The 72,089-nt window shown below is 41.8% G+C and overlaps 1 protein-coding gene and 1 non-coding gene across 4 annotated transcripts; one reads left to right on the forward strand and one right to left on the reverse strand.

The window, feature by feature from the left end:
• Positions 1-24,220: 24,220 nt before the first annotated feature.
• On the forward strand, positions 24,221-51,592 carry Lbr (lamin B receptor). 3 transcript variants are annotated; one of them, XM_047521345.1, is made up of 16 exons: positions 24,274-24,360; positions 26,917-26,980; positions 27,424-27,569; positions 28,432-28,610; positions 30,206-30,445; positions 33,285-33,368; positions 33,611-33,803; positions 35,086-35,282; positions 37,116-37,170; positions 42,360-42,551; positions 43,269-43,372; positions 44,118-44,243; positions 47,106-47,274; positions 48,741-48,821; positions 48,920-49,042; positions 49,590-51,592. In XM_047521345.1, exons 4-16 carry the CDS (start codon positions 28,446-28,448, stop codon positions 49,748-49,750), a joined length of 1,890 nt encoding a protein of 629 aa, XP_047377301.1. In that variant the 5' UTR covers positions 24,274-24,360; positions 26,917-26,980; positions 27,424-27,569; positions 28,432-28,445; the 3' UTR covers positions 49,751-51,592. The 3 variants fall into 3 exon arrangements, with proteins under 3 accessions (XP_047377299.1, XP_047377300.1, XP_047377301.1); XM_047521344.1 differs by having other exon boundaries at positions 24,267-24,360; positions 26,917-27,569; XM_047521343.1 differs by lacking the exons at positions 26,917-26,980; positions 27,424-27,569 and having other exon boundaries at positions 24,221-24,360.
• Trnaa-agc (transfer RNA alanine (anticodon AGC)) lies at positions 39,766-39,838 on the reverse strand. The gene has a single exon. It is a non-coding gene; the product is annotated as a tRNA-Ala (tRNA).
• Positions 51,593-72,089: the final 20,497 nt, after the last annotated feature.

Here is a 72,089-nt window from a genome sequence, read left to right on the forward strand (position 1 = left end):
GTGAAAAGTTGGGATAAAATATACCACTCACACGAACTGTGAAAACAAGCAGGGGGTCCATCTTCATATCAAAGAAGACTTCAAAACAAAGTTAGTCAGCAGGGAGAAAGGACATTTCATACTGCTTAAGGAAATCACACATCAACAAGACATAGCAATTGTAAATGTACATGCCCCAAACAATGGCGCAACTATGTACATCAAACAAATCTTTCTCAATTTCCAGACTCAAAGAGACCACAACACAATCATACTAGGTGGTTTTAACACACCTCTCTCACCACTGGATAGCTCTTCCAAACAAAAATTAAACAAAAAAACTATAGAACTAAATAATAATCAATCAATGATTTCGACTTAACTGACATATATAGAGTATTTCATCCATCATCAAGCAAATACACTTTCTTCTCAGCAGCACAAGGATTCTTCTCTCAAATAGACCATATGTGATGCCATAAAGCAACTCTCAGCAAATACAAAAAAGTAGAAACACTACTCTGCATTCTATCAGATCATAATGGAATGAAACTAGAAATCAAGGATAACATAGAAAATAGAAGCTACTACAACACCTGAAGACTAAAGAGCATGCTATTGAACAATGAATGGAAAGCAGAAGAACTCAGGGTTGAAATAAAAACATATTTAGCAGTAAATGAGAACACTGATACAACATATCAAAATCTCTGGGACACCATGAAGGCAGTACTAAGAGAAAAGTTCATTGCACTGAGCTCATCCATTAAAAGAATTAAAAAATCAATAGATAAGTGATCTAAAATTCCATCTCAAAGCCCTAGAAAAGGAAGAACAAATCAACATTGAAAGTAGAAGACAGGAAATACTTGAAATCAGAAAAAAATAATTAAAATCAGAGCTGAAGTCAATGAAATTGAAACAAACAATTGAAAAAAATTGACAAAACAAAAGTTGGTTCTGTGAAAAGATAAATAAAATTAATAAATCCTTAGCTACACTAATGAAGAGAGAGAAAACTCAAATTACTAAAATTTACAATGAAAAAGATATATCATTTTGGACATTACTGAAATACAGAAGGCAATTAGAAAGTATTTTGAAAATTTATACTCAAATAAAATAGAAAATCTCAAAGACATAAACAAATTTCTAGAGACATACAATCTACCACACTGAAGCAGGAGGACATACACAACAGATCAATTTCAAGCAATGAAACAGAAGAAGCCATCAAAAGCGTACCAGTCAAGAAAAGCCCAGGACCAGATGAATTTTCAGCCGAGTTCAACAAGACCTTCAAAGAAGAGTTAACACCAATACTCTTTCAAGTTATTCCATGAAATAGAAAAGGAGGGAACTCTCTAAACTTATTCTCGGAGGCAAATATCACCTTGATAACAAAACCAGACAGAGACACATGAAGAAAAGAAAACTTCAGACCGATATCCCTGATGAACACAGAAGCAAAAATTCTCAATAAAATTCTGGTAAATCATGCACAAAAACATATTAAAAAGATAGTGTGCAATAATCAAGAGGGTTTCACCCCAGGGATGCATGATATTTGGAAATCAATAAATGTAATATATCACAAGAAAGTGACTTACAGACCAGATCATATGATTATCTCCATAGACACAGAGAAAGCATTTCATAAAATGCAGCACCCCTTCATGTTCAAAACACTAGAAAAACTAGAAACTAGAAAAACGAAGCTCTTGAGTTTGAAGCTGGCCTGGGCAATTTAATAAGACCCTATATCAAAATAAAATTGAAAAAGTCCTGGGGGGGCGGGTAACTGAGTGGTAGACTGCTTACCTGGCATGTGTGAAGCCCTGAGTTCCATCCCTAACACCAAAAAATAAAATAGAAATGGGGGTCTCCATAGTGTTCTCACTGGGAGAACAACTTCAGCCCAGGAGGGGACCAGAAAGGCTTTGCCTGCAGTGGGTGCTTATCTGGTATCTGTGGGCCAGACTAGGGCAGCTGCGAACTCTGACAGCCTGCACTGATCACACCCACTGGGCCAACAAGGAGGCCACGCCCTGCAAGATCACAGTGGAGAAAAGTGAGGAAGACTCCCAAGACCCTGGATGTCCCCCAACGCTGCAGCTACAGGGCTCCAAGCAGGTCTGTTTCCTGCGGGGCTTGTGGTGACGCTGAACTGAGGCAACCATGAAGATATCATGTCAACAGTGACATGCCCAGGTGCATTTCAACAGCCTCTGCCAGTCTCTCCAGTGACCCACAGATCATCCCTGGGAGGTGACTTGTCAAGGACAGAGGACACATGAGGTGACATTGAGGTGTACCTCCTGCCTTGAGATTCTTCCTCATCCTCCTGCCAATGGACTGCTTCCTCATATCAATTAGGAAAGTCTCCAAGAGGGTGCAACTGTTCTGTCACACTTGAACGTGAAACAAACACCAACAGATATTATTTCCCTAAATTAAATGGACTCTGACTCCAAGTCCGCACCTATCCTGCTGAGGAGGATCCCCTGTTCTTCATTTCTGGGGATCCCTCCACCTCGTGGGCTCATACAGGAATCCAAGGCTTTGAGGGGGACAGGGGCGCAGGGAGGAGGCCTGGGTGCTCCTACAGTGCTCATAGGCGCCCCACACAGTCCTTCTGGGTGGCCCTGAGCTGCACACAGGGATTTCCCTCACTGCTCTTGAGACTGGGGAGTTTCATGACTTTATCCAGGGCCCATGCTGTGTCCCCATGGGCAGTGTGGACACCCCAGCAGGAAGCAGGCCTTCACTACCAGAGAATCCCCAAACCCTAGGCCCTCTCTCCTTGTTGGGGCTCAGGTAATCTGAGTGGTTGCTTTGGGGGCCGCTGTGGGAGGTCATTCTTTCTTGCCTGGCACAAAGAATCAGTTCACAATCCTGTCCCCATCCTTCTTTCTCACTGAGAGCCCAGCTGAGGACAAAGGCCTGTCTGTCTCTCCAGGGTGGAGGAAGGGAACATTCCTCTTATTTCCTTTCTTGCATCCAGGCAGTTATTTCACAGTTGTATGGCACACTTGTAACCAAAGACGTCTCAAAGGAGGCACCAGGATTCAGGAAAAGACCATCAACATCATGCCCAAGCTTTGGTGGATCTATAACCCTGGCTGCACCTCCACAGGAGCCCTCTGCTGGGCCACCCTCCTTTTGCTCACCCAGAAAAAGATGAGGCTTTGTACATCCTTCCCCAGGCTTGGGCTGCCCAGGTATTGGGCATCATTGTTTCAGATCCCACTTTCTGCCCCATCCACTGGCCCCACTTACCTGCATCCCATTTCCTCTTCCATCTGAGCTGTCTTCTGTCTGCCCTCAGGAGTGTCACCACACACCCAGCTTGTCTCTGGGACAGCACGCCTGCTTCCCCTCCATAAGGACTTACAGGAGCAACACGGCTGGCTGGGAAAGGGCTGGTGCCTTCTCTCCTGGTTCATCACTGCCCAGGCCTCCCGCCAGCCTGTGTAGGCTGGGGCTCTCCTGGGGCCAGTGAGCCTCCTCTACAGGACTCTGTTAGCCAAAGCCCACTGCCTTCTGCCTTTGTGTCCAGTTCACACTCCACAGATGATTGATTCCTTCTTTGGGATGCAGAATGGAATTGCAGGCCAGGGCCTTTGGTTGAAAGATAACAAACCTCCCAGGTCCTGCCATGAAGAGAGAGAAAAAGAAAATCTTCAGAGTGTTCAGTGTGGACTCATTCTACCATGAATTCTTTATTTTTAAGTCTCTCTCAGCAGAGTAGAAATTCCAGTGCCTGAGATTTAGTATTTCTTTTCAATGAAATAGAAACAGACATCTCAATTGGGAGGAAATGTGAGATCCTGTACCTCCACCCCTCCCCAGCTCTTTCTCTACACGATATTAAGAACACAGTGAAGTCTTTCTTGCTGAGGCAAGTTATATCCTCAGTATCTTTCTCAACCAGTGCTACAGGCAGCTGGTGCTAATTGAAGGATTTTATTTGCAATTCCTGTCCAGCAAAGACCCCTCAATCCTGACTACCTTAATTTGGGCTGGTATCAGCTCCTGCTGGGATGTCAGCCATGCCAGTACCTGGTGCCCCTGTCACAGGCCTCACCTCTATGACGCTGCTTCTCTTGGAATTACTCAGTATGAAAAACTCCACAGCAGAGGGCAGCAGTTTTCTGTGAAGGGCTAGCCACAGTGCTTTCAGGTCCTAAGGGCAACTCTGTCATTGCAGTGTGAAAACGGCCATAGGCAGCCTGTACATGCCTATGTGGGACTGTGTTTCAATAAAACTTTATTCATAAAAACAGACACCAGGCCAGATTGGATCTGCAGTCTGCAGACTAAAGCAGCATGCCATGTGAGGTTTTCTCCTGTTCGGCCTCCTAGAGATCCTCTTACCTCCTATGTGCCCCTACAGCTCCCCATTGCCACATACCACGACAACTCCACATGCTCACAGTTCCCAATAAACATCAGTGCTCTCTCTGTGTCTTTGCTTAGGGTGTTTCCTCACTCTGGACGCCCAGCTCCCCCTTCTCCACCTGAAAATCTCCTATGTGTTCCTCCATAGCCAGACCTTCTCACCTCTTCCAGGCAGCCTTTGCCTTGTCTGACCTCTGAGCAACACAGGACCCTGTCGACTCTTCCCTCCCCTCCTTCCTCTTCTTTTGACTCTTTTTAGCCCATTTTCCTGTTTTTCTCTTGCCTTCCTAGCTGTACCTGTTCTGTCTCTTTCAACTATGCTGGCCAGCTGATGACACTACTGGCTGGCCCTCCCAACCCTTCCCCCTCTCTCACTCTAGGTGATCTGCACCCCCCAAGACCTCAATTCCAACTCGGATGCTGCCAGCTCCAGGGTCCATACTATCAGTGGGGCCTCTGTACAGAACATGGCTCCACCAGACACCCCTGGTCTACAGTTGCAGTGGCTGCTCAGACTCAGTGTGTCCCCTGCACCTGAGCTAGCCATCCAGCCATCCTCTTCCCACCAAGCCCATATCTCTTCCTGAATTCTCCCTCTGGAAGATGGCACCAAAGGTAGATGCATTTTTGGTGCCTCTTCCTAGTTCAAAACAACCCCCTCAGTCATGGCATCCCTACCAGTGTACCCCTCCCCCATCTGTCCTAGCTACTGCCCCCTGCTCACTAGGACAACTTCGCCTAGGTGAGCATGAGCCCTGCTGGCCACTCAGCATCTTCCCCGGAATGGAGCTGGGGTTTGTTCAGGTGATTGGGTCTTTATGACGAGGGAAGAGGCTATGGAAGGAGATTTTTCCACCATCACTGGAGCCTGGGGAAGCAGCAGAAATTGGTCTGAGAGGTGGGGAAGGAGAGGCGTGTGGACAGGATTAGAGGCCAGCGTAGCCCCTGATTCCAGCTCCCCCTGAGGCTGGGCTGTGAGGTGGCAGGCAGCGCAGAGTCCAGGAGGTGAGTGGTGTAGCCTCATGGTCAGGCTTTCCCCTCCCAGCCATCCTGGTCCTCCCTCCCTTACCACTGCCCTATGTCCTGTGCCCCTGAGCATCCATTCCTGCAAGGATCTGGTTCCTCCAAATTAGCTGGCACTCCAGCTTGGATCCCCTGCATCCCAGCAACAGTGCCACTTGGCTGTCCCTAAGAGCAGCTCCCTTCATTTGTCCACCCACTCCTGACAAGGGACCGAGGCAGAGGATCCAGAGACTGGACCATTCTTTATCTTGGTTTTCATGGAAGGAAGCCATACTGCTTCTCCAGCAATCGGGTTGGAAGTTGGGACAAAGACTTGTGTCTCTGACTTTGGGACAATGACATTTACCCTGTGGCTTCTTCTTGCTTGGTCTGGGAGCCCAGCAGGCCTGAGACACTGCAACCTGGACCGGCTAGGGCCAGCAGGGAGTGAGAATTGATGCAAAGCCTCAGTAGAGGGGCAGGGATACTTGCCAGAAATCTCTGACAGGCCATCTGCTCCCAGACAGCACAGCACACAACCTCACAAGGCGGCCTGGGCTACCAAGACTCAACAGGGCTCCACAAAGGGAGTTTATTCTTTAGGGGATCATTTTACCAATCTTTGGTCCATTTGCGTTTAAGGTGTTTGAAGTTGAGCAGAAGAGCTCACGATCTTCCTCTGTGTGTCCTTGCAGCCCCTCTGGGCCTTGGCCAACCATTCCACTACCCACTGCCTGTCCTCCAAACCCCAGCAAGCATCATCACCTCTGAAATGAGGAGGAACCAACAATGTAGGTCCTCCAAGATCTTCAAAAGCAACCCTATTTCTCCTGGTGAGCTCTGGGCGGGGGCAGCAAGGCTCCCTGTGCTCTCTCACACCATCCATGCAAGAACAGCTGGATGCAGCGACAAGCAGCTGAAGGAAGGGTGAGACTTCTGGGCAAGGCAGGGCATAAGTGCATATCTGCCAGTGGCACAGGAAAGCCCCCTGCTCTGGTGGGGGAGACCCACACTTTCTTTCCCCTTCTAGCCAGTAGACAGGGACTGGCAATGTGGATCTGGAAGGTTCTTTTTCTTCTCTTTCTTCTTCTTGGTTCTGGGGATGGAACCCAGGACCTTGCACATGCTAAACATGCTCTACCACTGAGCTACACCCTCATCCCCAGGTTTTGCTTCTTGAACTAAAACCATGGGTGGACCCTTGTTGGAACAGAGATAGGTGTGGGGGAGGTGTGGAATGTGCATTTCTATTGGGAGGAGGAGCTGCCACTGACTGGCAGGTTTATCCAGCAACTCTCTATCCAGAGGAGGTGACCTCTGAAGGTCCTGAAGGAGGGGGTAATGTCACATTGGGGTTTGAGGAGCTGGCTGTGAAGGACTGGAGTCAAGGGCTGGTGGAGGGTTGACTGGTGGCAGCTGGCAGGCTGCTGTGACTGTGCTTGTCACTTTAAAGGTAATCAAGTTTCCTCAAGCATAGCAAGAAAGAGTAGTTGGGACAGGCTGGGTGTCTTAGCAGCATCTCAACTTTGACCAATTTCCATTATAACCAATTCTGTATCATGATGAAAGTGCTCTGTAGCTTAAAAAAACAAACAAAACCCCAGACCTCAGCCAACTCTATTGTTGAAATTCTGACTATGCTTTCAAACCAGGGCAACAGAAGTTCTCTGCTCTGAGTGGACAGACAGGACATGTCCCCTCCTCCGCTGCAAGGCAGGCTGGCCCAGGAGCCCCCGCATCTCAGACAAGGGGCCGGGCGGGACCTGGAGGCCGACGGGGTGGACATGCGCAGTCTTCCTCTGCGATCTTTCCATACCAGGAGCATAGAAAGGGAAAGCGCGTGCTACCTGCCTCCATCTCACATGTCATCCATTCCTCTGCCCAGTGTGATATGACCGTGTCCCTCGAGGCTGACCTTTGGGGACTCCTTCCGGTCCTCATCCATCCGATGGTCGCAGCCTCACGCCTTTCCCTCTCCTCCCAGGGCGTCAGAACCTGCCTTTCCTTTCACCCCTTGGGTGCCCTCTTGTTCCTGCGCTGGGTCCTCCCTTCCATCCTTCTGAGACTTCCTCCTTGTTCCTCTCTCCCAACTAGAGGCTTGCACACGATCTGGTTCACACCCCAGGAGAACGGACAGGTGCCCAGGCCTCCTCTCCCCAGAACTTCCGCTTGGTGCATCACACTTCGGCAACCACTACTGGACGTCTCCAGAGCTCCTCAAAGGCATCAAACCTGAACTGCCTCCTTTTCCCCAGTCCTGCTTCCTCCTTCCTCATTCTGTATCTCTGAGATGAACTGCCTTCTCCTCAAGCCCAGCCCAGAAGCCCTGGGGTCAGAGGAGTGCAGGTTTTGGAATTAAGCCACCTGGCTCCAGTCTCAATTCTACCACCTGCTGTGTGGTCCTGACAAGTTTCTGAGTCTCTCTGTGTCTCGATTTCCCAGCACCCTCCTTAAAGAGTTATAGTGAGAAGTAAACACACTATTCCATTAGATAGCACTCAACAAACATGAGTGGTTACGCATGCACCCACACACACCACCACCACCACCAGGGCTCAATTCTGTGGGCTCTACCTCTTCCCTAGACTGACTGCCACAGCTTGGGCTTGGCTGTTCACTCACTGCCACCCTCAACTACTGTAGCTGCCTTCCTACTGACTGGGCTCTCACCCTTAATGGTCTGCCTACTGTCCATCTGGATAATTCCTCTTTTATAAAGTTTTATTGAAGTATAATTCACATGGCATATAATTCATTCATTTAAATGTAATAATTCAAAGGCTTTTAGTATAATTTGAGTTGTGCAACCACCTCCACAACCAGTTTTAGTACGCTTTCATCACTCCATAGAGAAACCTTGCACACATTAACCACCAATCTCTATCACGCTCCTCGCCCTCAGTCCTAGGCAACCACTAAGGATTATTCATCTCTTTAGAATTGCCTGTTCTGGCTATTTCAATATTAATGGAATCATATAATAATATGTGGTCTTTTGCAACTCTATCACTGAGCTACACCCCCAGACTACCCCTTTTTTTGGAGACAGGAGTTAAGTTACCCAGGTTGGCCTTGAACTTGCCATCCTCTTGCCTCAGCCTTGTGTGTAGCTGGGATTGTAGACATGCACTTCCACGCCTGACCTTAGCTTATCACATTTTGTTGATCTAGTCGTGAAAAAGTTGTTGAGCATCTTTTCATGTGCTTATTGACCTTTTGTATATCTCCTTTGGATAAATGCCTATTCAGACCCTTTGCCCATTTTTTAAATTGGATTGTTGCTATGGTTTGGAGAGGTGTCCCCCAAAGGTTCACGTGTTAAAGTTTTGCTATTGGGAGGTGGTGGAATCTTTAAGAGGTGCAGCTTAGTGGAAGGAAGTTAGGTCACTGGAGGTGTTTTCTTTAAGGGGATCAGGGTCAAGAGACCAAGGACTGAAAATCCCAAAAATGTCTGCCAAAATAAACAATTCCTCTTTTTAAGTTGTTTCAACCAGGTATTTTGTTACAGTAATGGAAAGCTGACTAAAGCAATTATTTATCTTTTTATTATTGTGTTATTGAAGTTCTTATATATTCTAGAGACAGTTCTCTTACCTGACATATGATTTCTAAGCATTGATTAAGAAAATTAAGGTTGCAGCAGGAGCAGAATGTGTCCTTGGGATTTGACCAAGTTCCCCACCCCTTGAGATTGAGCTAGGCCAGCTGGGGTCCCTGGGACCGACCTGCCTGCTGGTGACCCCAGATCTTCTGGGGAGAAGGTGTTGCCATCTTGGTTGCCAGCACCCCTCCTGCACTCTCCATCACCCGAACATCTCTTCAGAGTCTGCCTCCCTTACCAGATCATGTCCCTTACTAGATCATGTGGTCATGAGGACAAAAGCTGGGTGGGTTTTATTTCCCTCACTCCATTGCTTTATTGCCCACCTTCTGGCTCCTGAAGGCTCTAATTCCTCCATTACAGTGACTCCCCAGAAAGGAGTTTCCTAGTCACTATCAACCCAGCCTGGCTGCAGGTGCCAGAGCAGGTCCTGGGGTTCTTAGTGAGTGACCCAAAATGGGGACCCAGGGGTGGGTGCTCTGTGCTGGGAAGCACCCGTCTCTGGGCTACTTTAGGAGTCACTGCTGCTCTTGGACACCAAAGTGACTGGAGCAAGCTTCTCTAATCCCAGATGGGGTACCTTTTCTCACAGGAATGCCAGATCCCTGACCTGCCAGATCTGCTTGGGTGTCCTCTTCCCTGGACTCCTGGGCTCTGTCCCAGCGCTACTGCACTATGCCCCATTGTTACCCCATCTGACTCGTCCTCAGGACTGTGGTCAGGCCTTAACGTGGTGCCTGACACATGCTCCTGAATGAATGAGCATGGGTCAGTCAATTACAGATCCCCTGCTTCTGTATCCTGAAGGGGTCTGCACCAGGCACTGGTTGAACGCTGTACACAAAATCCCCCCAGCAATGCCTCCTCTATTATGTTCTTTCTGGCAACAATGTTTTGAATCATTACAAATGTCACTGAAATGCAACCCCCCACCTCCACCCCATCCCTGGTACTGGGAATTCAATGCAGGAGCTTGCACATGCTAGGTAAGTGCTCTACCACTGAGCTACATCCCTGGCCCTTTAAAAACAATTTTTATTTTGAAACAGGGTCTCACTGAGTTGCTCAGGTTGGCCTCGAATTTGTGATCTACCTGCCTCGGCCTCCTGAGTAGTTGGGATTACAAATGTGTACCACCTGGCCTGGCTAAAATGCAGCCTTTTAATTACAGGAGAATTCTGCCCCTGGGATGGGGCCTTTCCCCAAATGTTGGGGGAACTCCTTGGTAGGATGTGCTCACTCTCACAGGAAATAGCCAAAAAGAGTGCATGTGACTGTGATTAGATCAGACCCAGGTATCCTGTCCAAATAGGGGCCTGGGGAGAAGATGCCTAGAGTAGAAAGGGGGTCCCTATGGGGAAAGAGCAGAAACCCAACTATTTTGTCCTGAACCTGACTTGGAATGGGCTTTCCAATTCTCCAGCACCCAGTACCCCATCCCCTGGAAGTACCTTTGGCCACAGCCCAAAATTTAGGAATGAGGAGTCTCTATGGATATAGTCACCTCCCCTCATATCAAAATATTCCCTGGCATGGTCTTCCAGCTGCTGGAGGACTGCTGAGTCTATCTTCACCATCGCAGGTCAGCAATGGCTTTCCCATGTGTCTCAGGCCGGCCACACACAGCTCCTCTCTTTGTTCTCAGGAACCAAGCAGAGTCAGGCAGGCCAAAGCTGGGGGTGAGGGGGGCTTCCAGGAAACACCTGGTGCCGCTGGGCAGAGGTGAGACGTGACCCTGGTTAACCAATGAGGTCCACGTGGTCTTTGATGGCTAGCCTGTTCCAAACCCCTGGGAACGCCACCTCCTGGGATTTTCCTGGGGCATGGATTCCTCTCTCCACCCTGGGAGCGTGGGTATTTATTTTAATATCCAAGAATGCTAATTAAGATCAAAGAGACTCTGGAGTTCACCCTGGGGGCGCTGCAGTCTGAAAAGAGGTTTTACACACAGGTTTTGTCAGCCTTCCGGGGCGCCAGCCTGCACGGGAGTGAGCCACAGCATACTGCACCCTGGGGTAGGGGAGCATGGAATGTAGTTAGTGGTGACTAATCCTTAAGAGCCATGAGAAACCTGGGAGGAACTAGGTAGACAGATATTATCCAGACATTTTCTTAAGTAAGTGTGGCAGAGCCACCACTGGACTTGCTTTTCCAGTCTTCTTTACAGGCTAAGCCAGGTGTGTCGGTGGCAGGTGGGGGATCTAAGGGCACAGAGAGCTGTAGGCTGGTGCTTTAGGCTTCAAGATTTCTTTTTCTCTTCTTCCAGACACCTTGAGAGCAATGATATTCATCTTCCCTGGACTTGCAGGATGCCTCTGAAAGGAGCATTTTAGGATTGTGTCTTCTTGCAGCTTCTTTTGGTCCACTGCACTAAGCTTCAAGTATTTCCAAAGTCTCATGGTTTTACCAGCAGCCAGGACCCGAGTGCTTTTCATGGAGGACAAAAGGTAGCTTGCCTCCATTGGTAAGGGCTCCACTCTGTCCTTAACTTGTACATCAGTCTCCTATACCATCAGCTTCCTGGTTTTCATATTGCAACATAAACCAGACCGCAGAGGTTATGACTTCTGTTTCTTCTTTCATGAACCACCAGGCAGTGCAGCAAGCCCTGCCCACTTCCTGTTCACGTGCCCTGGCTGCAACGACCATTTACTGCAGGATGTAAAGTCAAAGGCAAAGTCCAAACAATAGTGAGGCCACTCCCTAAATTAAACTCCCCAGTCCTGCTAACTTCTTCAGATTGCTCTAACTTCAAAATCAACTGCTGTGGCTGATGTAACAAATCCCAGCCAATTGCACCCACTCCAGGCCTTTGGAATAAAATGTGGATCTTCTTGGGCTGGAGATGTAGAGTGCTTAGCTAGCATACGCAAATCCTTGGGTTTGATCCATGGCAACACACACACACGAATAATTCACTCTGCATTTAAGCATGACAGTGAGGATGTATTTATTATATGTTATGTTTTATGTTTTAAGTGGTATAGTCAAAGTTCCAAGAGGAGATGCTAAGAAAAAGAACTTTGGATAGATGAAAGTTCTTAAGAATTTGGAGTTAGGTTTCTATAAAGTCAGCTAGCCCTGGAGAGTGCAGTTTTTTTGTTTGTTTGTTTTGTTTTGCTTGTTTTTTGTTTTGTTTTGTTTTAATTACAACGAGTATAGAAAGTGTCCCAAAAGGAGAGATGGGTCAAAGGGCATTCATCTGCTTGTGTGTGTTCACTACACCATGTGCATGACCCCCAGTTGGCACCAAGGAGGACATGGAGGTCATATGTGACAAGCCTTGCTCATATAGTGCTTACAGTTTTGAGTCAGCAACCACAGGAAGCAACTATGTATATGACTGGGGGCTCTGAGAGGTGCGGTGGACACTTCCCACCACAGGCAAGGCTTTGGGACTGAGGTGGGATTTCAGCTGCTCTTGGCTAGCTTCTCTTTGTCTTTTCTACATCCAGGACCACAGGCTGTGATGGTCCTTGGTCTCTCTTCCCTTCTCCACTATCTACTCCCTCGTCCACTAGGGCGAGTTATTTACTCAGTTTCTTCACTTGCAAAACGGGACCAAACGGCCTCACCATGTAGGGTGTTGGAAGGATTACTAGAATGAGGGCTCCTAGTGGAGTTTGGTAAGTGTTAAATAACAGCGTGCCTCTTTGCAGCCACCATGCTGAGACCTGAGGTCTCCAGCATTGCCACGCCCACCTGCGGACCAATGGGTGGGGTCAAGAGTTGGCCTAATTCTTCCCATGTCCTTTTCCCCACTCCTCTTCCTTACATCCTTCCTCATTAGTATAGCTAGGATATACAACCCCACATTGCACACTTCTGTGGGGTGGCCTGGCTAACCCTCCCGGCTTCCCGGGAGTGCCCTGCTCTCTGCGGGCTCTCTGTCATCCCTGCCGGCTGCATGGACATAGCTTGCCAGTGCCACTGGGCCGTGTCGCGGGTAGAATTGACACATGGTAGTCATGTAACTCACTCAGCACGTCTGTGTCTCCCCAGCAAACACCTCCCCCCGCCCCATGCTGTTTCTTCCTCTGTCCTTTGCCTTTCTTACCCTCTTTGGTTCCACCTTGTATTTATTGTGTGATCTATCCAGCAACCTCTCCATTGGCTTAGACCATGGCAAGGACACAGAGACCAGTTAAGTGAGCAAATACTGCTGCATTCACTTTGGACTGAGAGACCAGCAGGACCAGCGTGCACACGTGTGGCGACACCAGTTGGGAGAGGACATGCAACCCACGCCTTCCTTAGCCAAGATGTCCTTCCGCTGCCTGGGCCTCTGAGGACTCTACAGTGCCAGTCAGGGCCTCTGCAGGTGCCCAGCGGAGTGTCTCGTAGGCCCTTGCTGCTCCCCAGAGATTAAGGATGATGGTGGGTGGTGGCTCTTTGGTCCTGCTCTCCCTGAGGTGATTCTCATGCGAGGCATTTCTTTTTTCCCCCGCTTCCTGTTGGGGTCGTGGGGGGAAAGATCAGATATTGTTTTATTCTCTCTGAACTCCTCCAGGTGCAGATCAAACAGAAAGGGTTCTAGTCCTTTGCTTTCGGTTTCATCTGCTCACAGCAACGAGGTCTGGGAAGGGCTGAGCTGTGTGCCAACTGCCAGGGAAAGCAGGGCAGAGAATTCAGACCTGTGCCCCATAAACCCTGCCCAGGGAGGTCCACCGACATCCATCTACTCTTTCAGAATTCTCTGCTGTGCTGCTTTTCTTCGTCATCTTTGTTGTGGATTATAAATGGCTCTTTCTTCAAGAGAACTATAAGCACTATGCCCGGCTGCAGGTGGCTGACACAGAGCCAGCAGAGGGAGCTCATTAATAACACCCTGGATTCAGTTTCCAATGGTGTTTGGCACTCGGGCAAAGATGCAGACATTTAAAAATAACTCAGATCCTAGCAACAGGGAGAAAAACTTGTCATAAAACACACCTGAGCCTATGGCAGGACAAAGCAGGATCATTCCAACATGGACACTGGCGATGTCACCCTAAGGAACTACAGGTCTGATGGCCGAACCTGGCACGTATCTATTTTCCTTCTCCTCTTGATCCCAAACCTGTGACTTCCTCATAGAACTTCAGGAGGCTGGGATGGCTCCTCAGAGAATATGGACTTGTGAGGTCTGAGAGGCCATGGTACATATTCTGAGAGTACTAACGTAAAACGTATCTGAAAGGCAGGGCCAAGAGGGGCCGTGTTTTGTGTGATGGGGGCACAAAGCTTGCTCAGTAATTTGAAGGACTTCCTACCAATGGTTCTGTTGCATTTTACAGTCACACAGGCAATAACATCTATTTAGGGGAATCATTTTACATTCTGAGATTTTTACAAACACTAGGAAAGACACCTCCCCCCACACCCCAATTTGGGAATATCAAAGAACTCATCTAGCTATACTCAGTCAAATGCCACTAGGATCAGTAATAGGACAGGGCTTTTCCAACCTCAAGTGTTAATCCAGGGAACTGGGACACAGTCTCCTGCCCATGGAAAGCTGTGTTATAAACACCAGCCAACTGGCTCCGCCAACTTTTCCAGTCATCTGATTGTACTACAGCCATGTGGATCCTTGTTGAAAAGTCTTGTCTAAATAATTCTTCAAAAGCAGCATGCTTTATTTCTCCCTTATCAGTCTATTCCTCATTTTAATGAATACAAAAATCACAGGCAGTCCTAGAAATTTTTCAAAAGTTTTTAAAAATTTTGTTTTAAAACTTCTTGCACTGGAAGAGTCCAATACACTTTTGCTAGATGAATGTATCACTAAATCAATGAATCAGAACTATTTGTTGATCACTTTTAAATCTAAACTTCACAATGGGCTTAAGTTTCCCCACCTTATAGGGAAATGGTCTGAAAATAAAATATAAGTGTCTTGCCTAAGTACCAAGGGTAGGTGGAGAAGCCAAGATTCAAATGCAGGTGCTCCTGACACCAAAATTCATGTTTTTTCCATTACTCAGTTCTGCCTGTCCGTTTCTCTATAGCTCATGTGTTCTAGGAATTGAAAGAAAACTGTTCTGTCTTGGTTGTCCTTTCTTTGTATGCATTTCAAAGGGAGACGTAGCACTGTACCTTGATTATTGATGTGTCCAAAATACGTGCCCCTGAAAACTGTACAATGACCATGGTTTGAAACTTCTCTTTCCTCCTTGGAAACCCAAGTGGGTTAACTATAGCTTGACTTGCATTTGTGAACACGTTCACCATAAGGGAAAAAAACATTTTGTTGCTCTACAAAGGACAATCCATGGAAAAGAAAACACTTTGAAGCTTGATTTTTCCCCCTCCACTTTGAATTATGCAGAGATAAAAGTAACTTTAGATAATAGTTTGCCTCTACATTAATTGGCCCTTGTTAATATTTTAATGTTTAAGCTATCCTCAAGCCACAATTTCCTTAGGAAATTGCAAGAGTTCTTTACTTATTTGTTGGTATTTGTGTTGGCCTTAGCCTCAGCTTAAGGAAGTAGGCAAAATTTGGAGCTATGCTATACATGAAGCTATTTTGTGTTGTACTGAAAATATGCATGACACAAATACCATTTAGTCTTTGAGCAGGAATTCTTAATGTAATATTCTCATCTTAAATCGAGTTTTCCAGGGGAATTCTCTGTGGTTCAACTTAGCATATATCATATAACTGGATTAATTTAAAAACATTTAAAATGATAACTTCATTTATCTTTTTTATTAAATGAAGATGGTGGTATCAAAGATAAAGTCAAAAACAAGTTAAAAGTGGTGAGCAGGGATTTTAGTCAGTAATATACTATTGTAATAGGGAACAGAGTCCTGAGTGAACTGAACTCAACTTCAGTTGGTACAGAGGTCACCTGGTCATCTAAAGGGAGAATGAGGGAATAGGGAGGAGTGAGCACTCAGAAAAGTCAGGGAAGCAAAATATTATTTATAATTTGGAAATTTGCTAACTAACCAAATGGAAGTTATGCTTTTCCTCTCCCACAGAGGTTGGAACAAACAGCAAATTCCTTTGAAATCCTTGAGCTTTCTCAGGCAGCCACTTAACAGGGTCATAGGACCATTCTAAGGATGTAGACTTGTGCTTCTAGAAACTATATGTGTGTAAGTCTTTATAGGCCGAGGTTGAGGCCTAGTCAAGAGGAGGGCTCAGAGGAGCCTGACTGGAGTTTGATCAAGTAGAGAGTCTTTGATAGTAGTACATAAGTGTATTATTAAACAAGTATTAATGAGCAACATATTTTGAAAGTGACTGGCAGGAATTTATGTTGCCCTTTTTGAATATCATAAAGAAGATTTGTTATTAACAGGGATCCCTAATTTGACTTCATGAACTGAAAACATAAAAAGGGAGCTATAGCCTATTAAATTCATGGTCAGTGCTGGAGGATTTTTTTATAAGCTTACACATTGTCCAGTAGGCATATGAGAAGAAAAACTATGCTTAAGGATGGATATGGTTTCTATATGAAGTGTCCCTAAATACTTGTGTTTTGAGGTCTTAGTCCCCTGTGAAGCAAAGTTTAGAGGTGGGACTGAGGGTCCTGACCTCATTAGTTGATTAATCCATTGATAGCTGAATGGGCAACTGGAGGTAGGGAAAATACAGGCAGGGGCATGGTTTTAAGAAGTAGGTCAGTGGGGGTGTGCCCTTGGGGATTATGTCTTGTCCCTGGCCCCTTCCCCCACCCCCTCTCTGCTCCCTGGCTGCCATGGCTGAGTAGCTTTCCTCTGCCACTCCCTTCCACCATGATGTTCTGCCTCATTCAGACCCAAAGCAATGGAGCTGGCTGACCATGGACCGAAAAATCTAAAACGATGAGCCAAACTAAATCTTTCCTCCTCCAAGTCCTTCTTGTCAGGCATATTTTGGTCACAGTAATGAAAAGCTAACACAAGGTTAGATCATTTCTTTTTTAAAAAAATGAACATAAAGGGGTCCTAGTACCCTGCCTTGGTCAGTGGCAGTAGCCCCCTTCCAGGCAGGACTATCAAAGATGCAGGACTCACAATCTTTCCTGGTCAGAAGGGTGTACCCTTGACTTACACAAACAAACAAAAGGAATTATCTTTAGGGCCAGGGAAAGGAACACAGAAAATATTAAAAAAAAAAAAAATAGAGAAAGGAAATGGACATTTTTTTTAAAGGGAGGAGCTCTATGCTTGTAGAAATGATATTTTTCAGGAGGCTGAGGCAGGAGGATCACAAGTTCAAAACCATCCTCAGCAATTTAGCAAGGCCCTAAGAAACTTAGGGAGACCTTGTCTCAAAAAATAAAAAAATTATTTTTTATAATTTTTATTTTTATAATTGTCTGGGGATGAGACTCAGTGGTAAGCACTCCTGGGTTCAATCCCCGGTACAAACAAATACAAAACAACAAAACCCCAGACTTTTTGAGGTATGTTACAATAAGGTTATTTTGTAGATTCATGGTATGGGAAAACTTACATAAGCTTGAACTCTTGGTGCTTTACAGATTATATCTTCTTGGATGGTCCAAGATAAAACTTCCTTATATTACACAGGGAAAATGTTTTAGAAATCCAAGTATGCAAAAACCATACTTGTATAGTCAAGTGAACTTAAAATAGATCTGAAAATGGAATTCTGTTTTGCAAGATGAATTACCTTGAAGAACATGGTGAATTCCCAATTCAGAGTAACATTATTTGCTTTTCACACTAGTGGGACCACTGGGATCATAGCCTTCTGAATCAAAAGCAAGCGAGCAAAAGACTATCTTAGGGAACTTAGTATGAATATACAATTTTGTTCCTGCTAAAATACTCATGCCAAGTAATATTTAGAGTTGTTAAATAGTTATCAGCCCAACTCCATACAACTTTCAATAAATTTATGTTGCAGTTTTATTTCATCTGCTTTAAAAATACTTATATATATTTCTAGTCATTTTTATAGGTGTGTTGTGTTAGCATTTCATTACTGTAACAAATACCTGAGATAAATAAACTTATAAAGAGAAAAGGGATTTTTTTTGGCTCATAGTTTTGGAGGTTTTAGTCCATGGTTGGTTGGTACTGTTTTGGGCCTGTGGTGAGTCTGCACATCATGGTGGGTGCCTATGATGGAACAAGCTGCTCACTCATGATAGGGATGTGAAAGAGAGGAAGAGGAAGATAGTGGTTCCATTACCCCTTTCAAGGTGACACCCTAATGAACTAAAACCTCCCATTAGGCCTCACCTCTTAAAGGTCTGCCACTTCCCAACAGCACCCAACCTTTAACACATGGACCTTTGGGGGACACTTATCCAAACTATAGCATATGTGTTGTGAATATAATAATTCAATACACTACTATGCTCCAAATAAGTTTTACATCATACCATCAGAATGTTTTTGCTAAAGTAAAATGAAGAAATATGAATGAAGAATAATTATGCAAATCTGATTTTAAATATTCATCTCAAATATTTTATCATCACCCTCAAAACATGTTTTAAACAGATTTAATTGCATTGGATACTGTACTAAAAATATCACAAAGATTATGTGATCCTGCTTTTGTTACCTGAAAGTGAATATTCTAAGTTCCTGGAAGGGAAGACATACAGGCAATACTATGGGATCCAGAATAGGGTATCAGAATTAAAACAGAGTCATAGAGGAAGGGATCAAGGAGTGAGAGACAGGGCAAGTTCACATAAGAGCAGGGATGGTGTTCTTTGACCCCAAATGTAGACTCAACATCTTTGAGCTATAGTCTGATCAGCCTGAGAGTTCTCCAGGACAGGGGGATCATTGTGTGCCTCCGGGGGTGGGGATTGGGCAGATCAGTCCAGGGGTAGATAAAGCATCTGTTTTGGAATCATTAGACCTTAGGTCCTGGGTTACAGTTTATTTGCTGGCTGTGACCTTGAGCAAGTTTGTTGACTTTTCTAAATCTCAGTTTTTTCACCCTAAAAGTGGGACTGATACCTGTATCACAGAGTTGAGATAAGGAATACAAAGTGACACACAGCAGGGCTTCATCAGACTTCGGTCCCCTGGCCTCTCCTTCCCCTTTTCCACCCTATGCCAACGGTGGTCACTCCCTACTTCTCCTAAAGGGTAGGTAGGGTGCAGCTTTAGTGATAGGGTTGGAGAAATCACAGAAGATACATCTTAGGAGTCTTATCTTCATCCAGAAGTAAATCAGCGTGGTAATTATTAGTCCTTTTCTTTTTTGGCAGTGTCGGGGATGTGGTATGCTAGGCAAGTGCTGTACCACTGAGTTACATCCACAGCCCTGCCACATGCTAATTATAGATTTATTTCATTCCACATAGGAGCCCCCACCTGCAGACTGGGTAGAATGTCCAGGGGGAAGGCTGCCCTCAGGGATTCAGAGTTAACAACTCTACCCAAAGAAACCAGGTGCCTGTGTTCAGGGTCTAAACCCTACATGAAAGACACAGTAAATTTAAAAAGAAACATTTAATTACATTTTCTGGATTAAGAGAGATTATGGTGCAGAGATAAAAAAACAAGTTGGAGAGAAGGATGTTCAGCAGAGCAGAGGTAGCATCCCCACCTCCAGGCAGAAGGGCCAGTGGCAGGGAAGACAGACACCTGAGATACAAAGCTGTTTCATCTACTCCAGTTGATGGGAATAATTAGTGCTGGGAAAGTTCTACTGCTTCTTGCCTTAATCCAGCCTGTGGAAACTCAGTAACTAGACTGAAAGGGATACAGTTTACTAGTCTGGCTTTTAGGAGAACATAAAAGACAAGGTTGCATAATTAAACTAATTCATTCATGTATTTAGTGGGGACACATACAAAAAAATTTAAAAAGCCTAAAATATGCTTCCTGCCTTTCGGGAGTGTGGTCGTACATAATACGGGGATACAGTGACATGAACATGTTTTACTGGAAACTGGCCACTCTTGGAAGGAGGAGACATTTCAAGCAATAGGAAAGAAAAGCCATGTTTATGGAGCTACCAGGAATTTTGGACAGTTGGAGGATAACAGGCACGGAAAGGAACAGAGGGAGCTAAGCCTGCCAAACATCCATGAGTCTTTAATGCCTCTCCTGTGTTGTGTCTCAGTTTGAACTTTTTCCCCCCTGCAGGACTGAATTCTACTGTGGTTGACTGAATTTTTTCCTTCAGGTGCTGAATTCCATTTCTCTTTCCAGCCTGCAGGAAGGATGTAAATCGGGGTGGTGTATTTGACCTTCTGCTAATGCAGGTACCTACCTACTCTAGAATTCAAGATGGGAAAACATGCTTTTGAGTCAGGAAGACCTTGGTTTGAAGTGTGGATTTGTCATGGGCTCCTTTTGGGACCCTTCTGATTCTCAGTGTCCTGATCTGGTTTAAACCTTCTTAACTTTTAAGTTGTTATTATTATTATCTTTTAAATAAAAAGTAAATGAATATCCTGTGACATTTTAAGAATGCAATAGTTCCACAGGTGGTAAAAGACTAATTTTCTAAAACTGAAGAAAGTGCACTTTGCCAGAGCTAATAAGGTGCAGCTGGGTGCTCTGACCACGGTGGGAGAGGGTGTGGTGAGGATCTACTTCCCTCCCGAGGATCCCTCAACCTACATGTCTGCTGGTCTCTTCATCTGGACCATGAGGTCTGGAGCCTTGGTGTAAGGCTCCCTGTATTATCAACCCTAGGGTAGACACTCTGGGGCCGCACAAACTTGTTGAAGCAGCTTTCTAGTGGTTCTTTCTATAAATCAAATACATAAAGTCCTAGATAGGAAACTGTGAAGGAAAAGATCATTAATATCACCATCGTCTTTCTCTGCCGTGGACTCTCAGACTCAAGCCTGCTTCTATCAGAATCCTCTGCATGGCTCAGTAAAACCAAGATGCCTGTCCCCCACCCCCCACGGGTTTCAGGTTTAGTAGGTTGGGAGTGGCCAGAGAAATCTGCATTTAAAACAGCCTACCAAGTGATGCTGACCTGCTGAGTGGGGGCCACACCTGGAGAAGCCCTGCACCTGGCAAATTGGTTTGTGAGGCAGTGTGGTACATTTTGGTGTAGGCTCTGAAACCAGACCACCTTGGGAAGTCTCCCCCTCCCTCCTGAGTTTCCTCAACTGTCAAATACACCTACCTCAGACAGCTGTTGTGAGGTGAAATCAGTTACAATACAGAGAGTACTTTGAGCAGCAGCTGACCAGAGGTAAGAAGTGAATAAATGAAGGTTAGTTACCATTAGCAATATTACACACATCCTGCTCCTTCATTTCTTTCTCCATCACCACGGCATTAAGATGCACACCCCTTAGTCAAACTTTGTTTCTCTATCGAAGTCAAAGATAGCATCAGTATCTATCCATTCAAATGGTTTCTAATTTATTTATGAATGAATTAATTAATAAAAATTTAAAAACCGCTAAATTTTAAGAAAAAGTTGGGGCGAAAGTAAGTGTTGTCTATTACACTTATGTAGATGTTTCAAATAAAAATTTAAAACTGACTGTTGAGCTGGACATCATAAATGTATCATGTTAATCGCAGCTTTATTTCTATGTGAATAGAAACCATTCCTATCAGATGACATCAGTAGAGTTATGTTTTTATCAGATGGCCTTTAGGGTACTTCTACATTATAAATGAAGGCCTTCTCTTGTTTCTAGCATATAGATGTTTGTTCCTTGTAAAACAGTCCCAAATGAATCCAACTGGACTTCATGCTGCATGAAATTTTACCTAGAGCTATTCCCTGAGATGTTTCAATCCTGAGAGCCAAGATCCTCTGGGGATTGGGGTCAAATAATTGCCCCATTGGAACGCATTCCACTGGGGCTTCTGTTTCATGTATTAAGGTTCCCTGGCCTCATGGGTGTCTTTGGTTGGTTTTTAGTGTCAGTGCTGAGGGGCATGCTTCTTCCCCATTCCTCACTTATCATGTTACTGGGCCAGGTAACTGTGGCATTCCTGGCCACTTTAACAAGAGTAGTGCCAAGACACAGATCTGAGTGACTTCTACTCTATAGTTTCTGAAATTCACAGCTAATTGTGGTTGATAAGCATCTTTCTGAGAACTGTACCTGAACATTCTCCAGTTCCAAATCTAAGCAATTTTTAATAGTCTTTGTGTGTGTGTGTGTGTATGTTTGTGTGTATGTGTGTGTTGGGGGGGGGTAATTGGGGAATGAACCCAGGGGTGATTTACACTGAGCTACATCCCCAGTCCTTTTTATTTTTTGTTTTTTCCAGGTTCTTGCTAGGTTGCTGAGGCTGGCCTCAAGTTTGCGATCCTCCTGCCTCAGCTACCCAAATCACTGGGATTACAAGAGTACACCACCATGCCTAGCTTTTTGTGGTTTTAGAAAAGAAGAGAAAAATGTAACAGTTCATTTACTGAGGAAGTAGCCTAGGTATTTATATATTTTTTCACAATATGCTTCAGTCCACTAACTAAAAATGAATAATAATTACTGCTTAATCACTGATGTCAGTTCTATTAAAAAAGTCTTTAGTAGATAATTTACAAGGTATAATGTTAACTAAGCTGACCCCAGTTATTTACAATCTTTTAACCTCATTTTTTAATAAACCGAACATTTAAAATGAAGTTTTCTTTAAATGCATCTTCTTTTATTTCATAAATGGAAATGATCTAGGAAACATATGCCTTAGGGGAAACCCAATGGAAACTTGTTTCTGGGTAGAACATATGAGAAAAGTACTGCTTGGTTATTAGGAATAATATCTATCTTAGATTCCCATAGACCTAATAGGATAGCATGTTCATTTGTCATTTACTGCAAAACTCAATGAGTAGAATTTTGAATATTTTACATTAAGAGTTCAGGCAACCAGAGCTGAGGTGGTTGTCAAAATTCACAAAGGTTTTCTGACTTGGAAGTGCAATGTCCATTTCTGTAGCTCAGATTTCCATCAAAGGCAAATTCAATGACAATAATGACAATTCTATGTCAGATCTTGTTCTCAGGAAAGGCTCTGATGAAATCGTTCACAGTGGATGTGAAGGAAGGAGAAAGCTCAGTGGTATTCTCTTTTTCTTCAGTAGTAAGCCTGGGGTTTTGTAGTTGTAACCGAGAACATGAGAGCTCTCTGTATTTTAAAGGATAGTGCTTCCAAAACAGAAACTCACTTACTAGTATTTAGTAAGGGTTGTTAAGAAAAACTTTAATTAAAACCACACTGCAAATCAGGGAACTTCAACGAACTGTCTGAACTCTCCTGAACTCTCGACCTCAAAGGAAGGAAACCAACTAACCAATAATGATAACTTGTAGGGGAGAAAAAGGATCAATAACAGATTCGGAGTCAACAATGTCATGATTCAGCATCGTGGGGGTCAATTAAAAACAGGCTCGTGGGTTGCAGGTCAAGCGGTTTTTCACTGTAAAAGGTGGAGAACTTTCTGTTCCATGCCCCTAGTTTTTCAGTAATTTCTACCAGATCTCAGCAGAACTCCCCTTAAGAGCAGTGCCCTCGCTGGGCGTGGAGGCGCACGCCTATAATCTCAGCGACTCGGGAGGCGAAAGCAGAAGTTCAAGGTCAGTCTCAGCAATTCAGTGAGCCTCTCAGGAATTTAGCGAGACCCTGTAGCAAAAAAAAAAAAAAAAAAAAAAAAAGTATGGAGATGAAGCGCAGTAGTAAAGCACCCCGGGTTCAACACCCAGGTAACAAAGCCCTTGGTAGGAACCGTGAGAGTCGTCAGGAACCCTCCCGAGATACTTCACCACCCTTCCTTTCCACCACTGGCCCCCGAGAGCTTCGGTCCAGGACTGCTTCTATCCAGGCGCAGCAAGTACCAAGACAAAAGAGCCCCTCGTGGCCTTCGGAGCCAAGCTCGGCCTAGAGGTTTCTAAGTGGTGAGAACACACGATGTTTTGCAGAGAAGCGCCTTCCAGCTCGGATCTTTAGTTACCGCTAGGCGAACTTCATCGTTTTCGATGTAGTTTTTGTGTGTGTGTCTTTTGCGATGCCATCTCGGACACCAAACCCTCTACCGCGCATCGCCGGGAGGTTATGGTGAACGCCAAGAGGGAAAAGGCGGGGAGCGCGCTGGATCCGTGGGCTGCGCGGGCGCCTGTGCGGCGGAGATAAGGCTGGGTAAACAGGCCTTGGGGTGCTTAGGCGCGGACCCGCCCGCGGACCCGCCCGCGACCCGCCGCACCACCTCCCAGCCTCGCCGCGGGGCGGGGCGAGGGGGACGCGCCACGGCGAGCCACCAATCGACAGTGCCGGGAGGATTCAAAAGGCCGAGGGGCCAATGTGAGTCCCGTTCGGTCTCGCCGGGGGCGGGGCGGGGGAGGCGCGCGTCCGGGCCTCGGGAGTGCGGGGCGCGAGAACGCGACCCGGCAGCGTCGCGCGCGCGGAACCGCCGCCGGGTGGCTGCTCGGCGACTCTCTCGGAGCGGTTCGTGTTCCCGCCGGAGCCCGGCGCAGGTGAGCGCCCCCACCCGCGCCCCACTCCCAGCTTGTCGCTGCCCGCGGCGCGGTCTCAGAGGGGTCGCGGGTTAAGACCCCGGGCGGTCCCGGGGCCCTGGGTGCTGGGCCTGCTCGGCGGCCTCGTCCTCCCTCCCTTCCTAGCCTCTTGGCCTCCTCCTTGTCTGCCCGTCTTTGAGTCTGTGGGGGCGACGGCTGGCCAGGCTCCAGCAGCTCCCCGCCGGGCCAGACGGGGCTGGCTGCGGAAATGGTGCTGCGGGTTTTAAATCGCGGACGTTTCCCTCCATGTTGGACGCGCGCGTTGGTGTGACACGGTGTTGGCGGGGAGGGCTGGTGGGACCCTTTGTCCCTCCCCGACGCGTCTGTCCTCCGGTCCTAGCGAGCGTCTGAAGACAGATAAGCGGGTGCTTGGCGCTCCTGGCCCTCGGGAGGCAGGAAAGGCGCGGCGACCCGGCAGGACCGGAAAGTGGGGTGCGCAAGTTGACTTTGATTCGGGCTGGTTGTCACTGGCTTGGAGGGTTGTGATCGGGACGATTTGATGACTTCAGGCGGGTTATAGTGCCTCCCTTGAAAGTGTTGAATTCTGTCCTCCGGATAGTCTGAAAAACCGGCATTTAGGCAGATTGGCATGCTCCCGCTAAAGCACGGTCCTGGTTTTTCACGTTTTTAAGGCTTTTAACATGTTCTTTTCATAGTGACAGCCGGCTTCGCACTTTCAGTGGCTTCAAGGGGCACTTAGTAAGCACTTGATTGTAGAGGGCCTTGTTCCAGGAGCTTCACCAAAGAGATTAGGAGGTCTGAATAGTAGTCACACTGTCTGGCCATCCTTGGGGAAGGACAAAGTAGTTAGGCAGGACCACTCTGTGAACGACTTAGTGGTTCAACTTGTAACCAGTGTACTCACTCACCTGCTGCGCGAGGCGTTGCCCCTGGGCAAAGCCAGAATGGACAGACTCCTTTGGACCCTGCACATAAACACGTGTATCTCTGTAGTTACACACTGTACAGAGAAGAGCAGTAGGACGCCTAATTTAGCCTGGGCATCAAGTCCGGTTTAAGTTTAATTTCTGAGCATTGTCTGGGGAGTTGGGGAAAGAATGAATAGGAGGGAAGGATGAGTTGCCTTTGCATATTACTTAGGGAAGATTGCGTTATTTAGGGAAGGTGGCATTTCTGTTGCATGGTTTAACACCCACATAGAGCAAGGCCAGGGGTTCCTGTTTGCGTTTTGCCTAGTAAGCCTGCAGTGGGCTCAGGTATTGAAGGGAGTTGACAAACTTCCTTTGAACTTCTTTTTTTCTGCTGCATTTAGATTGATTTGGAAAAGTGAAGGAAAGATGACCAGAGATCCTTGTAACACTGATCAGTAGAGAATAGCAGCAGAGAATTGTCATCTTGATAAAAAGTAACACGCTGGAACTGAAATGTGTGATTCCAGTGCCGGTTGACACTGAAGTTAGCAAGCATGTGACTTAACACAGAAAAGCGTTAGGGTCCCCAGTGTTTCTCTTGTCTATGAAGATTGAGGACACCACATTCAATAAACAATTTTTGCAAATGTATTTGGCTGAAACCCTCCGTTGTGTATCTGTGTATCTTGACTTTGTTAGGTGAGTGCATAATGACAAGTACATGTGCATAATGATCCATAGTGTCTTGGAGCTTTTGTGTCCTATTCTGGTTATTTCACTCTTAAAGGAGATTATATTAAGATGTGATTTTATCATACCCCCACATTTGGCATTTGGGTATAGATCTTGTGCATTTGTGGGTACACATAATGTTGTTGTCTTCAACTTTTGGAAATTGATAGAAAAGAAATGATCTCTTAAAGATCCTGCTGGCTTCTTCTGTTTGTTTTCCTGACCACAATAGGAAAGACCACTGTCAAGCCTCAGCTCTCAATTATTAAGTCTTTGGTGGTCTTTTTTTTGGGGGGGGGGTAATAATGGGGGTGAACCTAGGGCCTTGTGCATGTAAACACAAGCTCTCCTGAGCTACATTCTCGGCCCTGTTAAGTCTATTTTTTTGTTTTGTTTTGTTTTAAATTAAGCTTACAGACTCAAAAGATATCCTCCAGATATCCTAATTGAACTAAAAATATTCATCTCATTGATAACAGAAAAATCTTTTTGGCATTGACCTGTATTCAGTATTGTACAGATAATGTGGTGTATGCTAGAAGCAATGGAAGAATACCAATGAATGAATTTTTCAGAAAGGGCAGAAAGAATCTGTTCAAGGGCCTTTTAAAAATGCAGGTAGTGCCAAAGTCTTGAAGGACTCCTGTTTGAAAAGTTTATAAAGTGTTGCTTGACACATGAGTGGCATCTTCATGTAGAAAGACATACTTGCCCTTTTCCAACCATGGTTGACCAATGTAGGAGAACTACTAATAAAGGAGGTTTGACGGGAGGGAGGGGCCACAAGAGAAGAAGGAAGGAGGGTACATTTCCTTCCTCTTTCTTTGTACTTGGAGGTTCTGAACTCTGTGTTGAAATTGGCAAAGCTTGCTGTTATCACCTTCCTTTTTTGTACCCCTCCTCCTCTGCACAGGTGCCTCCCCCTTTCCAAGTGGCCTTCAGGTGACTCCTCAGCCAGAGCTGACTTCATTCCTAAAGTGGGTTCTTCTCCCTTCTACAAACCCAAACCTATTCATTAGCCCAGTGATGCTATCTCAGGTGTTAGGAAGAAAGCAGTCTCTTTAATGTGCCAATTGACTGACATCCTCTAATCACCAGATAAGTACTTGTGTTTTCTTTCATATACCAATTTAGAGACAGTCTATCTAAACAAGTGAAGCTTGTTAAATTTTTTCTCATGTGATTAACAATGAAGAAATGTACTTAGGAAAGGCATTTTTTTCTCAGAAGGGGAAGGTAATGCAACTTTCTCCATAATTCCAGTCTTCAAAAGTCCTTAAATGTTGTTGTTACTGTTGGGTAATTAGCTATTGTCAGAAAACAGTGAGGAATACATATTTATGTGCTTGGATGATATATTGAGAATTGCTTAGTTGGTGACATGAAGAGGGAGAGAACACATTTCTCTTTCTGTCTTCAGTTGGTGGTAGAGATCCATCAGAGGCACTGGTCTTATCATGTGGAAATGTGAATCTGCTAGTCGGGAGGGAGAAACATTGCTACTTAGGATCTGGGAGCTCCCATCGCTCAATTGGTATTTCAAAAAGAGTGACAAAAAGGCCTCAAGTAAGTGACAGTTCTTGAAGATTGTGGTTTCTTGACGTGTAAATGAGACTTAACGGATGGTGTTTTGATGTAGTGGGAAAGAATGCTCTAACTGGGGTTGATGTCTGCTGTAGGCTGAAGAGAAAGGAACTTGGACAAATTCCAGGTACATGCTGGCCTAGGTAGGAGATTGGTGTGCAGTTACTTGCTATGCATTTTGTCGTCAGTTCTAAGATTTGAACTTTACAAAATAACCCCCAAATTTACTCTTCATTGTAGATTTGGAATTATTTTTCTTCTGTTGGTGAGTTATTGTAATGTTAAGTGCACAGCCTTGATTTTTCCCAGACTATTTCATGGTTTATTGTTTTCAGTAAGGTCATTTATTAAAGATGTAATTACATGTGTTTTTAAAACCTTTGAAAGATAATGCAAACTCACAGATCAGGAAATTTTTCCTTTGTAAGATCATGCCCTAATTTTTGATGATTCTAGGTGAGTAGCATTTCGCATAGTAAAAACTATCTGGTGCCTGTTATGTGTTGTCATTATTAATTCTTAGTTACATGTATTACAGTGGCTAAGACATCCTGTATGTAGTGATTCCAGATGAGATACAATAAAACCAAAAGAACAACTTCTATGTTGTTCCTCCATTTCACTCATATTTTTGTGTCCTAGGACAAAACAATTATCTCCAAGCCTCAATTTTCTCATCTGTAAGGAGTTGTTACACTCTCTCCTTTGGTGACCTTCTTGGCCCTAAAATCTTGACAAGCTAACAATTCTGGAAAGTTGTATTTTAGTGATCAACCTATGAAAAAAGACAAATATAAGTGTATCTATTGACTCATTTTTTTTTTTTTTCTTTAAAATTGTTCAGACTAATTTTAGAAAATGCCAAGTAGGAAATTTGCCGATGGTGAAGTGGTAAGAGGTCGGTGGCCTGGGAGTTCACTTTATTATGAAGTAGAAATTCTGAGCCACGATGGCAAATCCCAGCTTTATACTGTCAAATACAAAGATGGAACTGAACTTGAATTGAAAGAGAATGATATCAAGGTAAGAGCTCCTTTGGTTTACCTGTAAGTGGGAATAACTGTAGGTATGGTTTCTGAGTTCAGGGTAGTCTACCTGATGGTTGGGAGGCACGTGATCAAACACCTGCTTTGGGTCGCATATTGTTTTTGGTTCTGGGAATGTATGAATGAGGCACAGGGCCTGGTTTCCAAGAAGCTGCAGTCTCCCGGGGAAGACAGATCTTTACATAGACCTTCTCTGGGTTTGATTCATTTTGAGGCTAGAGTTTTCCATGGGTGGTGTGAAATACGGAAAGGTAGGGAACGGTCCTAGGTTTAATGGGAGGCTTTCTGATACTGTGACACCCAAGCTGTGTGCTAAGGACAAATGCAAAAAACTCAAATGATGTAGAGATGGCTTCTGCAGAGAGGACTGCATACCAAAGTCTCCGCCGGCAACAGGATTCCCATGTGCCCACGTGCCGGAAGGGTGTGGCATTTGGGGGACAGAAGAGGGGTAAGCAGGAGCCAGACTGGAGGAATTTTTAATATTCCATTCCAGGGGTTTGGACTTCATCCTAAACACTGATGATGTAATCAGGAAAGTGATATTCATTAGATTTGAATCTGGTCCCTGGTCCACGGCTTTTCCATCTATCTAGAGAGGACTTGGGTTTTAAAATACCTGATCCATTGGGTATAAATATTTATATTAGATGCCATAAAACTAGATTACTAGGAAAAAAATTACAAAATAAAAACTACAAATTTTATTAGATTCCATAGACATGAAGTGACTGTCAGAATGCTATAAATATTTCTATACATCTAGTCTGTTTTGGTACTTGTTGCAGATCAGTAACAAATAGTTTGGACCAATGGCCTATGGACCATACTTTGTTGCTGTAGTAAATATTTTAGGCTTAATAGGCTATGCAGTTTCTGCAGCTTCAGGCAGTGTGGAAGGAAAAGGATGTAACTGTGTCCTAATATTTTATTTACGGACACAAATATTTGAATTTCAGATAATTTTTACACTAGGAAATAGTAGTGTAAAAATTTCAATTTTGTTTGCAGTAATTTTAAAAGCTGTAAAAGCCATTCTTAGCATAAGGGCTGCACACAAAAGAATGAGTGGTTTGCATTTGGCCTGAAGCATAACTTGCCTTCCTTAGGAGTAATGAAAAGTGATTTGGAGTAGGTTAGTACAGGGTGAAACAGTGCCAAGTAATCCACACTTGTACTTTATTCTCAAGATCTACTTGTGTGTTTTGTTCAGAGTGAAAGTGGTATTAATTTTTTTGGTTGTATGCTACTTTCTTTTGCCTTATCCCAGTTTTGATCAATGTCATTTATAACCTTTTTTGAATGTGTTATTGAGAATATATGCAGCTAATTGGGCAGACAACTTGCAGTTCATGGACCTGCCTTCAAAGAACAGTTAAAGGATGAAAAGGCTGCATTTGTCTCAAGAGCTGCATTTTTCATGGCCTCATTCCATTGCTTCTCAGATCCTATGATCTCCCATGGTGGCTTTAACATTAATGGTAGCCTTCAATGGCCTTTGGTGCCCTCTTCTGGTTTGACTGTCTTTATTATGATTTGTGGTAAGCTCTTTGCTGCCTTCTTTCCCTCTAGCCTTTAACATCCTTTAAGCAAAGGAAAAGCGGCTCAACTTCCAGTTCTCCCTCCAGACGCCGTGGGAGCCGGGGGAGCCGGGGTAGCCGAGGCAGCCGAGGCAGTAGGTCAAGGTCGCGCTCCAGATCCCCTGGGCGAACACTGAAGAGTTCCCGAAGATCCGCCTCTGCTTCCCACCAGCCTGACATTAAGGAAACAAGGAGGGAAATTTTGGAAGTAAAATTGACTCCACTCGTATTGGTACTTTTCTTTGTACTTACACATTATGTCATTGGTCCAAAATCCTGTCTTCCCTTTATGTAAATGTTTACTCAGATTATTTGCAGTTAATAATATTAACATGTTAGTGAGACATCAAATCTAAGGTGATGACTTTGGAAGATTACCTAGAAAACAAGTGTTTGAAATAGAAAATATAGTTCTTTCAAATATTAAAAAAAAAGAATGTTCTTAGGTTGTAAGAAATGCTATTTGATATTATGGTCTTTAAAAAAATAATTCTTAAATTTGTGGGTTAACTCTCAAAAAAATTTTTTTTTTTTTTGTACTGTGGATTGAACCCAGAGGCACTAAACCACTGAGCTGCATCTCCAGCCCTTTTGATTTTACATTTCGAGACAGGGTTTTGCTAAGTTGCTTAAGGCCTTGCTAAATTGCTGAGGCTGGTTTTCTATCCTCCTGCCTCAGCTTCCCAAGTCGCTAGGATTACAGGCGTGCTCTACCACACCTGACCAAAATTCAATACACTTTTATAGTACTAGTTCATGTGTGAAATGATGAGACAAAACCATATGTTCTAGAGGCATCTTCTTGCTCTCTCAGCATCATTATATATGACCATTTTTCCTATTCAGAGATGATCACTTTCAATGGAATAACTTTCAGAGTGTGTTTTTGGAAATATCAGGGTGTGTGGAGCTTGTAGACCTTGTACAATAAATATTTTAGTTGATAGACCAAGTAGAAAATATTTTGAGTAAAAAGAGTTAAAGTTCTCTTACATTCCGTTCACTTAATATTACCTCTTTTCACTGTAAGATACATAGACTTTTAATAACCTTAAAAAACTGGACTATATCCATACTTTTTTATAGTCAGATTTTTAAAATTCTAAAATACTAATAGTAATCCTATGGCATATTTTTCCACAGCATTTTGTTTGTATGATACAGTGTGGATATACTATAAATAATACAGATGCAATGTAATTTTTAGGATCAGCATTTTTTTGCACTTTTTTTTTTTTTTTTTTGTATCAGGAATTAAACCCAGGGCCCCTTAACCACTGAGCCACATCCCCAGCCCTTTTTACTTTTTATTTTGATACAGGGTCTCTCTAAGTTGCTTAGGGCCTTGCTAAGTTACTGAGGCTGGCTTTGAACTTGGGGTCCCCCTTACTCAGCCTCGTGAGCTACTAGGATTATAGGTGTGCACCAGCGTGCCTGGCATTCAGCTTCTTTTTTGATTGCTGTTTAGTATTTTTCCTTCTAAATCTTCACTATTATAAACAAGTATTTTTATATATATTTTTATATTTGATTACCTACTTAGGGTAAATTCTTAGAAGTGATATTATTAGGTCAGCTGTTTAATGCAGATTTTAGGCTTTTTAATACTATTGCCAGATTGCTTCAAGGTAGTTCATACCAGTATCAGTAGTGTATGAACGCCTATTTTTCATATATTTTATACACACACACATACCCCAATGTAATTGCCAAAGATTTTCCACTCACTGTTCTGAGTTGCTTTTGCTATTACTAGTGAGTTTGAACATTCTGGATCTTAGGGGCTCTCGTTACCAGCCTAGTCAGGGTAGGGAACATCTGGTTGCTGCACACTGTTTTTTGTTACACTTTCATTTTTAATATTTAGGGACTTCCACTTTTGCAGTGTAATTTTCTAGTCCAGTGGCATAAGAGCCACACCCACCAGTAGAGCTCCTCACCAGTCAAGCCCTGACCTAGTGTGTGTGTGTGTGTGTGTGTGTGTGCGCGCGCGCGCGCTCGCGCAGGACCCTACCTGGGCTTCTTGCAGCTTTGAACATCATATTATGATTATTCTTTTTGGTACCTGATTGTGACCTTTTGCAATAATTTGCCTAATTGTGTTGTGTGTCCTATCTCCATGAATCTTTTCATTTAATTAAGAGAATTAATTTGCAGTCAGCAGGGTTTAGAGTTAGACTAGTTGTGTTACAGTGTTACATTTGTGGTTACTATAGATTGTATGTTGCGTCTTTGAAAAACTGGGAAATTGAGAGTAACTTTTAAGCGATTTCCTTTGCTGCTAAGTGACTCCGGGGCACTTTAGTACTTTAGTTAATTTAAGTATGTAGTGAATGTTATCATTGCTCAGGAAGAAGTTGGTATTGTATTAAGACTGTCCTTTGCCAGCTGACCTTCCAGAAGATAGATATACTTGGATTTTAAATTTTTTTTTTTGGCTTATTAGTATATTAGTTTGTTAGTGACTTATAGAGGAGTAGAGTCACAGATTTTAGCTGCACATTGCCTGAAAAATTCTCCAAACTAAATTACATTGCCTGTTTATCTGATAATAAATTAAGAGGCTGAATTGAGAAAAGGGACATGTAGGAAGGGAAAATTTAAAGTTAAATAAATATCAGATAGCTTGACATTCAGAAAATAGTCAGTATGTAGGTTACTAGTAATTGTTTATATCCACTTCTTCTTAATTTTCCATTATTGGCCATTTTGGGACAGTGAATATCTTTTCCTCATTTTTTAAACTGAGTCGAACTAATTTACCATTTTTTCCTTTTATTTGCCTCTCAAAACAGATATTAGAGTATCTGATAGTGAAATTTTAACTTTCAGTCAAATTACATTTGAAAGATGAAGGATCTTATGTAGAGTTCTTTATTGAAGATTGGGGAATTCTAATCAATTTATCCCTCTTCCTTTTTAACAAAAGGAGGCCGAAATTCTCTAGATTTAGAAACAAGCCTTTGACTTGTTTTATTACTTGATTTTTCAACAGTAATTTGTTGTTTACCATCATGTTTCTTTTAATAAGTCCCAGTTCTTTTGATTAAAATATTTTATATTCAATGTAGAAGCCATTTGGAAACAGCATCAGCATATACAACGGGGAGCCCGAACACACTGAGAGGAATGAGATACCTCGCAAAAACACACAGGTATGAAAACCTTCCCCTTCATCCTGGGTAATTTTTTTCTTTGTTCAAGTGACTTTCCCTGCAGAAGAATATTGGGAATCATAATATTTTATTCTCTGTCCTAACAGTTCCTAAATGAAAAATGAATATATGTTAACAAATTTATTCAATGTAGCTGTATTGAAATGCTGAATTGGTTAATGTAGTAGAATTTGTGGTCATTGCTCACTATAGATATTTAATACTTTTTATTTTTTAATTAGGAAAGATTCATTTTGTCACAAGATGGTAGCTATATATCAACAGAGTATAGTCTTCGTCCAAGAAGAGAAGAGATCAAATTAAAAGAAATAGATTCTAAGGAAGGAAAGCTTGTTACAAAGGAACCCACATCACTGAGAACCTTTGAAGTGACTACCCCACTGAGGAAGGACTTGGAGTTTGGAGGAGTACCTGGTAGGCATCAGCACTGGGTTTAGGGAGGGCAGCCAGTGGGCGAGTGGTGGTTGCTGTAAGGTGCACTGGAAAGGCTTCTCTCTGAAGAATTCTGCAGGTGGGAGAATGAGCGAGGTGGTGGGGCTGGGCAAGAACCTTCCAAAGAAGGAACAGCAGTGCAAAGGCCTAAGTTAGGCGCATTGGCAGTGGCGGGGCCCGGCGGGGGGCGGGGTGTGATAATGAAATAGAAAGGGTGTTGGTGTGGCTGTATCAAAATTCTCAGCAGTGTCTGTCCATTGGTAGATTTCAAGCAAAGAAGTATAAAGAAGTGATAAAGGAAGTTGACTTGAGAACTGTGTATAGGAAGGGTGATGATGATGGATTAGGGACAGAGAGCTCCTGATACTCAGACTGGAGATGGCAGGGCTTGACTTTGGCAGGAGCTGTGGGAACAAGGTGCACACATGAAATGGGGTCATGGTTCTACCCTACCTGCTAGACAGGTTCAGTATAAAGGTCAGAGATTTAAAGTGTGCAGAGCCGGGGGGTTATTACGTAGATGGAACGGATGACATTTTATGAGCTAATAAAAGAAAATACTTCTCAACTAAATCATTTAAAGTTCTTCATGCAGTTGCTTTATATTTTGTAAGTTATAACCCTTGGCTAGCTGGTCTCTTAGAGGTAGTGTCCAGCATCACTTAAAATCTGTGCACACATTTCACAAATGTATGAATGTAACAGTATTTTAGTTTTCAAATTTAGGGATATCAGTTTTTTTTTTTAAGATCAAACTGAACATTTTTAGATGTTCTGATCTTAAGTTTGCTGGTGTTTTAATACTCTTGCTCCTAGAGTCTCTGGAGGTTAAATGTTTCAGAGCTTAAATTTCTGAGTTGGAATTTAACTTTTTACTCTTTTACTGCTCTGATGCCAGTGGTTGCTTGCCTGTTGGAGGTGACTAGGAGAGGTTAGGAGTTTCTGATGGTATGTTACGAATTGATTTTAGACGTTAAAGAAGCCCAAGTGATTATTTTTTTGTGTGTCGGGGGGTAGGTACTGGGGATTGAACCCAGGGGTGCTTTACCACTGAACTACATCCCCAGCTCTATTTATTTTTTTTATTTTAAGACAGGGTCTCACTAAATTGCCTGGGCTGGCTTTGAACTTATGATCCTCCTGCCTCAGCCTCCTGAGCCACTGGATTGTAGTCATGTGCCATGACTACAGTTTACATTTATTTAAACTAAATAAATAAACTGGATTGAAATTTGAACTTTTAATGTTTGCTAATTATTTGCAGGTGTGACCCTCATCATGCTTGGCCTGCCTGTCTTCCTCTTCCTTTTGCTGTTGATGTGTAAACAGAAAGATCCCAGTCTTCTGAATTTCCCACCTCCTTTGCCAAATTTGTATGACTTATGGGAAACCAGAGTATGTGGAGTCTACCTCCTCTGGTTTTTTGCTCAAGCTCTGTTCTACCTATTGCCAATTGGGAAGGTAAGTTTTTGCTAGGAGAGTATAATATGGTGAGATTTTCCAAGATCTCTTTTTCATGTTTACTAAACAAATTTATACTAGTTTTAAGGTTGGAATCCGTTGTTGGACATAATCATCAAAACTTTCTTAGTTACCCTTGTGCTCCAGAATACTTGCAACTTAAATGGAGCTTTAAAAATCTGATGGAAATTTCCTGTGTAACTTTCCAAACAAATAAAAAGAATAGGCTGTTTTTCAAATTAGCCTGACTCTTGGCAGAGGGAGCTCAGAAAACAGTATTACCTGCAGTACATGTCATTCCAGGTGTAGTATTTTAAATCATTAATTGACAGGCAGCTGAGCTCAGTAGGCTTCAGTCTCTTTTACTTTTTTTTTTTAAATTAGATGTTTCTAATTTCTATTCCTTTCAGAAATTCATTGTCAAGAACATTTTATGTACTTTTCAAACTCATGAAGTATCTTTTAAATTTGTTCCCATTACTAAATGTTATCATTCTCTTCTTCTTTGACTTAAATATATTTAAAGGAACATGAGATTCCCTGAGCAATAAATAATTTATTTAAGGATCTTATTCTTAGGACTTTGCAAGTTTGCCAACTGTAAACCAAAGGATCGGTTGTTAGGAGTGGAGAGTGCCAGTGATAGGTAGAGCTGCAGACTGGATGCTGTGTGCTCTCACCTTAACTTTATCATCTTAGCAAGGGTTTCTGTGACAGTGAACCTTTAGTAAGGCTCTGCAGTCAAACTCAGATTAATTTAGGGAATGACTAGTTTGAACTAGATGATATTAAGGAAGGCAGTTTCAGTGGTTAAAATAATACACATACACTGATCAGAGTGACTAAAAGTGTGTGTGTGTGTGTATCTTTCCACAGGCTAAGGCCTGACAGAGTGTTTACTAGACACCTTTAATAGATAAGGACCATTTGAATTATCAGATGGGGTTTGGCTAATGCTGTGATCTCAGACAGTATGTGTTTTTCCTCCTGGGTTCCCTTTGATAGCTAATGAAAAGCTACAGGGACATGATACTATATTAGTATTTCACAGTTTAAAAGTCACTACATTTCTGAGTAGTTACTTTGAGGGGTACAATGTGACTGTCTTTAGGCAAGCAGACTTTTCACTCATCCAGTTCAAGTCATGTTTATGAGTACTTTGCATGTGGGAATCACTGTGCTGCATGCTGTGGGTAATGCCAGGTAAAGAGGTGAGAAGGTTCCAGTCCATGGAGCATGCTCACAGTCACTTATTAGACATATGGAGAATCATATGGCATTATTATCTGGATGGGCATATATGTATATGCAGCAGACAAGTGAGTGAGTTTATGCAGGCATAGTATCAGATAGCACACAGTCCATAGTAATGAGTGGAGCAGAGCCTGATTGCAAGGACCTTGCAAATGTGAGACAGTGGATTGTACTCTGCTTTGTAAGTCGTGGGAAGCTCTTGAAGGTTCTTGAGCTAGGGTTCATCAAATGTAAAGGTATTTTAAGCACATTACATCTCCTGGTACGTGGGATGGTTTGGGGAGGGTGGCTGTTGCAGTGGTCTCCATACACTGAGACATTGTTAATTCCATTTATATTTAAGATAAATTCCTGAAGGTGGAATTGCTTCATGAAAGGACTAGCCATTGAGATTTTTGCAACAAATTACTATATTTTCTTATTAAGAGATATCCTCTTTCTTAGGGATGATGAAATTTAAGAGCTATTAGAAGACTATATACTTATATTAGAAGATATATGATTTATATTAGAAGATTATGTCAAAATACATAGGAATGATGGTAATGTACTTTTTAATTAAAATTTTTTTCTTTTCAGGTTGCAGAAGGAACCCCTCTTGTTGATGGAAGAAGACTCAAGTATAGATTGAATGGTGATTTTTTTTTTTTTTAATGACAAGTTGAATTGATAACTCTTGCACTTCTTAAAGTGTCATAGCTGATTACACTAATCAATAGTAAATTATCTCTTAGTAGTTTTGAAGGACATGCAAATAAAATACTTATACCTGTAGCCAAATTATAAAACTCATGCTGTGAAAAGTAACACAGCCATCTCAGTCATTCCTGTTACCTGGTTTTCTTTTTTTCCACATTTTTTTATTGGTGTATTATAGTTGTACCTAATGATGGGATTTGTGGTTACTTTTTTTTTTTTTTGAGAAAAAGGAAAATGAAGTTTTATTGTTTGCTAGCAAAGGAAAAACACAGGGGACTCCTGTGCCAGAGGCTGTGACTCTACCCATCAGGGAGAATAGTGGGCTTTTAAAGAGGTGATTCAATGTATATTCTACATGTTCTCTGTCCAGAGTTCTAATTCACTTGTTAATTTGAGACATAGTCATTTCTGAAATCTGTTGCCATTCCCAAATCTGAATTACTTCATTCCTATGGTGGGTGTGTGCTCAGGGACAGATAACTCTGCCTAGGATGGGGAAGAAAGAAAGAAAGGTATTTTTGTTTGCCCTGAGATTAAGGAGGAGGAGAAGCGAGAGAAACATGTCCTTTTTTTTTTTTTTTTCTTGGGGGGGTCCCAGGGATTGAACTCAGGGGCACTTGACCACTGAGCCATATCTCCAGTCCTATTTTGTATTTTGTTTAGAGGCAGAGTCTCACTCACTGAATTGTTTAGCACCTCACTGTTGCTGAGGCTGGCTTTGAACTTGTGACTCCTCCTGCCTCAGCCTCCTGAGCCACAAGCAATGTAAATAAGTCACAGTGACAGAGCAGAAAGGGCTATATTTAAAACATAAAATGGACCAATGTTTTATTTTCCCACTGTCAAGTTCTACATTCCCTTATTACGGAAAATGAGTGATGATTCTCCAAGCTGCTTATTGCTGAGAGAGGACAAAGTTGGGGGAAGTGACCTAAAGTCCTAGTTGTCTATCAGCTGGGGCATGGACAGTAATGGTATTCAGCATCAGGGCAATCCAGAGGTCCATGGTGGCAGTTGGTCAAGGCATACCTATGGCAGGGATCATGCTAAGACAACGGTAAACAAGACATGACGAGCATTACTTTTTTTTTTTTTTTTTTTTTTTTGGTAAATCATTAGCACAAAAGCAATTAGTACTTCAGCCAGACTCTGAGAATCATATGACAGTAACTCAATGATATCAGTGAGAAACAGATTCAATTAATCTATGAAGGAGGTTAGGAAGATTGTAGGTCAGAGATCAGGCTCACATTGCCGCAGGACAAACCTGTGACTCTAGACACCTTTGTGAACATTATTATTATGCATTCCCACACAAGAACCCTTCCTTTATACCCTCCAGTTTTACTTTTGATAGGGCCGACAAGTGTACATCTCAAGTTATAGTAAAAAAAAATCACCTGTCCACGCAGGACTGTGCTTCGGCTATACTCTGTTGTTACATATTTGTACATGCACACAACACAAAATGTATGGCTTTATCTTCTTAACAGCACTGTCACTGTTTAGAATGCCGTGCTTGTCTAGGTTTCGCCATCTGCGCATTCCCTTGGCCTGAGAGAAGCCCTTCACTGGCGGGGGCATCCTGGCCACTCCCACCCCAGGAGCTGTTCCTGCCCTTGCTCACTTGACTCCAGCTGCTGGGGTCTGGGTTGTCTTTTGAATTCGTGCCTTTGCTTGGAAAACTTTCCCCCCAAATGTCTGATAGCTGCTTTTTTACTTCAGTTACATCTCTGCTCAGAGAAGCCATCAGGTCCCTTCCTTGCCCTATTTTCTTCTCTCGGCAGTTTACCTTCCCACATCAGTGTATTTGTCTGTTCTTTGGGGTCCCCACACTGGAATGTAGCTTTGTGGGCTGGGGTTGTATTCCCTGTGGTGCCCTTGGTGCCAGAAGATGAGTGGGCACTAGTGGGCGCTCCTGGAAGGCAGGATAAAGCGGTCTCACTTAGCAGCTGAGAAATGGGCAGATGTCGCCCCCTGTTGGTCGAGGTGCGGCCCATGGTGTAGGAGTATGTACTGAGGGGATCAGTCCAACTTTGCCATTTGAAGACCTTGATAAAGTACCACTAACTTTATTTTAAGAAATATATCTATGTTGTGATCCTTAAATGAGTTTCTGTTTTACTAGACTGAGTGGAATGTTTTTATTTTCTTGGGAACTGCATTATAAATACTCTTCTACTTAAGAAGTGGTTATGTTTTCACAAACCCATCTTAAGTTGAAAATAGTGGAAGTAGAAAATGCATTTAATACAGCGAATCTACCTAACATCCTAACTTAGTAACACAGTCCACTGTTGCCTGTCAGTCGTTCATCCTGGGATGCATGGCTGACAGGGAGCTTTGGCTCAGGGCCACAGTTCAGTTCAATTTTCAGGAGAATATTGTACAGCACACCACTAGCCTGGGGATTGATCCACATTGGAAATACGGTCTACTGAATGTTTTTTGCTTTTGTACTATGGCAAATTGAAAAAAATTGTAAGTCGAACCATCTTAGGAACTGTCTGTGTGTGCATGTATTTTTGTATGTGTGGTACTGGGGATTGAACCCCAGGCCTCTTGCATGCTGGGCAAGTGCTCTACCACTAAGCTATACCTCCAGCCCTTATCTGTATATGTTTTAATGTATTTTTATCCTAGTTATTCTTCTAACTTCAGATATTTTTTGTTTAGTGTTGTATTCAGCGTCAACTCTATCTGAAATCACTTTACTGGGTTCTAAAAGGGAAAAAAAGATATTTTAGATGTCGCCTGCCTTTTAATGCCACGTGAAGCATCTATTCTAGCTCCATGCCAGATGCTGGTGGGTGCTTAAAACTTGTTTGCTGATGGTGGAGACTTTTCATTTGCTTTCACCAAACTCCTTGCTGATGGAACAAATTTTAGAATCTGTGACACACCCCTTTCTTCTCTCTGGTTGCGTGTGCAAAGCTAGTGAAGCGGGATCTGGAGAGAGATGGGTTTACTTTTTGCTATCAGGTCTCTGAATATTAGTGTTCAGTGGGTTTCCTCTCTGGGACACAGTTTATTTCCTTGTAAGCAATGCTGTTTTGTTTTTGTTTCCTTCCCTTAGAGGGATGTTGCACAGAGACCGGAGTCAGCACCTGGGCCAGAGTTCTGGTCTCGTTGCCTGATCCCTTAGAATCAACTCCTCAAAGCTAGAGTAAAATAAGGGAAAAAGGGAGTGGGATCAGATATCACAAAGAAATAGGGAGGAGACTGAGAGGAAGGGAGGAGGGATGGGAAAGGGGAGGAAATGTGGAATGACTATAGCAAAATTCACATTTATGTAGAAAGCACCAATCAATAAAGGAGAGAAAGGAAGGTCAGTAGAGTAGAGGAAGGAAAATAGGGAGAAAGGGGGGAGGAAGAGAGGGCTGAAGTGGAGTAAATTATATTTCTATACATGTATCTTTTTAAAAAATGAACCCAACTACTATGTATAACTATAATGCTCTAATAAAAAAGAATTAATTCTAGTTATTCTCAGTATTAAGAGATTTCTGTTCATGAAATTTGCCACTGAAGAAATTTCAAATAGTTATTTTTAATCCACATAACTGGAGAGCAAAAAATACTGCTCTAATCCACCATTCCTTTTTTTTTTTTTTTTTTTTTTGTACAAGGGATTGAACCCAGGGGTGCTTAAAACCACTGAATCACATCCCCAGACCATTTTATATTTTTATTTAGAAACAGGGTCTCACTCAGTTGCTCAGGGCATTGCTAAGTTGCTGAGGCTGGCTTTGAACCCTCCTTCCTCAGCCTCCTGAGCTGCTGGGATTATAGGTGTGTGCCTCCTGCCACAAATGTGCTTGGATACCATTCCTTTTAATGTTTATAAATTTTATGAGTTGAATGAATGTTTTTAAAAGGTAAAGTTAATTATTATTGGGAATAAACTAATGTGAACTTAAATAGTAAATAAATTAGAAATGACTTTTTTACTTTACAAAAGCTTTTGACCTTAGAATTCTAGTATAAATAAGGACAACTTCTTTTCTGTGTTTTGAGTGTTTATCCAATTTGATGACCTAGCTTTCAGGCACATGACTCAAAAGCAAAACTATTTCTCCAGCCAAAAAGACAAAATAGTTCACGGTGTATCTCTATGGGTCAGCTGCAGCAGGACTAGTTCCTGTAGTCTCAAGGGTGCATTCTAATCTGGCTGTGCATGTGAATGTCCCTGCTGGGTCCTCACACCCCAGCTTGGCCAGAGGCTCCTTTGTATTGCATTCTGAGGGTGGGGTCTTGAATGTATGTTCTAGGTGGTAGAATATGACAAACCTTTGGAAACCGTTATTGACAAGTTAATTCAAGTATAAATATTTACAATTTCACAACTAAAATTACCTTACCATTTGGTAATGGCATTAGACTTTAAAATGTGTGCATGGCCAAGCTCTGTTAATAATTAACCATCTGCTGCTCCGGAGGCTGAGGCAGGAGGATCGCAAGTTTAGCAATAGCAAGTCACTAAGCAACACAATGAGACCCTGTCTCTAAATAAAATACAAAATAGGGCTGGGGATGTGACTCAGTGGTTGAGTGCCCCTAAGCTCAAACCCCGGTAAACCCTACCCAGCCCCTGCCAAAAAAATGAACCATCTGACTTTGGGTTGAGAGTTTGTATTAAGTGCATTTTGAAATTCTTTTTTAGTTTTTTAACAGTGAATTTCCATGAACTTCAGCTTTCCCTTAATTAAAAGCAGATGATGATTGCTTTCAATGAAAAAGAATTCATATACTAAAATATTTGAAAAATTGTACAAGAGTTATGGATTATGCCTCAGATATTGCTTATTTGCGTATTTGCGTGAATTTAGTCTGAATCTTGAAAGTAAGACTTTTAACAGGTAACATTGCATTAGCCAGGTGCCTGGGTGCATACTTCCCAGCATTCAGAGGCTGAGGTGGGAGGATCTTTTGAGTTCTGGAGTTCCAGACAGTCTGGGTAAAATAATGAGACCCTGTCTTTGAACCAGACCAAACCAAATAAACCCAAAAACCAAAACCAAAACATTGCATTGTTTTATAATGATATAAATCTCCTGTGAGCCTGGGTTAATGGAAACCTCTCCCCCAACTCCACTTTTTTTTTTTTTTTTTTCTCTCTTAAAGGATTCTATGCGTTTATCTTGACATCTGCAGTCATCGGAACAGCTCTCTTCTGGGGTGTAGAGCTTTATTACGTGTACAATCACTTTCTTCAGTTTGCCCTTGCAGCCACTGTTTTTTCGGTGATCTTGAGTATTTATCTCTATGTTCGCTCTTGGAAAGCACCCAAGGATGAACTGTCGCCTGCCAATTCTGGTGAGTACTGGTGAGCGGTGGGTTAGATGAATGTATCCCAGAACCCTCTGCAGCCATTTCTAGACTTGAGTTGATAGAGTACTTTTTTTTTCTCCTCCCCTTTTTCCTTCTAATTTCGTTCTATGGGAAAAGAGGGAAAAGATGAAAAAAATTTAAAGAAAAATTAATTTTTTTCTCTTATACTTTTCTATTTCTTTAGTTATTTGATGACAGTAAATATTTTTGTAAACTTTTGGGAATCACAATTTATAACATATTTTGTCCAAAATAGTTAATACTTTTTATTTATTTATTTATTTATTTAATTTATTTTTTTTTGTGTGGTACTGGGGATCGAACTCAGGGCCTTGTGATTGCGAGGCAAGCACGCTACCAGCTGAGCTATCTCCCTAGCCCAATACTTTTTAAAAAACAAAACAATAGGTGTTGCAGATTGGTTGATTCTGACCTAAACATTTTCTAAGCATTTTTATTTAGTTCTCTCAAAATGGGGAGATCTGGCCACCTGGGCCTCCAAAAGGGTGTAGCCTGCGCCCCTTCTGCTGAGGCCTAGCTCCCTGAGTCCCTGTGGATTCCTCCCATCTTTTACCACCAGAACTTTCCTAGGTTCTTGTAGGCAGATGAATTGGGACCCCTGGATAATAGGTGGCTGTGAGATTATAAAGCCTCATGACTGGGTTTGGAACACAGTTTGGGTAAAGACTTTTCCCTTCTCAGGAAATGCCGTCTATGATTTCTTCATTGGCCGTGAATTAAATCCTCGAATTGGTACTTTTGATCTCAAATACTTTTGTGAATTGCGTCCTGGATTGATTGGATGGGTATGTCTTTTTTTTTTTTTTTTATTCCAATAATACAAATTTATCTTGCATTTAGAAAGAAATATAATTTTAAAATAAGAAGTGGGCAGTGTGTTTTTTTAGGAATAATTATAGCTTTCCATATTCTGTTTAACACAAAATGTTTTCTTTTTGTAATTTTTAAAAATTTTTATTGTATCAGTTTACATTTATGTAGGAAAGTTAGTGTAGATGAATTAATGTAAGAAAAAAATGTATTTTCCTTCCCCTTTAAAAAAAAAAAAAAAGCCTAATTTTGACCTAATGGCAAACTTTCAAACTTATAAAAATAAAGAGGTCCCTTGGTGTCCTTCATCCCCCTTCTCACAGTGTTAACATCTGACCCAGACATAGTATGATGATCCATAACAGCAGATTAACATTAGTGGTTGCTGAGTCTTTGCTTGTCTCTCATTAGAGAATTTTTTTGAAGAATAATAGTTTGGTTATTTTGAAAGTGTCCCTCTATTTGGGTTAGTCCAGTATTTTCTCGTGATTGAGGTGAGGTTATACATTTTGGCAAGAACAGCAAAGAAGTGACATCACATCTTCAGTGCATTGTGTCCAATGTTGATGACCTGGTGTTGATACCTTGTCTGTAGTAGAGGATACATGGTCAGGGTGGTATCTGCTGGGCTTCTAAGCTGGGAAGTTCTTTCTTCCTCTGTGTAGAGCTTGGCACCTCTGGGAAGGTCCTTTGAGATGATATTCTTCTCTTTTATTTCAGGTGGTTATTAACTTGGTGATGCTTTTGGCTGAAATGAAAGTACAGAAGCGTACTTCTCCATCCTTGGCAATGATTTTGGTTAACAGTTTCCAGCTTCTGTACGTGGTGGACGCTCTCTGGAACGAGGTAATTAATTTTCAGAGCCCAGACCTTGGAGTCAGATGGCTTTGACAGTGGGTGAATGATCAGACCTCTGGGAGTCTTGGCTGCTCACACACAGAGGGGAATACAGCCTCCTCCAGCTTGCTGTGAGGTGATGTGACGTGCCACTGCATGGAGGGCGTGGAGCTGCCACACTGAGCACTGGCCCAGGCCAGGTTTCTAGGCATTTGGCCATGCTTGCATGTATATCAGCAGTTATTTATTTGAAAACAATATTCTAAGTGTTTAAAATTGCTAGATCTTGGATTCCATTTTTGTGAGTGGTGACCCATTCACATAAATAAAATTTATTTAATTTTTATATCACATGAAAATTAGTTATATTTAATTAGAACAGTTTTTGAATTGTCAAAAGGAAGCTATTTCTTAAGTAATGGGAGAAATATTATATTGTTCATGTTTCAAAATAAAAAGTGTTAGCTCTATCCAGATGGATATAAAATCAGAAATCAGGATACATTGAGGAAACCAGCTTTATTTCAAAAGTTGTTTCCAACTTGTGACCATTCTCATAATTGATAGACCATCAGTGATTTCTGTGGCGTGGAGACTGGTAAATGTTTTGCTAGTCTTCTCTGGCTCAACTGAACATATTCCTTTTAGAAAGCATTTCTTCCTCAGTCCTATGTTAGATGTATTTTATCATATTTACTGGTATCTTTGCAATCATCTTCCACATTGTAGTAAGTCAAGTTTTCTTTCAGTTTTAAAAACAAAATTGGCAAGTCTACATTGTTTTGTTCCAAAACAAATTTTTATGACATTGAGCTGACATTTTGAAGAGAAGTTCCCTCTCTTTTGGAGTCAGCACTTTCCCCCTTTCTCACCCCCTTCCTGAGGCTGATATTTAATTTTGGCTTTCCATGCAAAATCAGAGTGACTTTGAAAGTTTGGTATTGGTATTGCAGTGATGCTCCTGTTCTTTAGGAGGTGTTAACTCCTGGTAGAGGCTCTTGCCGGACTCCCCCTGCTCCCGCCCATTCAGCTAGACTCTGCCCAGAGCTTTGTACGCTGTGAAGGAGGTGATGGCCTTTGATACTGAAGTCCTTTAGCATGAATTTCAAATCTACCCCAAATAAAATGTGCTTTTGAAATTCAAGAGTGACTCTTGGTATTGCCAGTTTGGGTGTTCTGTCTGCTGTTATGTAATAGCTCCTAAGGTGCTTAGACATTACTTTTCACAAATGATAGTTCATTTTTGCTCAGGCTTTTTTTGTTTGCTTGTCAGCAGTGATTCCTTGTAGTTTCTTCTTTCTAGCTTTCTGTTTTGTGGTAGATATGGAAACCTTTTGCATCTTAAGGCAAAACTCTAAAGGCAACATTAACAGAGCCTGAGGGCGGGGTTTGGGCTGGGAAGTTGTTTGTTGTGTATCTTCTCTCTCAGCTGGATGCCAAGCTTCTCCAGGAAGGAACTTGATTCTATGACTTTCTTCAGCCATAGGTAATTAGCAGAGGCTTACTAACTTTCTTGAAAGGTCAGTTGATATAAATTTCTCAGTATGAAACTGCCTCACAACAACAGAGAATGCCAATTTAATATACATGATGGGAGGAGCCTGTCTTGGGATTGCCCTGAGGCTCCAGGCCGGGTGGCCTTGAGGGTCCTGCCCACCTGGCACCAGGTGCTCATGCTTTGGCCCTTCTCATTTCTACCCCCATGGGCCCTGGCTGTTTTCCACATCTGCTTTTGTCTGGTCCCTTTTTAAACTAATCGCCTCTATCCTGTTTTGTGCCAGGAAATCAGATCCCAGGTCTTGAGGGTTGATGGGCGTAAGAAGGTGACACTCTGCTCAGGCAAGTGTGTGAGCCCAGGGCCCTAGATTTTGTCGTATCTATACTTGGGTTCCACTACCTTTTTACATTCTTTCTAGGGACAAAAAAAAAAACTCTTGAGATATCACTCTTTTTCTTTAAACTAGAACCCAGATCCTTCAACAGAGCTTACACTAACTAATCTTTACATCAGGAGCATGCACTGATGTAGTTTAGAGGTCTCCTCAGGCCAAGCTGGACCTTGGAGGTGTCTGGATTGCGTGGGTCCAGGTTCCAAAGGCAATCTGGCTCCAGCAATATGCTCATGCTGGACAGCCCTCCAGAGCGGATTGCACTTTTGTCAATTAACTAGAAGTGAAGCAGTTGACCATGTTGCCAGGTAGCTTATTTTCTTCTGTGGAAAATGCATAGAAAAAGCCAGATGGTGTGGGCTGCTTGGGAGGGTGCGGCAGGAGGATTGCGAACTTGAGACCAACCTTGGCAATTTAGTGAGATCCTTTCTCAGAATGAAAAAGGGTTGGGGATGTAGTGCAGTGTAGAATGCTCCTGAGTTCAGCCCCGAGTAGTGAAAAGAAGGGGGGTAGGGAGGAAGGAAGGGAAGAAAAGCCAGTGGATGATCAGAACTTAGATTGGAACAAAGGGAGCTGGCGGTTTTATTATTCCTTCTTCAGACACGTTTTGAACACTTTTCTCCTTACAGTGCTTGGGTGATAAAGATGAAAACATATGGTCCCCTTTTTTGGAGGGTTATAGTTTGGTGGAAAGAGACTGGACAAGTAGAGTAACAGTGGCACGTGAGGAGTGGAGTGAGGAAGGCTGCAGGGGTGCTGAGGTTGGAGGAGGTGGAGGCAGAGGGAGGGCCCTTTGGGGTCTGCTGCTGCAGGGCTGTGGACCTGGGCTGCAGGCCAGGAAGCCGGGGCTCCCTGCCTTTTAACAAAATTTGGGTTGGTGTGCCCTCCCACAGCCCTTCTATATTTGACTGTAATAGCACATTATTTGAATACTTTAAACTCAGAAGCTTTCTCTTTCTTTCCCCTGTCTGTGTCCTTCCAGGAAGCCCTGTTGACAACCATGGACATCATCCACGATGGGTTTGGCTTCATGTTGGCCTTTGGAGATTTGGTGTGGGTTCCATTTATCTACAGCTTCCAAGCCTTTTACTTGGTCACTCATCCTTATGAGGTGTCCTGGCCTGTAGCTGCTCTAATTATCGCTCTGAAACGTGAGTATTAAGCTCAGCTTCTGTGTGCTCTGTACCAAGTCTGTTGTAGCACGCCATTTTAAATGGTCATGATTAGCTCAGGTTTGAAGTGATTTGTGATGGATGAGTAATAAAAAGATTCTGCATCTTGTACAGACAGTGGATGCTTCATGTGTCTGTTCTTCAGTAGGTCTCTAAACATGATTTTTAAACAAAGTAAAATTAAAAAAATAAGTTTGTTTTAGTCATTTTTTCCCCCCCCATGGAGTGCCTGCTTTTTTGAGTAGTCAGCTTAAAAACGGGTGGATTGGTTTTGCCTTCCTAGAGCTTACAGAGTGTTCTGACAGGAGAAATAAGACCTACTGTGGCCTGAGGCATGTGGGTTGAGCATCAGTGCGGGTCTTGAAGTTTAAGGTACAGAGGGCCAGCGGGAGCTCTGGCATGTTTGCATGCACTTGTTGGAGGCTGGGGTTTTTGATCTTAGGATCAATGGTTGAAAAATGGAATGGGGAGATACAGCAGCAGGCTGAGTGGTGGGGACAGGGAAGTGAGTTTGGGAAGTGAGAGGTCCATTTGGTTTTGACTGAGCTCCGCCATGCCCAGTCATGGATTTCACTTCACAGTGGATTTTCTCTAGTCCTTTGTCATTAAACTTCTTCACCAGAGGTTGGGCAAGATAAGCATTGGACTTCATTCCAACTATAGCTAGTTTTGCTATCCTAATTAGTGTCCATGGTAAAAGAAGACATCTAAGTTGTTGAAAATTAAGATTTAGTTTTGCTGGGCATGGTGGCACACACCTATTATAACACCTGTCTCTAAATAGAATACAAAAAGGACTGGGGATGTGGTTTAGTGGTTAAGTGCCCCGGGGTTCAAACACTAGTATGAGAAAATAAAAAAAAAAAAAAGATTCAGTTTACCATGGACTTGGTTATCTTTGTCAAGAGTGCCTGTGTGTTATTCAAAGTAGTATTGTGTATTTTACAGATTTTATAGATGTCTTTCTATTCAGAACTGACAGTGTAATAGATATGTCGAGCCTGTTGGTGTTGACAGTTTGAAATTTAACTTGTAGGTTTGCAGTGGGATTCCACATAAATTTAAGGTAGTACTGGTTTTAAGCTAGTGTTTTATTAATGAAGTGTTCATGCTGTGGCCAGTAGGTATCATAACTAACAGATGAGATAGCATGTAATTATGATTACACCAAACTTTAGTACTGATTTTATTGTAATGTGGGCTGTCTTAGATTTTATTTTGTTTGGGGATGTGACTGCATTTTGCCTTTAAGGTATGTGATAGGAGAGAGATTTCAGAAGAGTTACTTTTTGACATTACGGGCTTGAGAGTTTTTGAAAAATCAGAATGTTTTCTGCTTTGGACATTTCCTCAGAGCCCTGAAATAATTTTTGAGAGAAATTTCAGATAATTTTATGTACTAGGTTTTATCTAAATTAACAGCAAAATTTTTTTAAATTATATAGTTTGTGGATATGTAATCTTCCGATGTGCAAATTCTCAGAAGAATGCATTCCGGAAAAATCCCACTAATCCAAAGCTTGCACGTAAGTATTAGTTTATATTTGTATGATGCATATTAAATGATTTTTTCATCTCTCTTTTTTTAGAGATCATTAAAAATGTATTTTTGTTTTTAATATAGATTTAAAAACCATTCATACTTCTACGGGAAAAAATCTTCTAGTTTCTGGATGGTGGGGCTTTGTTCGCCACCCCAATTACTTGGGTGATCTCATCATGGCCCTGGCATGGTCCCTCCCTTGTGGTAAGCACTGCGGCCCACCGAAAGATGTGTGTGTATCTTTGGGTGGGGGGACAGAGTGGGCAGGGTCAGTGTGAGCCTTCTGTTGGTGGTGGTGGGTTGGGATTGCCTCAGCTGAGCTCCACCTGAGCTCTGTTCTGTTTTTTTAACTTTTAAAATTTTTTTAAATTGTTGATGGACCTTTATTTTATTCATTCATTTATATGCAGTGCTGAGAATTGAACCCAGTGCCTCACACATGTGAGGAGAGCGCTAGTGCTCTGCCAACTGAGCTACAACCCCAGCCCATCTGTTCTATTATCTGTGCAACAACTTACTTATCCAGCTTCTGAGGGGAATTGGGGTTCACAGAGCCTGAAGTTTTACTTTGAACTTCTAAAAATAAAATTCTGAGTTTTAAAATGTGTCTGATTTTTTTTTTTTTTTTCCCTAAGCAGAGTGCATATATTCTGGAAAACTCTGGTTCTTAGAGAATTTGAGGAAAGGCAGGAAAAACTACAGGGTAGTGAAAATAAAAATGTCCAATGCTGTTGACCATTACTTCCCACAGGTTTTAATCATATCCTGCCTTATTTCTACGTGATTTACTTCACCATGTTGCTCATCCACCGAGAAGCGCGGGATGAGCACCAGTGTAAGAAGAAGTACGGCGTGGCGTGGGAGAAGTACTGCCAGCGCGTGCCCTACCGCATCTTCCCGTACATTTACTGATTCTGTTCTGGTGATTAGAAATGCGCCCGTTGTTTAGGCTGCCATCTGCCAAAACAAGGGGAAAAAAATCCAAAATGAACTCTCATTGCACTGACAGGATCTGTATGTTTTGAGTCAGGACTCCAGAGCCAAGTAGTATGTCTTTTAATGTAGCCATGTGTATTTTTATTAAGTTAATAACAATTAATGTCAGGAACTATACAGATAAACATGTTGGAATTTGTTCTTAATAGGAAATTTTCAATCCTTAAAAATTTGGAAAATAAAAACCAGTCTTATAAATGCACTGAAAAAGGATACTGTTGATATTTATAGTTTTTGATTCCAAATTTTGATTTTTTTTTCCCTTTTGCCAGTTGGTTTTTCTTAAGTGAAAACACTGTTACATTTAGAATACATTTATGTTTCATTGCATTAAGAAAACAGAATTTCATTTGTTTCTCTTTAAATCATTTACCAGTTACGTGATTTGAAAGTAGAATCTAGAATCGCTGTAGTGGAGAGTGACAGCAGGTTATGAGCAGACCCTGTTTAAGGACGGCCATTGGTAGCAGTGGGCTTAACCTCGACTTCTAAAACTGCATTTTAAGATGTACATACATAGCTTATTTTTATGTAATATATGGTGACTTCAGATTTTTCTGTACAGTATTTTGAATGTGAGATAATTGTCAGGACTAAAGTAGCTTTTTAACAAAAACATTTTCAGTATTTTAAATTAAGTTTTGTAAAATAATACATGTGAATTAAAATTTTTGAAGCAATTAGAATTCATTTAATATTGTATAGAAGATGCTGTTAAAACATAGGAAAGGTATTTTTTCTTAATCCAAAGTTTGTGAATTTGGCTTTGCTACCTCAATTGCAGGTGTGTGTTTGCCTTTATAAACTCTTACAAATAGAAAAAAATAGAATAAATATATATTTTTGGAGTAACATCACTATTTAAACTTTTTTTACAAACATTGGTGTTTGAAAATTTGCCATTTCAGGCTACTATTTTTATATATTTTTTTGACTTTTTAAATTCAAGTGTTTTTGCTACTATTCATTTAAATTCAACAGTGATTTTGCTACTGTTCAGCTCATGCAGTTTATGCTGTATTTTGTGTGTCCTTTATGTCTACAAAACCTTGCTCCCTATAAAGGAGTGCTATTTGAAAACAAGGGGTTAACTTAAAATTGCATCTTTTAATAGCTGTGCATAAAGGAACCTTAGTTTTTAAGTTCTAGTGGAGTTGATGTAGTCTCATTAATTGTCCTATAATGGAACAGTAGCAAATTCACTAAACTTTTGTATTCAAAACTAATTGTTCTCAGTATCTTAAACATAGAGAAATGTGATACTCATAGTGTATGTTTGGGTTTTAACTCTACATTTTATATATGAGCCATTTAGATATGCAGTGTTCATCCTGCCCTGCAATTGGAAGTGTCTAAAACCTAGCTTATGTTAATGTGATCATGGAGTTGGTTTGCTCTAACATTCTGCATCCTGTAATGTTTAAACATTGCTTTGGTGAAATTGTCAGTGTTTTATCAGTACTGATGTATGCAAGCAGATTTTTGTTGCCTTTTTTTTTTTTAAGTTAATGCTTTTCTTCTGGTATTGGAAAGTGATGTTCTAGCAGGTTCTGGGCTGGATTCACAAGGAGGCTTTGCGGGAGGATGGAGGACATTCAGTTCTTTCCCTGGTAATGAAGAGTTTGTTATCAGCATGGTGCTGCAGTGCTTGGAATCAGCTACGATTTGGTTTAATTTTGCTGTTGACATGTTTGACAAGCTTTATAATGAAGTTTTAAGTTGGAAATAAAGTTGAAAATAAAAATGTTGCTTTGATCACTTTGGAGCCTCATTTCTTTTTTGCCTTCAACGTTGGGATTATTGGCACCAAAACTCACCATCCTCACCCCCTGCGTTTTGGAGGATCATTCGTCTGGGACCTTCATGGACCACTGGGAATCCAAATGGCAAACTGGCTCCCTTCACCAGCTGCTGTTTATATTGAAGCTGTCACATTGTTGGAACTTGACAGGATAGTGGTGAGGGGGCAGGCAACTCCCAGAAAATGGTTGTGTATTTAGGAATTGCAGTTTGAGAAATGCTAAAAACTATTGTATATTCAATTATACGTCCAAATAAATAGCTATTAATCATAGAGGCATTTGTGTTTATTTAGACAGTACATACTATAAGGCATTCATCTCTGCAGACAGTGCCCGATGCCCATTTGGGTTTCCAGCTGATGAAGCAGCACTCAGACTGAGCCCAGTGATGAGATCAGATGGCTTCAGTTCTCCATTCCTCCTCTTGGCATCACATAAGGTGGCAGAAGGTGTGTCAGAATATGCACCGATTAAAAATGATCTAAAGTAGATTAAAAATGTCATAGCACGGGATTCATATCTTGGTCTCTAATATTGTACTGTTTAAGAAAAGGCCTTGTGTGTTGCTGGTTTCCAGAAAGCATGGATTGTTTTAGCCTGGGTAATTTTAAAAACTTTCAGCAAATGAATTGCTGCCTTTTATCTTTTGGTAAAATTGTACACTTTATTATTTTCTTGTTTCCTAAGGAACAGGGACTATCTTACATTTCTGTAGTGTTGTGTGTAATTATGCTCTTACTGTTGTTTTTATTTTTTCTGAATTTTTTATTTTGAGGGGTGGGTACCGGGGATTGAACTTGGGCATGTGACCACTGAACCACATCTCCAACCCTGTTTTATATTTTATTTAGAAACAGGGTCTCACTGAGTTGCTTAGTGCCTCGCCTCACTTTTGCTGAGGCTGGTTTTGAACTTGTGATCCTCCTGCCTCAGCCTCCTGAGCCATGGGGATTACAGGTGTTGCACCACTGTGCCCAGCTTTTCACTGTTGTTTTTAGACAGTACAGTTTCCTAGACTGAAAGTAAGTACATATTAACATTTTGTTTGTGACTGTTAATGAGTCCAGTTTGTGGTATAGATGCCACCCTTCCCCATTCTTATGATATGTGTGACTTGGGGTATGACTTCTGCCTTTGGTCCATTACCAAGGTCTAGTGATCATAATATGAGGCCTTGAATCAGCTCTCCTTCCTCTTAGAAATGCAAATCTGAGTGAGTTGCTTGGTCTCTCTCAGCACTGGTTTCCTCATTTGAAATTTGCCTGACATGCCCACCTGGCATGGTGGGGGGCAGTCTGAGGATTATAATGGAATTCTTACTAGTGTTCCATAATGATAGTTATAGAGTACAACTAACAATTTATCCAGTTTATGGAATTCTCAGGATTTGATTTTGCAGTGGACAGCATAGTCTAGTGAGGTCAGATTAAGGGTGCATTTCTTTAAGGAAGGCCCTTACGTTTTGTTTCAGAAGACTGCAGGTCAGCTGTGTAGAGTATTCCAAAGGACACATGTGTATTGTATTTTATATAATGACACAAACCACTAGCTTGAGTTAAAAACTTTATAGAAACATGCCCTAATAACTTGCTAGGTACCTTGGTTTCCAGTCAACAGATTATGCTGACCTGCATGAGAGGCCAGCTGGACAGACATTGAGCATTAGGTCTTGATTAGTTTAGAATAAAAAGCTCTAAGGTTCTCCCACATGTTGAAGTCCTCACACGCAGATGAAAGAGATTGCACCTGTCCAGTCTGGCTGACCACTCACTGGGAAGGGTGTTGAAGAGCTATGAATGTCTTGACAGTGTAAAGAGTCAAAACTTCAAATGGTTGAATAAAGTTTATTTTTCATTCATTCTTCTCACACAGCAGTGCCACCTGCATGCTGATCCAGTGACTAGGAGGTTTTGCTGTTGATAAACACACTGATGTCAGAAAGTTTGTTGGTAAACTAGTACTAGTGTTCAAAATCCTTGACCTCTCAGGTGTCTGGTAAATTGGACATTCAAAAGTATAGAGTTCTGAATCTGTCTGGTTAGAAGCATCGGGTGTTCCAGTAGAAATCTTGAAAGAAAGAAAAAAAAAAAACCAATGGTCAAATTGCATAGCTCGAAACCAATTAGCTCATGTTTTCCCTGTGTGAGGTTTGGGGGATATGTTATGGGTTGAATACATTTAAGTCCAGATGGTTATTGTACCTGCATACAGAGAATTTAGAGAAATTCCTGTGATTTTATAGTACAGTTTCCTGAGAAATAACATTGGATGTTAATACAGCATCTGTTTTAGATTTTAACAACCTCGGGCCATGTTAAACGTGTTGTCTGAAGGCTATCATCATATTTCCCTCGTGAGATGGCAGGTAGTGGGGAGTAGGAGAAGGGGAGAGTACTGAGGGGGAGCTCAGAAGATCAGGACTTCGTGATTGACAGCTGGGCGGTTACCTTTGTTGGCATAAAGTATATGTCAGGAAAGTCACAACACATTTCGAGAGGCAGCGAGTCTTCTATTATTTTTTGTTCATGATTCCATTGTGCTCCCTCGAGGAATAAACCAAAAATATGAACTCCTTCGTGAGAGGAATCCAAGCCCTGAGATGAAAGAGAAATGGTGTCAGCAGGTCCCCAGGCAGGGTGCTTCCTTCAGAGCTGCCAGCCTAACCGGAGCCCCCTGCGGAGATGCCATCCCAGGGTGGGACCATCCCTGCCCTAGCTGTGTTGTCCCAAGGTTTTCCCACTCTGAGCACTTAGAATTTGTAGGCTTTGGTCTACCTTATAATGATGATCCCGAATTGACAAGTATTTTCAGACAGGAAAACCCCATGTTTCTACAATTGTAATCCTGTAGCTGAACTTTTTGGGAGAAAGCAAGAATGGTTGTAAAAGGAGTCAGAGTACACTAGGCTTAAACTTTGTCACCTACCTGTACCATGGTGGCCACGTTACTAAGGCTCTGAAAACTTAAAACAGGCAGGGAAGGGTTCTATGTCCTGTCTGATGCAAACTAAATAAACCATTAACTGAATAATTATGGGTTAAGTGAATTTCTGATGAGCAGTATTAAGCGGACCTGAGCTGCTAGCAGCTCCAATTCCAGGTATGCCTGGGGCAGGCTGGTGAAGCCACCTGCTGTCCTCCAGGTGTGCTGCATTGATGCCCAACCTGAGGCACCGGGTGGCTGGGCACCATGCTGCCCAGGAGGCCTCAGCCTTCTATGATCTGGCAGGTCTCTGAGGCGATGGATGGGCACAGCTGTCCCAGGCCAGCTTGCTGGCATGGAGCTGGTGTGAAACAGCCTGTGCTGTGCTTGGTGACTGCCGTCTACTCTGTGGATGTGACCTGCCTAGAGGTGCAAGGCAAGTTCATATAAAGCACTTCATATTTTGGCTAATTCTATAAAAGCCTAACTGGGAATTGTTTTGTATAATGACTTTACTTTGATGTACGGGCTAAGTTTCATACACTGCATTGCCTCTAGTGTTGTCCTTTCATATAAATCACAGGAGCAGCGAATCTCATGCCTTTGACTTCATTTATACTTGTGTGACTTGGACATGGAATACAGGGGTCTTTTCTCGGAAAGACTCAACATGTAAGTAATTTTCAAACAGTCCTTTATGGGGTGACTTAATTTTCAGAAGAGCCACTCAAAATGAATGGATGTAAATTTAACTAAATCAAATCTGATTCTTGGGAAAAAGCAGAAACAACTGAGAACATCTGATTGGATGGGTAGAGACAAAAAGCAAGTTTGGGAGGGCAGCACGCACCCTTCTCTCCCTGTGAGGCGTGAGAAAAGGCCCCAGTGCAACCTGCCTCCCTGAGCGTGTGCAGGAAGGTATTAAGATGGGCTGAAGAGCAAGCTAGCCTTGGGGTCGAAGCCATGTCTGAGCTCTTGGAACCTTAGTTCTGACCTATAAAACTATGACGATTTTTCACGATTAAATAAAGCAGGTAAAGAACTCTGACACATGACTAATGCTGAGTGAGCATTGGCAACGGGCCTCAGTGCTGTTACGACCAAGCAGACTCTGATCTTCCGGAGGGCAGTGGCCTTGTGTTGTTCGTCTTTTTATTTTCAACAGCTAAAACAGTTTTGCACACATATTGTTGAGTGAATGAATTGATAAACAAGTGAATAAACTTCAAGTTTGAAACACATCTGAACTTTTAAATTTCTTCCACTTTGGTATCCTTGCTATGGTCACTTTGATTTTCCTCAACTTCCAGGCTTATCTACAAATGGATGCTGTGCCAAACATCAGAGGCAATTTGGACAAAGCAAATGCCCTGATTTCTAGTGACTCTCCCTGGAAACCTCCCTGACTGGAACTCCTTTGGAGTTCTAGTAGATTTAGAATCTAGTTCTTCATGCATCACCTCTTTAAATCTTTCTACTCTTCTGAGTCTTTTCTAGAATGGATTCTCCCAGTATCATCCTTCTGAAAAGTTTTCCAACTTGCAGTCACTCCAAATGTTCTTTGAGTCATCTCTAAATGTAGTGTGATGAGTGTCAAGAAAAGGAAGACCAGGACTGGACCAAGAGGCAGAACAGCATGGGCCCTGGCCTCCCCCCACAACCCCAGGTCCCCAAACACACTCATAACAGCCCTGGAAAACAGGAAGTGCCCCCAATTATCCAGAAATTATGAGATCTGTAAATACAGAAGATCGAATTAGATTAAGGAAACCTAACCGGTAATATATACAGTAAAACCTAAACAAAGCAATGCACCCCAGCCACCTGCCACTGAATCCGACAGACCAATTTTAAATATTGATGCAAAATTTTTTGAATAAAATATTATAATTAGGATAATTCAGTCACAGTAAATCTTTGAATATAATTAACCACATTGATAGGGATAAAAAGTTATGTAATTATTTCCACAGATACTGAAAAGATCTTTAATCATATTTAGCTTTCATTCTTGTTTAAAACAATCAATTTAGGAATTATACCTTAACACAATAAACGCAAGATCCATCTATCTATATAATGTACTATGTTAAGAGGATAAAAACCATCTGATTATTTCAGTAGACACAGGAAAAACATTTAATAATTTCGATACCTATTTATGATAAAAAAAAAAAAACCTTTGACAAACTAAGACTAGGAGGTAACTTTCTTAATCTACAAAGAAGCCTATAACTGACTTAATGGTGGAATAGTGAAGGTTAGGAAAAGGACAAGAATGTCTATTATCAGCTTGTTATTGAACATGGTACTAGAAAGAAATTGAAGAACTAAATAAATGTTAAACTAGAGAAATAAAAAAATCTAAATAAATATTTATGATTAAAAGTCCCAATATTGCTGAGATGTCAATTCTCCAGAATCAACTGACAACTGTCAAGAAGAGCAAAGCTGGAGGACTTCATACTTCCAGATATCAAGACACACTGTAAAGTTACAATAATTAAAATAGTACTGCAGTACCAGCACAAAGGTAGACATATCAGTGAAACAAAAAAGAGACTCCAGAAACAGGCTCAGGGATAGACAATTATTTGATCTATGGCAAAATTAAAGTGGGGGTAAGGACCATCATTTCAATAAAAAAAGAAAAGAGGCTGAGTCAGTTGGGTACTCCATGTAACCAAAAACTTTGACTCTATCTCATACAATACACCAACCCAATTCAATGTGAACTAGAAACCTGAGTATGAAAAAAAAAAAAAAAAGTTGTATGTAAAGCCATACAACTTCCAGAGGTAACAAGAGAGAATTCTAGTAACCTCGTGGTGGGAAAAATTTCTTAGGACATAAAAATGAGGTGGGTATACCAGACTTTATTATAACAAAGAACTTTTGTTCAGCAGAAGACACCATTAAGAAAGTAAAAAGGAAAGTCACATACTGAGAGAAGATGAATTCTATATATTAGCCTGACAAAGGGCTTATTCCAGGATCTATAAAGAACTTCTATAAGTCAATAATTCAAAAACTAATCAATCAAAAAGCTGGCAAAAGTCTCAAACAGGAACTTCACAAAAGAGCTTTCTGGAAGTTTTGTGAGTCTTTCTAGTAAATTATTAAACCTGAGTTTTGTTTTGGGAAACTCCCAAACCAGCTGTTGGTGTCAGATGTCTTGGGCAGACAGTACCCTTAACCTCAAGTTTGACTAACTCCAAGTACAGGACTAATGACAAAGAGCCAGTCGTAGATGATTACAAATCCAACTCACAAAAAGCAACAACTGTGAGAAAACTATTAACAATAATTTCAGTGCAAAGAAAACAGAATTTGCTGAATGATGTAAATGATCTAAATGAATGGAATGACTGTGTTCCCAGGTGAAAAACCCCAGTATTTAAAAGATGATTCCTTCCTGAATTTATTTTGAGCAAACTGCTCAAAATCTTAACAGGTTGTTTAAAACATGAAATGTGATAAGCTCATCTTTAATGTGGTTGAGTGTGGATCCTGGATTAGAAGAACAGATTCCTAGAGTCGATTGGCACTTGGTGAACACAAGTGTGGCTGTTCAGGTTGGGGGTGGTGGATGGGAGCACCGTGGGACTGGGGTCACCCTGAGCAGATGGCTGGCTACAGGCTGCTCTCTGTGCTCCCAGCCTGAGCTGCCTTCCTGGCCATCCTCGCTGTGTTTGCTGAGTGCTGATTGAGGGTGGAAGGAGATTCTGCTTGAACCTGGCTGAGCTCGGGGATGAGTGGGCTGCTGGGTGCACCTGGACGGCATTTGGACTGGAAGAGGTCTGTGCCTTGTTTATCCGCCTCTCTAGTACTGGCAGGTGCTAAGTTCATCTAGGGGATGATAGAATGAACGACTAACCTTTCCAATCTTATAATTATTCTAGTACCTTAAAGGCTCTCCTGACTATGTTGAGTTTCTCTTGGATAATTATGGAGAACTCCTCATCTTTGATGTCACTGGTGTCAGAAGTCACATGGTGGGTAAAAGTGAGGCCATCCACAGAGATTCCTTGGGACCTTCCATAGTCTTGAAGCACAGCAGAAAGAAAGGCTTTGAAGAAAAATACCAAAAATTTCCTTGTGAGTCTCAGGACTTCCCTCAGGGGTGGGCAACACCCCTTTCCTCATGGAAACTTCCCTTATGGAGACAGAAGGGATGATCAGAGAAGCAGAGTCAGACAGGAAGAGAGGTGAGGACGAGACCTGTCCACTCACCTCACTCAGGCCTTTGTGCTGTCAGTCTGGCAGCTGCATGAGCCCCCTGGTGGAGGTGGACATGGGTGTTTCTGTAGGTCTGGAACCCTGCTCCCCCATAATTTTTGTGGGAATAGAGGGATTATAAATTTTGGACCCTCTATCCACTTCTGATGCCATGTTGGCTGATCAGCATACTTCATCCTCTTGGCAACAAAGATGAGGCCAGAGGTGAGGACAAAACCAGGTGTGCCACAGTCATTCTCAGAAAATGACATACGGACACCCTGGGAGGAGGAAGGTGCTTTTTTTCCTCCGTGGTTGCTAATGGATGGTGGTCATTTTGCCCCTGGTTACATGGAGCAAGGCTATGTGCAGCAGAAAAAACAACAAGTACATCTTAAACTTGACCTAACATCATTTTAATCCCAGTTAGCTCTTCTCCCTGTGTCCTTTATTTCAGCAAATGAGTTCACCCGTGGAGCTGTTCAAGACAGAGACCTGAGAGTCTTGCTGAACCTGTCCCTGCCCACACTCCATCATTTCAAACATGGAGTCGGGTTGGTTCTCTTTCCTAAATGCCCTTCTCCCCAACTACTTCTCTTCTGTCCCGCTACTATCACCACCAGTTCTTGCCCTGAACAAAGCAGACTCCCTGGATGACTGGGACCTGGCTTTGTACTTCTCCAGTCCACCCTTGACCTTCTTCCCTCCTATGACCATTGGTCATGACCCTTCTGGCCTGAGACATGTTAAATGGTTCCCACTGTTGCAGGGTGGCACTGACTCTTGGTGTGCCTGGACCCATTCTTCCAGCTTTGTTCTACACCATTCACCCTCTGTGGGTCTTTTGCTGTGGTCATAATCAACATTTGGTTTCTCTAATTTTCTTTTCTCTCTCTCACTGCTGGGTCCTTGACCAGAATACAAATGTTATTCCCAGTTTTGGGCAATGGATGGACACTTGACTTTTTAAGTCAAGCAGGCTAAGTTCAAATCTTAGCTTAATCAGTATTTTTGTTATTTATTTCCCTAAAATCATACAACCTATGTGCCAAGATATTCCCATCTGAAATTAGGGGATTATAGTAATAAACTCCAAAGACTGTCACAAGAATGGGATGACTTAATGTATACTAAGTTCTTAGAACAGTGCCTGGGACCCCATAAATACTATGGAAGTAATTTAAATTATTCTCCTCTTCTTCCATCCCCAGTTGGAAAACACTTAAGTGGCAGTAATGTTCAAGTCTCATCTTAAAAGTCATTTCCTTCCTGGCTCTGAATTAAGGTACCATGTTCCAAAAGTATTGATTTGTTCATATGTTCATTCAGAAACATATCCATCAATTCTTCAAATATTTATTGAGAGCTTTGCTGGTGTCAGAGGCTGTATTGGGTGCTATAGATATGACAGTGATTAAAAACAGACCTATTCCTGTCCTCCTGGAACTTCTAGTCTATTATCTCTCCTTTACAACTCTCTGTACATCCCTGATCACACACTGGGTTAACATCCTGGTTGATCTTTCCTGCTGAGCAGGTGGGGTCCCAGTCCCAGCAAACATTCAGCCATCCATTCCTGTTACAGCAATAAATGAATGAACAGCTGAAGCACAGAATCAATCCCTGAGTTAGGTGCTTGCCTCCATTCCTTCATAGTGGACTCGGGGAGGGGTCTAGTGTTGGCCTCTGACATCATGCAATCAATAGCCTGGAGATGAAGAAGTGACCTGCCAAGGTACTGCTGAGGTCTGACAAAGGTAGGCCTATTTGGGTGAGGAAAGGAAGTGGGAGGGGAGGGAAGAGGCCCTGGAACCTGCTGGGGCACAGGTGCTGTCATCTAAACCTCGGGTCATGAAGGTGAGGAGGGTGAGGAGTCTTGGAGAAACTGGGCCCGGCGCAGGGCTGATCCTGGTTTCTAATGCTCACCTTGTGGGAAGAAGAAAGCTGGGAGCCAGTATCTCGCAGGAAACCCTTCAAAGAAATCAGACTCTGGTTCAGGAGGGTATTTGAGACTTTGGCTATGGGATAAAACAGTTTCATTTAAAGATGTGATGAATCTCATGTACCTGTGGAGAAGCAGACCAGGTCGGGTGATGAGGGCGTGGTCACTGCCCGCCTTCAGGTGATCCGGGCATTTCCTCCAGTCCCACCCAGCCTCGTCCCTCCACTTCTCATCTCAGTTCTCCCCCCGCCCCAATTCTGGACTCTTGTGCTGTACTTTAATGGATACCAAGTATGTTTTGAAGCTGGTGAGGGGAAAAGGGAGACCAGCGATTTGGCTGGAAGGTCATGGATTGGAGTGACACATGGTGCTATGACAGGTGGGGAGCCTGGCTGGAGTCTTGTCAATTGCTTCTGGGTTACAGACTTCTCCAAAAGGATCCCCGGAGGTGTGGTCTGGTGTCTGCTTCTGTTCTAACACTCCTTTATATTTACGTGGTACAGGAGGCAGTCTGGCACGGACTTTGGAACCAGATTTTCTGGGTTCGAACCTCAATAGTTCCATTTTCTATCTGTGAGACCTTGGGCAGGTTACTTCGTGTGCCTCAGCCTCCTCCTCTCTCAGACAGGATGATGATAATGATAGCACCTGTTTCACACCTTGGCGCGTTAGGAACAGCAATGCTCCTGGAAAGGGGCTCGGCACTCTGTGAGGGCCCTGTTGAGTGGTAGCTACTTTCAGGCCTTCATACTATCTTTATTATGACTAAAAACACATTGAAAAATCACATGTAGCCAAATTTTTCATATATTACTTCATATTTCCCCCTACTCGTTTCCGAGGACACTGAGTGGAATAATGGGGAAAAAATGTACTGGCTGCTAGTCCTTGTCTCTGTCTCAGAGTTTAGGGACCTTGAATTGACCCTCAGCTTCTGAGGTCCTCATTTTTTCATCCTAAATAGAAGACAAGAATTCTTCTACTGCTTAATTCACATGTTACTGTAAGAACCCAAAGAGATGTGAAATTAGTACATAAACTGCTAAGCTCTAAGCAAAAATAAGGAAGAAACATAAAGCAGTTTTCATCCATACCTACGATGTATTGCAGTGTAAGCCACTTTGGCCCAGGTATTGAAGAAATTCAGCCTCTGGATGAGATCATTAACCCAAGAGCTCAGGGACCTGCATGACCTGTAGGCATGTTTCTGTTGAGATTTAGAGAGAGTTATGTCATTTTTTTTTTTTTTTTTTTTTTTTTTTGGTAGATCTGTCTCAGGGGTCGTTGGGAACATTTCTGTAAACTTTGGTAATAGACTCAATTTGCCAGGGAGAAAACACTTGGCAGAAGAATGTCCTTTTCCAATTGAAAAGGACATTCTCACATAGTGGGAAGTCTGAAAATGAATACCCAGGAGAAACAGTGTTATCTTAACTGAATAAAACCCTTGGAAGCTTCCATCCTGGCTAAGGGCTTTCATGACTCTTCTCAAATTCTTTCATTTCCCTACCTCTCTTTCCTTTTCTCTAGGGAGATTATCTTCATATGCCATTGGGCATGAGCCATTTCAACATCCTGGCCTTCCCCTGTGCAAACTTCTACAAGCCCCACCCACTGTCGGGTCCTTTCCCTTTCCTTCCAGTTCTGAGCCAAACTGACCCTTGCCCCTGTGTTCTGCCTGCCTTTCTGGGGCATTTCCTCTTGGCCTCCATTCATTTATGAACGTGCTCTTATCTGCTACAAGGGGTGTGGGGGGAGGGGTGGGGGGGGCTTAAGCCCTTGAGCCTCCTGTGCTCCTTTGTTACCCTCAGGCTCCTTGAGGAGGAATTCACTGATTCCTGTTCCTGCTTCTTCTACATTAGAAGTCACTGGGTCAGTGGTGGCTTTCTAATTCCCACATTCACGTCCCACCCTGTCTTTTTTTTTTTTTTGTAGGGGGGTACTGGGTACTCAACCACTGAGCCACATCCCCAGCCCTATTTTGTATATTATTTAGAGACAGGATCTCACTGAGTTGCTTAGTGCCTTGCTTTTGCTGAACCTGGCTTTGAACTTGTGATCCTCCTGTCTGAGCCTTCGGAGCTGCTGGGATTACAGGCATGCGCCACTGCACCCAGCCTGCCCCTGTCTTATTTGTTACAAACCTTTGTGACTTTTGGTTAAGTGGATTATTTCCTTCTCCTCCTCTCTTGCCTCGAATCTGCCCTAGCTTTCTCTTGAATTTTCCACTTTCTAGATCCCATTCACTAGTTTCTCTTCTTTCCTCCCTTGAGATTAGTACTGCCCTGAATCCTTTCTGCCCTCTTCTCTTCCTCCTTTGCAGTCCCTTTCTTGGACTTCACCACGGCTGTGGTCTCACTGTTTTACTGAGCTGGTGATGCCAATGTCTTGCTTCACATTGTCATTGTTCCTCCAACAGCATCTCTTTCTGCCTACCCAGTCTCTGAATGGCACTACTGCCTACCTAAATGTCCAAGCCAGACATTTCCTTGCATCTGGCTAATCCCAGGTCCTGTCACTCAGCAGTTGTCTGTTCTCAACTAGGCTGTGCTCTCTCATCTAACTGCACTCAGGGAGTCCAGCATTTTCACTAGTTAGTTTTCTTAGCAAGCAACAAAGCCTCTCTAACTCTCTGTTCTATTCAATAAGGGCACAGGAATGAGGGATCCCTAAGGTCATTTCCAGCTCTGAAGTCCTGGGATTTTATATGTGTGAAGTTTACGGCTTCCACATTTCAATTATTCATCACAGTCTGTATTCACTGATTAACCTGTCTCCATGTTTTCTTTTTCTTTCTTTTTATGGTACCAGGGATTGAACCCAGGGGCACTTAACCACTGAGCCACATCCCCAGCCCCTTTTTATATTTTAATTAGAGACAGGTCTTCGCTGAGTTGCTTAGGGCCTCGCGAATGTTGCTGAGGCTGGCTTTGAACTTGCAATCCTCCTGCCTCAGCCTCCCAAGCCACCATGACTACAGGCATGTGCCACTGTACCTAGCCTGTCTCCATGTTTTCTACATAGGTATTTTTTAAAGTAGTTTTATTGAGATATAACTCATTACTAATTTTATCTTCCTTCTTGATAATATAACTAAAAATTCCAGACACTCCCAACCCTGATTTTTTGAACACAATGAAAATACCATTCCCATTCCTTTGAAAGTTATCTTTCCCAGGAGTAGCAAATATCTTTAGATCAAAATTCTTGCTGTGTTCTGCCCAACATTTTGTGTTCATGTTTCCTCTTAGGTTAACCCATGGTTAACCTAACTTGTTAACCCATCACTCTCTTCTTAGGCTCCTTGGTGTGTTTAGTAATATTAAATTTTTTTAATCAAACATTTTTAGTTTTTTTCATTGGGAGGTGGTTCAAAGAAGAAAAAACTTACATGGTCTTTGCAGATATTTAAAATTTTACAGTAACTAAAATATGAATATGACAAAAATAAAAATAGCACAATATGAGATGTAAAACGAAAGTTTTTTCCTCTGCACACAAGACCCATGAGTCTCTTTCACACAGGTAACCACTGTTGTCTGAGCATTTTTTTTTTCCCCAAAAACATTTAGTTGTATTTCCTGAATGTAAAACATAGTTGCTTTTTTGGGGGGGCGGGTGTTGGGGATTTCACCCAAGAGTGCTTAACCACTGAGCCACATTCCCAGCCCTTTTAAAAATTTTTTATTTTGAGACAGGGACTTGCTAAGTTGCTTAGGGCCTCGCTAAACTGCTGAGGCTGACCTCAAACTTGTGATCCTCCTGCCTCAGCCTTTTGAGTTGTTGGGATTACAAGCAAGCACCACCACACCTGGTCAAAACAGAGATGTTTTTTATAAGCATATATATACCTACATAGGTATAGTTAATAATCCTTAAAAACGATATTTTTCTAAAACTTTAAAAAAATAATAAGACATCTTGAGATCTTTCCATATCAACATATACCTAAGGGGCTGGTGATATAGCTCAGTTGGTAGAGTGCTTGCCTTGCATGCACAAGGCCCTGGTTTCAATTCCCAATACCACAGACACACACAAAAATATAGTGTTCAATGTATACCTCACAATTTGGTTGTGCCACAGTTTATGTAACCAAATTCCTATTAATGATTACAGGAATTTTATATTGTTATATTATTATAATTGTTATAATAATTTATATTGTTAATATATTTTTATATCAGTTTATATTATTATAATCAGTTATGATAAACATCTCTAAGACAAATTTAAGTAGAATTACCAAATTGCCCTCTAAGAAGTTGTATGAATATGTATTCATATCAAAAGTATGTTAGTATTTTTCAATGAATGAATAGAATTTCATCACACAAGATGCACTGCTGTTAACCCAATCACTCCCTGGATCCTGGATATTTCTATCAAGCCAGCAAATAGGAAATGGTAATTGCTTACCTGCCACAACGTGGGCACTCTTGTATTGAGAAGAGAGTCGTATATTTCCTCCTGTTCTTGAGTGAGGATGCTCTCTCCTTTTAGAGCAAGTTGAAGATTTTTTAAAGATTTGTGTATGACACATAATAACTTATTAAATCTTCCTATTTCTTGGTTCAAAAAGACTATTAAGACACAATGGACAAGGGGATCATAGCCTGGATTGAAAAAAAGAGAGAGAAAACTTCAATATGTTACAGATTAAAAAGTGGCTTTGTGTGGAGGGGCATAGGCTTTGAAAGTTAAAGGAACTTCATGTCTTTACCAAGGGTTGATAAACATTTTCTATAGATATCCAGATAGCAAATATTTTAGGGTTTATGGACCACACTATCACTGTTGCAATTACTCAGTTCTACTCTTGCATTGTGAATACACAGAGGTAAACAGGTAAGAATGGCCATATCCCAATAAAACTTTATTTACGGGCACTCAAATATGAATTTCGAATAGCACTTATATGTCACAAAGTATTATTCTTCTTTTGATTTTTTTCAGCCATTCAATAACAAAAAACATTTTAGCTTGCAGGCTGTACAAAAGACTGTATTTAACCTGAAATCTCTCATTTGCTGAACCTTGACTGAGACTCAAAAATAGCAGTACTACAGTCATGTCTCACTTAACAGTGGGGATAAATTCTGAAAAATGTGTCCATAGATTTCCTCCTTATGCAAATATTAGGGTGTACTTACTTAAACTAAAATGACTCTGATGTCATCTAGGTGACATAACCTTATAGTGCCATTGTATATATGTGATCTGTCATTGACTTAAATGTCATTATGTGGTGCATGACTATTTTGATAGACTATTGCTCAACATATGGTTCCAAATTAACTGTTTGGGGTTAGAATATGAATGTTAAAAATTAAGTCAGAAATTGCCTCAATCCAGTAATTTAGCCCTCCAGAGTTGGGCCTGGAACTATTCTGGGCAACCCTGGCCCTGACCTTACTTGCCTTCCTTTCTCAATGTTGAGAGGTCTTCCATCAGAGGATTCATCATCTCAACCCTGCTGCCCTAGATGCTGTTCCAGAGAGCAGAGATGCACAGCCAGAGAGAACAGGGACCTAGAAGCTTTTTAGAATCTCCCAAGCAGAGTTGCTGCTTTCTTCTTTGCCTTACTTTTGGTCTCAGCAAAGACCAAATGACACCATCAATTTCTTCTCTGTTCCTGTCTCTGGAGTGGAGATTTGTCTTCCCATCTTGCCTCAAACTTTTTACAGCTGTGATACATTATTCCTGGCCCTTTCTTCCTTATTACACTAGAGTTTCTTCCTAAGAAGGTTGAGGTCCTATGCTCACCTTTGATATTTTTAGAGAGAGACTCCCAAATGGAGCTTGACAGGATGCATTTCAATGTGCTGGGACTCCCAGTTCCAGTACATTCTTCTTTCTCCACTGTTAGTGGAAGCCGCTTCAGTAGGTCAGATACAATTTCTATCAAGAGTTCATCATTACTCTGACTAGGTCTACAAAGGAAACCATGAGAGGAATGAGATATGGGTCTGTCTAATCCACAATAACTGACATATTTGGGGTTCAGCCCTGTAGGAAAGGAATCAGAGCTCCACAGAACCACACACCTGTGAGATGGAAGATTCTGTGGACACCATGGAAGCTCAATGACTGCACTTCACAGATGACAAAACTGACCAGTGCCCTTTAGACATTTGTAAGGAAATGTGCATTTAAAAAGTTTTCTTAGGATTCCTTTAGCATACATTCATCAGCTCTACATGAAAAGCATGAATGGAACTGGAGAATATTACACTAAGTGAAATAAGCCAATCCCCAAAACCTGGAGGTCCAATGTTTTCTCTGATATATGAATGCTAATTTCACAATAGGGGGGGTGGTTAGGGAAGAACAGAGGTACTTTGGATTAGAAAAAGGGGAATGAAGGGAAGAGAGAGGGATATGGGAATAGGACAGACAGTAGAATGAATCAGACATTACTATCCTATGTGCATATATGATTTCATGACCATTGTAATTCCACATCATGTACAACCAGAAGGATGAGAAGTTATATTCCATATATGTATAATCTGTCAAAATACATTCTATCACGTATAACTAATTAGAACAAAAAAATGAACAATTGAAAAAAAAGTTTTCTTAGGATTCCTTTAATATACATTCATCACCTCTACATGAAAAGCATGAAAAAGCAAGGCAACTCATCACGCTGAAGCAGCTTATAAGAAGTTCATCTGATTGTAAAATCCCTGTGTTTACACCAGGGGTTTCCTGATAGCACATTCAGTGGGTGAGACGGAGACGATGTGTGTGCAGGTCCCAGTGAGACTGTGATACTACACAGGACCATCAAACACTAAGTGGGAAGAGCTCTCGGAAATACTGCCAAAGATAAGGAAACCTGGGCCCAGGGAGGTGACAGGACCTCCTTAGACATTTTCTGGATGAGTAGGGAATGGGGCCCACTCTCTGTTGCTCTTTTTACTAGTGGAGATTGATTTTCCCCTGAACACTCCAGGTTTCTTTTTCACACAGCCAGATGAATGTCATCCTTCAAAATAAGTGACAATATATACACCAGCACCATGTATGTAGTCAAGCAGAGATGCTTCTGGGTCAGCTAACAAATTACCTGAGGTAATGTGTTTCCTTATTGTCATCACACTTCGATTTTTTCGCCTTTTTCAGTACTGGCGATTGAACCCAGGGCTTCCTGCATGCTAGGCAAGGGCTTTACCACTGACCTATAGCCCCAGCTGAAGCCACACTTTCTTTTGACCTAAAAATTGGGTTTCTCCGTAGAATTCATCCAAGGTGGCTTCAAAAGGTAAGTCAAAATGTCAAAAGGTATCAATTGTACTGAATGCCATAGATCTTCCAAGTTAAGTCCCACAAGCAATTTTCCTATATATTCTGAACAGAGGCAGCATGACTGGGATGATCACAGCTTCCCCAAAGGACCAAAGGGACATTCATAAACACACTTAAGATGTTTATTAAAAACATTCTCTTATACTTGTCTCATTTCTTACTGGTGTACTTGGTGAATGCTAACAGCATAGAAGTGTAGGATCTAAGAAAATTCACCATGCTATTCTGGGGTCATGCGGAGGTTTCCAACTGAGCATTCTTCTTTTCCTATGTGCCTAGCTTTCCTCATATGAGCAAGAAGTGGGAGTTCAGTTATCTTCATTTCGTGTCAGTAGGATGAACTTGGATGATATGATAAAAAAATCAATCAAAACCATAAGCCTTAGTCAGAATTCTATCCAAGGTCATTTTAATAGGAGTGATAGGAAGACTGGAAGAGTGCAGAATCCCAAGGTGCCCAAAGATTTTAGAGGCATATAGGAAAATTTTACATGTATTTTAAGAGTCAAAGAAATGTAAAACTCAATCTATAAGTACATAGAAGTACTAGAGAATGTACAATTGAAATCTAAGATGTGGGTGATGTGACCAGCATCTCACAGAATCATGGAATTATTTTTATCTTCACAATAGCTGTAAACAAAGTTCAGGGCATCCTGTCAATGTTGCCAAAAAAAATTCATTCATTTTTTAAGAGAATGGGGTCTTTTAAACCTTAGAGGAAGACGTTGATTTAAATTTGTGATTTAATAAGAATCAATAAATGGGATGGCTCAAACTAAAACGTTTCTTCACAGCAAAGGAAACAGTCAAGAACATGAACAGAAAGCCTACAGAATGGAAGAAAATCTTTACCACCTGTATCTCAGATAGAGCACTAATCTCCAGGATATACAAGGAACTAAGAAAAGAAAAACACCAAAAAAAAAAAAATGTAACCCAATCAATAAATGGGCAAAGGAACTGAACAGGCACTTCACAGAAGAAATATAATCAGTCAAAAAATAAATGAAAAAATGTTCAACATCTCTAGCAATTAAAGAAATGCAAATTAAAACTACAGTGCAAATTAAAACTATTTCATTCCAGTCAGAATGGAAATGATCAAGAATATAAGGAACAATAAATGTTGGTGAGGATATGGGGAAAAAGGTACGCTCATACATTGCTGGTGGGACTATAAATTGGTGCAACCACTATGGAAAGCAGTATGGAGATTCCTCAGAAAACTTGAAATGGAACCACCATTTGGCCCAGCTATCCCACTCCTCAGTTTATACCCAAAGGACTTAAAATCAGCATACTACAGTGATGCAGCCACATCAATGTTTATAGAAGCTCAATTCACAATAGCCAAGCTATGGAACCAACCTGGATGCCCTTCAATGGATGAATAGATAAAGAGATTGTGGTATATATGTGCAATGGAATACTACTTGACTTTAAAGAAGAATAAAATTATGGCATTTGCCAGTAAATGAATTGAACTGGAGAATATCATGCTAAGTGAAATAAACCAGTCCCCAAAAATCAAAGATTAGATGTTCTCTCTGATATGTGGATGCTAACCCATGACAAAGAAGGTAGGAAGGAGAAGAGTAGAAGTTAGACAAAGGGTAATGAAGAGAAGGAAGAGAGGATGGGAGTAGTAAAGACAGAATGAAGCAGATATAACCTTTCTTTGCTTATATATGAATACACAACCAGTGTAACTCCACATTATGTACAACCACAAGAATGGGATCCTAATTGGAATGGGTTGTACTCCATATATGTATAACATGTGAAAATACATTCTACTGTCATGTATAGCTAAAACCAACAAGTAAAAAATATTTATGATTTTTTTGGATTTTTTGGATTAAAATGAAATCCAGCTAGATTGAGGTAGATAGAAGAATAAGAATTTAAGAGTCACCATATTTATTTGATTATTTATTAGATTTATAAAAAATATTGAAAAACTTAAGTTCTGACAGATAGGCAATAGAAGTCCATTAACTTTCTATGAATATTAATATATTTAAAATGTTTGATTAAGTCTATAAATGGGATCAAATGTTATTCAAAGATCTTGTAAAACTGATTGTATATTTTAAAGGTGTTAGATTTACAAACTGAGAAACTAGATTTCTAAGCTGAACCTAACTGCATAAGAAGCTCACTGGACTCTTAGAACAGCGCTGGTGGGGCAGGCACTATTGTCTCTGATGCAGAGATGAAGAACCTAAGAAAGAGTTCCTTGGCTTCTTTAAATTCATAAATCAAGTGTCAGAGCTGGGATTTGAAGCTGGGTTTAGTCAGGAAGGCGGAGAGGAAAGAGTGTGCATGTGACCTATTTACTGAGCAGCTATGAGCAAGTGACACAGGAGATGTCGAGAAACAAGCGGGGCACTTTAATAGGGAAGGAAGAGCAAGGATCATCCGTTTGACATTTAAACCATTGGGGCTAGAGCCAAGTAGTTCTGGCATTAAGAACCTTTGCCTTATTTTATAGCCATAGGCTGAGGAGGCCTGGTATTTGGGTTAAATGTGCTACACCATTTGAACCTCACAACCACCTCAATGGGTAGACAGATATTAATATCCACATTTGTAGATAAAGATATTGAAGCCATATGACCTCAGCTATAGAACTAATAAAGATACAATACCCACAGGCTTCCAAGAGCAGGGCTAGTTCTTAAGAACACTGTCTTGTTACTTATTATGATGGTTATCTTTTTTCTAGTCTATAGAATTAAATATGCAAATTTTACATTCAAAGAAATTTATTTCTAAAATACTACTTGCCAGGTACAATTCTGTCACTCATTCAACAAACATTTGTTGAAAAACTACTATATGCTTTTAAGTAGGTATGTGTATATACTTCCTCTGCCTCATTTGGAGAATTTAGTTTCTCTACCATGTAACCTATACTTTTCAACAAGTTCTATACTGCATATCTCCAAATGAATATTTAATAACTTTTGACTAAAAATTTTTCCTAGTGTTTTCTTACTTGATCGTGAGTTTGACAGTGGTAGTTTTTGGTTGCAGGGCGATGAGACTTTCAATGAACTTCTGGCCCTGGTTCTCTCTGCTCCTCCTTATGGCCTCAGGGTGTATTCCTAAGATCTCAGGAGAATCATCTTCAGGTAAGGACTGGATAATGTGTATGTAGTCTTTTTTGCTTGCAGATTCTGGTATGATGTGGCACATCTGAAAATTCAAGCACTCTGTTAGTTTTAGCCTGAGTGAGATATCTACTTTCAGTAATGCAGGAAGACAATATTTCTCCATGAAATTTTATACAGAAGGTTCTTCTTATTTGTGTGTGGTATATTTTAAACACTCTGTCAAAAGCAGCATATCTGGGATTACCATATTGTAAAGTGTACATGACATACGTATGTAATCTTTTGGCAAAAGAGAAAGAACGGGAAAAAAGTGTTAAAGGCTAGGGTGATTCTAACCAACCATTGCTCAGTTTACTACACTCACAAACAATGAATGTGATAGAGCTTAAACAAATCATTTTACTTTAGTAAAATCTGTGGAAGGAATGTGAAAATTATAGTTATGGTTTGGAATTTAAATAGTCCCCAGGGCCCCATATGCTGAAGGTTTGGTCTCCAGCCTGTGGCACTATTGGGAGGTGGTTGAACCTTAGGAGGTGAGACACAGAGGAAGGGAGATAGGTTATTGGAGGGAATACTGGGACCCCTGCCTCTTCCTGTCTCTATTTCCTGTTTGCTGTGCGGTGAGGAGCTCCTCCACTGTGCACTCCTTCCATGATGTACTGTGGTGCCACAGGCCCAAAGCAATGTGACCAAGTGACTAAAAGCTCTGAAACCATGAGCTAAAATAAATCCTCTTGGTTATCTCAGGTATTTGCCACAGAAATGGAAACTTGCCTAACACAAATTAAGAGTAACTACTACTGACAAAAAAGAGAAATGCATTGTTCATAGGGTCAGGCAAGTGGCTGATGTTGGCTTTCTTGATATCCTCAAGGGGAACACTGAAAAATTAATGAGGGTACAAGGAAACATCAAACAAAAGAGTCACTGAT

This window comes from Sciurus carolinensis, chromosome 12 (genome assembly GCF_902686445.1).
Source record: "Sciurus carolinensis chromosome 12, mSciCar1.2, whole genome shotgun sequence".
In the NCBI taxonomy this organism is placed as follows: Eukaryota; Metazoa; Chordata; class Mammalia; order Rodentia; family Sciuridae; genus Sciurus; species Sciurus carolinensis.

Excerpts from the sequence above, each read along its gene's own strand:
- Lbr (XM_047521343.1), top strand. The coding sequence starts at position 28,446 with ATGCCAAGTAGGAAATTTGCCGATGGTGAAGTGGTAAGAGGTCGGTGG. Across the intron at positions 33,804-35,085 it reads GGAGTTTGGAGGAGTACCTG|GTGTGACCCTCATCATGCTT; the intron begins GTAGGCATCAGC and ends AATTATTTGCAG. Across the intron at positions 48,822-48,919 it reads CACTAATCCAAAGCTTGCAC|ATTTAAAAACCATTCATACT; the intron begins GTAAGTATTAGT and ends TTTTTAATATAG.